The 72,089-nt window shown below is 35.4% G+C and overlaps 5 protein-coding genes and 1 long non-coding RNA gene across 10 annotated transcripts; 3 read left to right on the top strand and 3 right to left on the bottom strand.

Moving 5' to 3' along the window:
* Positions 1–19,749: 19,749 nt before the first annotated feature.
* LOC113715789 (flavonol sulfotransferase-like) lies at positions 19,750–20,811 on the top strand. Its single transcript, XM_027240092.2, has one exon. It carries the CDS (start codon positions 19,750–19,752, stop codon positions 20,809–20,811), a length of 1,062 nt encoding a protein of 353 aa, XP_027095893.1.
* Positions 20,812–29,972: 9,161 nt separating this feature from the next.
* On the bottom strand, positions 29,973–41,026 carry LOC113716680 (uncharacterized). The gene is made up of 11 exons (XM_027241075.2): positions 40,689–41,026; positions 39,751–40,034; positions 39,467–39,661; positions 38,439–38,785; positions 37,500–37,791; positions 36,324–36,482; positions 35,241–35,606; positions 32,663–32,728; positions 32,472–32,520; positions 31,291–31,414; positions 29,973–30,415 (listed from the first exon to the last, which is right to left on the bottom strand). Exons 1-11 carry the CDS (start codon positions 40,903–40,905, stop codon positions 30,319–30,321), a joined length of 2,196 nt encoding a protein of 731 aa, XP_027096876.1. The 5' UTR covers positions 40,906–41,026; the 3' UTR covers positions 29,973–30,318.
* Positions 41,027–42,126: 1,100 nt separating this feature from the next.
* LOC113716430 (uncharacterized) lies at positions 42,127–45,810 on the top strand. The gene is made up of 4 exons (XM_027240756.2): positions 42,127–42,396; positions 42,611–42,664; positions 43,308–43,436; positions 45,380–45,810. The coding sequence occupies exons 1-4, from the start codon at positions 42,265–42,267 to the stop codon at positions 45,506–45,508; spliced, it is 444 nt and encodes a 147-aa protein (XP_027096557.1). The 5' UTR covers positions 42,127–42,264; the 3' UTR covers positions 45,509–45,810.
* Positions 45,811–47,865: 2,055 nt separating this feature from the next.
* Positions 47,866–55,884, top strand: LOC113716704 (uncharacterized). Of its 5 annotated transcripts, XM_027241101.2 has the most exons (6): positions 47,866–53,187; positions 53,476–53,673; positions 53,789–53,933; positions 54,298–54,418; positions 54,722–54,845; positions 55,257–55,884. In XM_027241101.2, the coding sequence occupies exon 1, from the start codon at positions 48,170–48,172 to the stop codon at positions 53,120–53,122; it is 4,953 nt and encodes a 1,650-aa protein (XP_027096902.1). In that variant the 5' UTR covers positions 47,866–48,169; the 3' UTR covers positions 53,123–53,187; positions 53,476–53,673; positions 53,789–53,933; positions 54,298–54,418; positions 54,722–54,845; positions 55,257–55,884. The 5 variants fall into 5 exon arrangements, with proteins under 5 accessions (XP_027096902.1, XP_071926790.1, XP_027096904.1 ...); XM_072070689.1 differs by lacking the exon at positions 53,476–53,673 and having other exon boundaries at positions 54,298–54,380; XM_027241103.2 differs by lacking the exon at positions 53,476–53,673.
* LOC113716705 (uncharacterized) lies at positions 55,131–56,247 on the bottom strand. Its single transcript, XR_011823052.1, has 2 exons — positions 56,116–56,247; positions 55,131–55,932 (listed from the first exon to the last, which is right to left on the bottom strand). It is a non-coding gene; the product is annotated as an uncharacterized lncRNA (long non-coding RNA).
* Positions 56,248–68,030: 11,783 nt separating this feature from the next.
* On the bottom strand, positions 68,031–69,602 carry LOC113715822 (exocyst complex component EXO70C1-like). The gene has a single exon (XM_027240124.2). The coding sequence runs from the start codon at positions 69,600–69,602 to the stop codon at positions 68,031–68,033; it is 1,572 nt and encodes a 523-aa protein (XP_027095925.2).
* Between the last annotated feature and the right edge of the window lie 2,487 nt (positions 69,603–72,089).

Below are 72,089 nucleotides of genomic sequence, written 5' to 3'. Positions count from 1 at the left end.
TTGCGAGTTAAAAAAAAACCTCAAAGTACCTGGGAAGCGAAAAGAAAGTACTTATTGGAGTACAACCAGCGGATGATGATTGTCCCGTGCAGCAGCAGCCGCTTGATGATACAGCTGAAGAAAGAAATAAACTCGTTCAAGAGTTTTGGCCTAGACAAGGCTATTTATACGGAAAAGTTTGATGAGAATCCGAGCCAGAAAGAAAGTCTTCTTCCATGCGGTTTTGGAAGAAAGTCGATTCCTTTTTGGAATAACTATGTTGATCCGAAACCGATTTGTCAAAAGGTCCCGTGGACTACGTTAATAATAGCCGGCTAAGTAATTTGCTATGGCAAAGAATTCCAATTTGGCTGGGGATTTTGCAATCATAGCTGATAGGAAAAGACTTGTGGGCCACGAGAGAATCATATTGGAAATTGAAGTCATTGTCCTTGGAATATAGCCACGAGAGAATCGTAGCTACTTCATTAGACTTGTAATATAGTCATGGTATAGATATTGCATGGAAAGGTTTTGGTCTTGGAAATTTAAACCATTGGCTCCACCAAGCTATGCATGCATTTAATGTCCAACAGTGATGAATTGGGAAGTCCTTTGCATGGCTATTCTATATCCATTCGAAAGCCACGGTTCGGTGATTTGTAAAACTTCAATTTTAGTCCATTTTCTTTAGGATTCCAATGGCATTCAAATCAAATTGAAGAAAAATGTCGAAACTTGTCCGTTCAAATCGTGCTTCGGTCTTCAGCAATCACAAACAAGTTTCGATGGAGCATTTGTAGACAATGAAATTTTAATTAATTCTAAAATTACCATTGGTCTATAAAATATTCCTATGGCTTATAACTTAGCTAATTGGATATTGCCACATGTCATGCACACTTGGAAGTTTAGCTATTCGTCAACCAATTATGTCTTTCCACATGTCAAGATGAGGTGTTGCGGCCAATTAAAATTACCAGGATATCCCTGCCAATTAAATTACGCCATGTCACTTGTCTTTATGACTTGGCAAATTACGGATGAATATCTAAATATTTATTTCTTATTAAAAAGATAATATTTAGAGTTGTTTAATATAAGTATATTTCTTATATACTGCAATAGTTTGTCCAATCAAACGGCGCCACGTCATAGGTCCCCACAAGTTTGGCCAATCAAGGAACTATTTATTGGTATTATCTCTTTATTAATAAATACAAAATAAAGAGATAATATTTAAGTTGGCACAATCCTAATATGATTGCACGTCTTACAAAGCAAGTAGAGTGGTATACATGTTTTCAATCTCTATCTCTTGCTACAACTATAAATAGGGGTCTCTCAACCAAATCGAAAAAACACACGAAGAGGCATCTCATACGCTCAAGTATTGAAACTCCAAACTACAAAGGTCTGGATCTTCAAGCTCTCCAAGCCTCCCATATATCAGGACTTGAGTCTTCAAATATCTTCTAAAGTTCTTCAAATCTTCCATATCAAGATTTGAAGGAATCGGTAGTGGATCCAAGAGCAAGCTGCGAAGCCTTGGATTGGCGTTTGAGGAAAAGAATCGAAGGAAACTCTCTACCAGTTCGACAAAATTTCAGAGATTGTACTCACATATTTCCTTAAATTTATGTATTACGTATTTGTCATGTATTTTTTCTTGTCGTTTTGCAGACTTAAAAATTTTATCGCGTACAATATCATTCCCCTTCCTTACTCTACATTTCACTGTGTCATTCATTGGTAAAATTTTGTGTAAACACTTCCAAATAAAATGCTTCGACTTATGCTTTACAATTAAGCTCCACAAGAATTTCTAAGCACTAGATTTTCAACATTTCTACTACTACTGCCACTATGTTGTTCAGACCTCTCTTTCCTTTTCTGCATATCTTTTGCCAAAACATAGCCACTTTTGATAGTATATTGGCTAGAACTTGAGCACGCCCACACTAATCTGTCTTTGGCTCCATATTTACTGATTGGAATTTTCGTTATCTTCTTACTATCCTCCTCATTGAAAATGGTTCTTATCCGGTCCTCATTCTACCTACCATTCTTCATCAATTCATGAACATATCTCAGTTGACAATTTTGAGGTTTTCTGGTCATGATTCTTCCATTTTTCATATCAGGTATCTAGTTATCCTCCAAATGTCTGTATGTTGTCCATCACCCACAGTCTTTCTTACCCCTCTCTACAATAGCTCCTTAGAGCTTCAAATAATCCTCCACATCCATGAATCCCCAGTATTACTTTCTATCTTCCAAATTGAAACACCTCTGAAATACTTCCCTCTCAAAATCTTACTTACTAGTAGCTTTGGATTCGTTAAAATCCTCCAAAGCTGCTTAACCAAAATTGCATTATTAAACTCCAGTAAATCTTTAAATCCCAGATTCCTCTGCCCTTAACCTCTGAAAGGACCATCCAACCAATCCAATGAATTTTTTGATTTTCCTCTATCCCCCCACTAGAATTTTACCATTTCTCTACATAAGTCCACACACAATCCTTTTGGCAACTTACAACAACTCATAGCATAAGTAGGCAAGGCTATAACTCAACTGATTTTAACAGCACCTCTTTACCTGTATTACTCAACAACTTCTCCTTCCAGCTACTCAACTTTTTAACAACTCTCTCTTTGATGTAAGTAAAAACCTGTTTCTTTATCCTTTCAATCACCATAGATAACCCAAGATACCTGCTCTGTTTAACCTCTTTTATACCATCCAACATACCTAAAATCCCCTCATTCTGCTACTCATCAGTATTTTTGCTAAAGAACATAGAAGATTTATCTGCATTAACAATTTGTCCAGAAACTTCAACATATTGCTCTAGAATCCTCTTCACATGACTAGCTTCCCTTTTATTTGCTCTGCAAAAAATCAATGTACCATCGGCAAAAAATAAGTGAGATAAAGTTGGGCTATGTTTTGCAATTTTTAACCCTGAGATACATTGTTCCTGGATAGCTTATTTCAACAAGCTAGATAATCCCTCAGAAACCAAAAGGAATAGATAAGAGGACAAAGGGTCCTCTTGTCTAATTCCTCTTGTAGGCCTCGCACATCGTAAAAAAGTACAACACCGAAGACATGCACTTCATAATCCACCCCCTCTACTACTGACAGAAACTCATTTTTTCCATTACTTTCATAACAAAAGGCCAATCAACCCTACTATATGCTTTGGACATATCTAACTTCAAGGCCATAAAAGCATTAGACCCACTTCTCCTATCATGCAAATAATGGGTGAACTCATGGGCAATAATGACATTATCAATGATTTGCCTCCCAGGAATAAAAGTAGCCTAATTATGACTAATGTTGTGCTTAAGGAGAGGTGTCAATCTATTTACAAGAATCTTGGATATGATCCTATAAGTAACATTACACAAGCTAATTGGTCTGAACTGAGACACTAAGACGGGGGACTCAAGTTTAGGGATTAGAGTGATTATTATTTCATTAATAGCTCTGAGCAGATTCCCTAAATGAAAGAAACCGGAGATGGCATTTCTCAAATCATTCTTAATAACATGCAAGAAATGTTGGAAGAAAACAGGAGTCATACCATCAGGACCTGGAACCTTGTTTTGATGCAAAGGAAATACAGCTTTCTTTACTTCCACCTTTGATATAGGTTTGATCAGCATTGTATTCATTTGATCTGTGATTACCTAAAGGATTCCACGAAGGATTGAGTCAAATAGCTGAGGGCTACTTGATGTAAAAAATGATTGGAAGTAGTCTATGTGTCACCCTCAATCTCTTCCACTGAACTGTACCAAACACCATCCTCCCTCTGCAATCTTGATATGTTGTTACTGTTTCCTTCTCCCTTCTACCGTGGCATGAAAATATTTAGTATTCTTATCACTCTCTTTAAGCCAATTTATTGTTTCTTTTTGCCCCCAATAGATTTCTTCCTTCTTGTATGCCTTTGCTAGTTCCCTCTTCAGCTCCCTTATTATCCCAATTTTCCTATTATCCCTATCTTTTTGTTTCTCAATAATCTCCTGTTTTAATCTCTGAATTTGCATTTTAGCATTTACATTCTTCTTTTTGTTCCATTGTAGTAGTGCCATCCTGCAATTCTTAATCTTTTGATACAGTTTAGAAAACCTGGAACCATCTTGATGTTTTCTCAAACTCTACTAATAATATTCTTTATTTCCTTATGTTTCAGCTAGCTCTTATCAAAATAAAGTCTTCTCTTCCACATCCTTTCACTAGGCTTAGTATCCAGAAGTAATATAAGATGATCAGATGCTTCATTTTGAATGTGGGACACTTAGCTTTTCCATTTTCTTTCTTCCAATGCCTACTACAAAGGATCCTATCCAACCTTTCTTTGATTTCCCCATTTCCTTCCCAGTTGTTTGTCCAGGTCCAAGGAGTACCATTAAAAGCAATACCAATAAGTTGATTACTGCTCACAAAATTTCTAAAACTACCAAAGCTTTTCTCAGATTTTTTAATCCTTTCCTATTTTTCATCATTAGACGAAATGTTATTCATATCATCAGCTAACAACCAATTTTTTGCCCACGGGCACTTCCTATTTACAATTGTTTTCCACTATTTTTCCCTCACATGAACATCATTACTAACATATATAAAAATAAACCATCAGTCAGTCAAACTACCAGCTCTTTGAATTGACACTTCAATAGTAAAATCTATGAAAAGTACCCTCTTAACTTGCAACTCTTTTCTCCACAAAACAACCACACCCCCAGATTTACCAATAGGGTCAATAACAAATAAACTATCATATCCAATTTTTAGCTTCACTTTATTCATAATATCCTTTTTATTTTTAGTCTCAGATAGAAATATTAACTCTAGGGAGTGGATTTTAATAACTTCCTCAAGTTAGAGAACTATCAAGGGGCTTCCCACACCTTGACAATTCCACACCAGAGCTCTGATTGAGGGTGGGGAGCCCTATTGAGGTTGGGCTCCGCCACCTCTTCAGTATATTTCGAAACTAAATCTCTTTTCACTCTTCTGTATTTCTTCTACTTTTGTATTCCCTCCCCACATTTTCTTTCCCTTGTCCATCCATCTATTTCCTCTCACTACCCTCATACTCTACTTCCATTCCCTTATTTTTCTCAAAAAGAGGCACTCTTTTACCTACATCATGAACTAACATCTTCTATCCTTTATTCCTTTTGTATGTCCCAGCTTTTTGACTCTTCCCTCCATTCAAAGTAATTTGCTCCCTCTTAGCAATAGTACTCTTCCCACCCCCTCTACTCGATCCCAACATTTCTGGATCATATTCATCAATCCACATTGTGTCATATTCTACCTTGTCACATTGAACATTCCTTACCAATGACTCTGTGCTCTTGACCTGCTCTATCCTTTTGCCATTTATATTGAATTGATCCATTTCCACCGTCTTCTCACCGCTCTTTCCCTCATTTTGCTGCTTACTTCTCCTGTGCATTTTCTCAGCTGTCATAGCAATATCTTCTTGAGACTCCTTTGGAACATATTCCCTTTCCTCTTGTTCCCTAACTACTGAACCCCTCTCATGGTTTTCCAATTGTTGTTCATTCATTTTCCAAGTCAATATCAGGCATTCTGAGTTTTCTCCCCCCATATCCTTTTTCTCGGTAGCTTCATAATTCTCGGTCTGATTTGAGTTCCTCCTATTATTCTACTTTTTCACTGGGCTCCTAGAATTGGTAGCCCTCAACCAGGCCCCATACTGAGATTCCCTACTCATATTACTACGTTTCACTCTACAGTTTCTCTCATTATGTCTCATAATCCCACAACAATAACAGAAATCTGGGCATTTCTCACACTTAAATTCTCTCCAACTAGCAATTCCATTTAGTTTTACCATTGTTCCTCTTAATAAAGGTTTGTGCAAATCCAACTCCATCTTTCCCTTGTTAAAACCTTATTTGCTTTCCATCTTTCCCTCCCTCATTTGGAATTAAAACCTCTAAAACATTGTTAAAAAGCCTCCCAATCTTCATTCCAACCTCATTTGTAACCCAATGGATAGGTAAATTCCATAATTAGACATAGATACATGTCTTTGAAAAAGCCCCCTCATCCTATTCCATCCCTTCCTTCCATGGTAAGTTGACTAGAGGCATGTTATCATAGATCCATGGTCTGCCCATTAAGAACTCTGTTCATATCTCTTTCATAACTAAATATAAGCTTTCTCATTAGTTAGAACAAAGTTTCTCAAAACCTGTTTCAAATTCTCAGCCATTTAGCTCAAACAACAGGATCCCCAAATAATCAACCAGCCAAATTCACTACACATTAGATCTTGTCAAAGAGGCTAAAAGCAAAGAAAACTGAACCTACAGAAGCACACAATAAGCAAGGAAACGAGCAACACTATCCTAGCAAGAAATCACAACATAGAGAAAATGAAATCACAAATGAAACACTAAAAAGAACAAAACAATAATGAAAGGCTCCAGAAAACTAAGAAAACTGATGTAGATAACAGATCTATATTTTAACCATAGAAGGCATCCTTGGTCTCATAGAGCATGGCATCCTACTACCTACTGAAAGGAGACACCACGACGACAAAATCATAATAATGCATCATTGTTCCTTGTTTTCTCCATTGATTGCTGAATTTTAGGTAGGTCTAAGCTACTGAGATTTGCAAAGGGAAACTAAATGAAGAAGAAAGAGTATAGGAGTTTTGAATTTTTGAATTTTGAAAGGTTCAAGAAACACCCACCCAAGTGACTTGGTCTCTACTAGAGAGAGAAAAGGCACCTGCTAAGAGAGACAATTCTAGTTTTTTTTATTATCTATGTTTCAAAAGACAAAAATATTGGGCGAGGCATTTTGTGTGTGCTTAGACGGGGCAAAAACCTTAAGGCGTAGGGCAAAAGCCCTAAAAAATTTCCAAATTTTTAATAAATAAAAAATACTTTTAATATAATAAATAAATATTGGAAAGTCATATTATGAAGTGAATTATTTAGTTTAATTACTGGTTGCTAGACAAAATGTGAAACTTTTAAATAATTTAGAACTCAATCATATTTTTAAAAAGGCAAAAATAAATGTTCTATTTTTACACAAAATGCAGGAAAGTGTCTCCGTTAGGATTCCTTAATTTTTGAAAAACAAGTTTTTTATATGCAATGCTACAATAATATACAAACAAAAACAACTCCAAAATATCACATCCATATAATATATCAAAAACAACTCCAAATATACAAAAAAAAAAATACACCGCCATCACCACCCGCTGCCCATTCCCCTCTCTCCTCCCCCTCCCCTTTCTCCTCTCTTTCTTCCTCCTCCCTCTTTCTTCCTACTCCTTCTTTCTCCCCACGTCTCTCCTACTGCCCCCTTCCCTCTCACCCCTCAACCAGAGAGTGGGAGGAGGAGGGAGGAAGGGAGGTAAGAGGTGGGATAGTGGTGGGTGGTTGTAAGATTTTATAACATTTTAAAAATATTCCATTAAAATTTTAAATTTTAAAAATACCCCAAAATATATTTTCAAAATTGGAAAAATGGCCAATTTAATCCCTATACTTTTATACTTGTGTCGATTTAGTCCCTTTATTTTATTCTTGGCCAATTGGATACCTTAACTTAAAATGCAAGTCCAATTGAGATCCTATGCGGCGGCGGCACCAGAAAATATCAAGCGGACGTGAAATTGACCACATAATGAGGGCTACTTTTGAAACATCACTTATGGGGATCTAAAATAGCCAACTAAAATCATACAGCAACAAAATGAGGAGCTTAAGACTATGAAATCAAAGTGAGGAGCTTAAGGTGAATTGGAGAGCTAGGGTTCATCTAAGAAACAGGTAGTCTGTGTAAATTCCCAGATTGTGTACAGAATCATTGCAAATGCAGGGAAGGAGAAATTGGGCCAAAGCAACATCAAGTTCAGGTAGTGTTTCAAGTAATAATGGCGCAAATCGATTTGAAACAGCAACAGAGATTTATCGAGGAAAGGATGAATACTGCAATGGAGACCTAGTTGTGCACTGCCACTGCCTTGAAGAGTGTCGAGTAATTACTTCGTGGACAAAATCAAATCCTTCGAGAAGATTTCACGGCTGCAAAAACTATGGGGTACTATTTCTTGGTTCTTGGTAAACATATTTCAAATCTGAAAATTTAATGAATTTTGTTGAAGCAAACTATGAATTAATTGTGAATGCAGAAATCTGGAGCTTGTAATTTCTTTCTATGGTACGATCCACCCATACCTCAGAAGATGAAGAATGTAATTGCTTCATTATTGAGGGACCTCAGACATGTGGAAGCAGAAAATGCAACATTGAAGCTTGAGATTCGAAAATTGAGAACAAAAGTGAAACTAATGAATTTGGCATGTGTTTGTTTATGTTGCTATGTTTTAATTACTACTATGCTTGCTGGCAATGGAAGACAAAAGCAAGGTGTGTTGGAGTTGAAGATGTTGAACTAGTTTTGGACATGTTGTAGATCCTTCAAATACATGGCTGCTAATTTCTCCTGAATTTGTACATGTTGTCAAGAGAAATATGGTAGCATGTTATGAACTTGTTAAAGTTTGAGGAGAAATGTGATTCATTGTAAACTTGAATGTGAATGATAAGCAGCCAAGTGCACTAGTTTTTTGGTTTTGAATTGTTTGGGAATTGGTTTGGTCACTGGAAACTTGTGGAAGCAAAAAAGAAAATGGACAAAATTGAAGCCTGTTTATGGACATTTCCGCTTGGAACCAATTCAATGAAATATCTAACATGGTCAGCAAATACAGTTGTTAAAGGACAGAATTTTGCTTGTAATTTGACCCTTCCATTGGGCACCAATTCAACAAAATAGCTTACAGAGTTAAATAAAGGTTATGCAGTCAGAATTACACAATCAAGCTATCTGCTAATGCCAAAAGTGCCTCCAAAAGTAACTACAACAGCCAATGTTTACACAAACAAGCTGTCTGCTAATGCCATAAAATCCAAAAGTAACTACAACAATAGCCGTTTGAGGAACTTGGTTGTGGAAGCCAACGCATTTTAACCCTTCCAGTACAAGAAGTCCCAAAAATAGTCAAAACTAACTAAATTAGCAAAAAGTAAATGCCATCAACATGTTTCAGCAAAATATGGCTATCTTCAACTGTCTTCATTATTGTTCATGAAGTTATCCAATTCATCCAACAATCTATGCACCTGCAAAATACATTTGAAATGAGAACCAACAAAGAGTAATGGCTGATAGTTCGAAATTAGACCAATTTTTTAATGCAAAAAACATACAATTTGTTTTCTTCTTTTGCCTTTTCCTGGAGATACAACAGCAGCCACCCTAGATCTCCAAAGTTGGGCTCGCGCGCAGGCGCAGGTTTTTTTGCTTTGGCTTGAAGCATGACAGAAAAGACAGCAGACAGTTTGACGAACTTTTTTTGAACTTAACTCTGGAGCTGAGGACTGCACATGAATTGTTTCAGCCACCTCACCAGCTTGGGTATTGACTATTGAGCAGTGAAACATACATGTAGTAAGCATGCCATTTAAACACACTTAAATTAAAAAATATGCAAGCTGTATACCTGAATTGGACTTTGTGGCTGCCATATTTTTTGAAGGTTCACTGTCATCTTCAATGATTGTTGTAGATGCAGACACTTGTGTTTCTTGTGTTGCTTGGGTATTAGTTGTCCCTGAGGCAATCAATAGACAAGTTCTGACATTGTGCCTAAGTCCTTTGCATTTTCTGCACTTGTTGGAGTTCAAAGGAGGTTGCCTTCCACTACCTTCAGCAGCCACTGCATCAGTTGCATGGTTCAATGGACATCTTCTTTTATTATGCCCTTTTTTTGACATTTGGTACAAGTAATCTGTGTAACACTCTTCAGTTGCATGGTTCAATGGACATCTTCCATTTTGTCTGTTGTTGCAATCCCATCGGCCTCCTCTTTCTTGTCCATCATCAATCACTAGCATTTTGCCCAAATATCTCTTGGATTATAAGCCTAATTATTTTCTACATAAGTCACTTTCAGTTTGGGATGATTTTTTAGTCTAATTTTGTTGCCGTATGATTTTAGTTGGCTATTTTAGAATCCCATAAGTGATGTTCCAAAAGTAGCCCTCATTATGTGGTCAATTTCATGCCCGCTTGATATTTTCTAGTGGCGCCGCCGCAAAGAGTCTCAATTGGACTTGCATTTTAAGTTAAGGTATCCAATTGGCCAAGAATAAAATAAAGGGACTAAATTGACACAAGTATAAAAGTATAGCGACTAAATTGGTCATTTTTCCTTTCAAAAATACTATCAAAAATATTTACAATAAAAATTTTCCACCTACATTGGTATAATAAAATATTTCAAAAATAACTAATCCAAATAGAAATGCAAAAAACAAATGGATGGGCTTTGTGAGCAAAACATATCATAGAATATCCCAAATTTTGTACGACGTCATTTTTAAGTATTTAAAAAGGGAAAATCGCCCAAAACGTCCCTCACATTTTGTAAAATAACTTTTTTCATCCCTCACTTTTAAAAGTGTAATTTTATGTCCCTTACATATTCACATCGGTCAAATTTAGTCCATAACTAGGTTTCCGACCATTTTTTGACCGGAATCCATCATGTGCAAGGCACGTGATCATTTTTTAAGGGTAAATTTGTCAAATTATATTTTACATAATCTGATCTATAGTCCTCCACATTTTATAAAATAAATTTTTTCGTCCCTCACATTTCACAAAATGAATTTCTCCATCCCTCACATTTCAAAAAATGAATTTTTCATTTCTCACTAATTATGTGTGTGAATACATTTTTTTTAAACACATGTATATGTCTATTTGATTTTGCATAATAATAATAGCATAAACACATGTATGTAATTGGGCCCAACTTGTGGGCTATCTTCTCTTTTTGTATAATTATGACTAATATTTACCAATAGAACCTTAATTTGCATATTCTTATTGTATTTTGACCGAAAATAGATTTATTGGCCAACTTGACAATGAATGCAAGATTTTTTACTAGCTAATACCAGATGAAATCAAATGATCATGTATAATATATGGTATTCGTATTGTTAAGTGAAATCAAATAGACACATACATATATTTATGCTATTCGTATTATTAAGCAAAATCAAATAGACATATACATGTGTTTAAACAAAATGTATTCACACACACATATTTTTTTTTAGGGTTTCCCTTACACACATAATTAGTGAGCGATGGAAATATTCATTTTTGAAATATGAGGGATGGAGAAATTCATTTTGTGAAATGTAAGGGATTAAAAAATTATTTTATAAAATGCGAGGGACGAAAAAATTTGTTTTATAAAATATGGAGGACTATAGATTAGATTATGTAAAATATAATTTAACAAATTTACCCTTAAAAAATGATCACATGCCTTGCACATGATGGATTCCGGCCAAAAAATGATCGAAAACTTAGTTAGGGACTAAATTTGACCGATGTGAATATGTAAGAGATATAAAATTACACTTTTAAAAGTGAGGAACGAAAAAAGTCATTTTACAAAATGTGATGGACGTTTTGGACGATTTTCCCATTTAAAAACACATTATTGTATTTGGCCGCCAAATTCTTCTCCCATCCCCATTCGACTGTCCAAAATTTAATTCATTACCCGGTTAAGCACAGAGAAAAGCTGCCGTCGGCGCCGGTCAAGGTGTGCATTGTTCCAGGTTCGTACTCCCCGATCGATGAATTTCGTCTCAGTTCTCGGTAGATTTGTCATCGAAGACACTCCCTCGAGGCAGTCATCCGAGTGACAGCAACAAACTTCTACTAACCTCAACCGGTTTCTGGAAAACCAATTCGGGCTCCGGTGAAGTTCCAAGGTCTGCTTTCAGTCCTCTTTTGGGTCCTGTTTTTATCTTATCTTTTTTCTCTTTTCCCATTTTGATTTCCGGCATCAACAGAGAGAGAGAGAGAGAGAGAGAGAGAGAGAGTTCCTCAGAGAATGTCCTTCTTGAATTATGAAAGTAGTATTTATCTTTGAGCTTTTGACATCTTCTTCCAAGAATCGTGGAATTGCATCTGAAAAAAGCGAAGAGGCTTCATCCTAATATTCCGCATGGCCAGAACACTGGTTTTTAAGGTGCAATATCTCCATTTTTGTCGAGAACATTTCTCTAGTCCCATGTTTGCCTGAAGCATCTTATGTTATTCTCACAACGTTTAACAGCATGCACAAACTTCATCTTGGGTTAACAGTTGTTAGTGGATTTGGTCAATATTTCGGGATTTCTTCATTGCATTTCTGACTTCTGATCCAGTTGTCAAGTTCTACTGTGAATTGCGCTCTTTATGATGCCATTGAAATAATTGCGCATGGATGGCTTACATCAGCCATGTCTATATTGTTTCTTGCCATTTCAGCTCTCAAGCAGAAATCTCCCTGCTGGCCACTTGATTGCCTTATTTGGCTTTGGTGCACATTGATAATGTAGATTTGCTCTTCTAGCGATCCATTTACTTCCATCAAATTTTGTTGTTCTCTTTACTGAGTAATTAGCTGGAAAAAATATATCTAATTAGCTGGCTGGCTGTTCTTGTCAAATAGCTGCATCATTTCATGCTATTAACTTGTTTATTGCTCTTGCTTTTGGGTTATCTCTATATACTGAAGCTAAAATCTTGTTGGGCACCAAATTCTCCACTGGTGGTGTTCTGGTAACGCTGAATAGGGTGTCAATATTACATGCCCCGACTAAGGAGGCGTGCTTTGAAGGGTATGCAGTAATGCATTCGTGGTTATATGTTTGGGTGGGGAAATATGGAACAGGATTAATGTATTCACTTAATGGTTGCAGGGTTGTGGAGAAAATGATTTGCAGCTGTGTATTACTAATTACTGCAGGGATAATCTCATACCTTTCCATGGCATGAACTTGGCGGACCACTCCGATGATGAGTTGATTTTCTTAGCATTTTTGCTATTAGGATTAGCTCTGTTAGACCCACTGCTGCACATTCCAAGACGAAGGTATCGTGATAGCGCATTATCTAGGCAACAATGGGTAATCGAGCTTATAAACGGGCATCGGGACAGGATCTTCGAGAACTTGCGCATGGGTGTTCCCCTGTTCTTGCACCTGTGTAATTTGTTGGTCGTGGGAATTCACAAGTCAATGGCTATTGCACTGGTATGCCTTAGCCATAATGAATGCCATCGGCTTCTATCTGAACACTTTAAACATTCCCCGGAGACAGTTGATCAACTTGTGAGGCGTTGCCTTAGAGCATTGGTGCGGCTAGGACGAGATATAATCAGACCAAGGAATTACAATGAAACTCATCCACGGATTCTGAACAGCGAGAAGTTTTATCCCTGGTTCAAGGTTATTTAATTTCTGTTCTTGAATTTACTTTAGGTCAATGGTTAGGAGTAATACTAATGTTCGTGTTATAGGATTGTGTTGGGGCAATAGGCGGAACTCACATCTCAGCCTGGTTCACTGCTGAGAACCGGACCATTACCCGGAAGAGGAGGAGAGACTTATCTCAGCATGTGTTAGCTGCCTGCGATTATGATATGAGATTTGTCTATGTCCGATGTGATTGGGAAGGCAGTGCACAAGATGCACGGGTGCTACAAGAGGCTTTGTTTGCGCCAGAGTCTAACTTTCCCATGCCACCAGAGGGTATGCTTTGTCTATACTGACTAGTCCCCTATTCGTGCAGTCTATTTAATTGTTCCAAAAAAATGATACATGTGTGGAAATGTGGATTTGCAGATAAATATTTCCTAGTTGACGCCACATATACGAATATGCTTGGGTTTATAGCACCATTTAGGCCTGCCCGGGGGACAGTACAAGCGCGTGCAACTAAATCCCTTTTCAATCGCCGCCAGGCATCACTTAGAAGCGTGATTGAACGCTCTTTCGATGTCCTGAAAATGCGATTTCCAATACTCAAAGGTCCAATGCAGAATTATCTCATTGCCACTCAAAACAACATTGTCTTTGCTTCTTGTGCTCTCCACAACATCATGAGGGAGAAAGTGTCGAATGACGACTATTTTGCCGCTGGGGCTGCTGCCGGAGCAATCGAAATCGAAGATGCTTATGAAGATGGTTACCAAGTCCCAGGATTACAGCAAATTAATATGTCACAACAAAACATCGCTGAGTGGAATGAGGTGCGTCGGGCAATGGCCGACCATATGTACCTTCATCGACATTACTAATTAGGTCTTCTATTGTGTAGTGGCTTGTGGATAGGACATCAAAATTTCCACGGCAGAGTATGAACTGTATGCTTAGCTATGAAGTCCATGTTTGTTGTTGCTTGAAAGGGATTTGTAATCCCTTGGACCAGTATTTGTCTGGACTACTAATCTGGTGAAACTTGGAAAGGATTTGTAACCTGTGGAAAGGATTTGAACTATTTTTGTCTGGCCCACAAATATCAATTGTATGAATGAGAGGTAACAAGGTGTGCATCTGGCGTTTATTAGTCATTTTCCTCGTTCAAAGCTCACTCTTGCAATGCTTGTATTTTAGTATGAATATTTGTGTTTTAGTGGTTAATGTATGAATATTTGTATTTTAGTGGGAAAAAAAAGTTAGTATATTTAGTCACACAGGTGTTTGTGATTGGTATAAATGCATATGACTAACAAGTTGCAAAGCTAATCTGTGTTAACTTTGGTTTTCTAATGTATAGGCACATTAAAATTTTTTTTTTTTATTTGTAATATGGATCAAGAGTAACTTTTGTAGGTTCATGATGCCTTCTCGTTTGTTTATTTCTGCATTTTCTTGCTTCTTTTTTTTTTTTTTTTTGCATGTAAACTGATGCCATTAGGTCCTATTTCTTCCAAGTAAAATTCATTCTCTTTTCCTCGCACCTTGTCCCATAATATTTTTTTTTTACTGAAGATTCTAGAAGCACAAAAAAAAATCTTGTAAAATTCCTCATATACGTTGGGGGATTGTTTTGGATACTGCATTTTGTAAAAAACTCATTGGTTGGTCTTCAGAATACTACAATTGTCCATGGTTTTGGATACTAAATTCATTTGTAGGACAGGATCCACTTCTGAGGAACCTAATCCGCTTTTGATATTCACAACCCGAATTTCTTAGTCATCGTTAATTTATCTAAAGAGCCAAAACAACTGTCTGAATTCTCATTAATTCAAGTTCCATAACCGGGGGAGGGATGGGTTGGATAGTACGGGGAGGAGAGAGTGTAAGTAAGAGGTCTCGGAATCGAGTACTCCTGCTTACACTAAAAAAAAAAAAAAAAAATTTCCATAACCAAATTCAATATTGCAGTTGAATGCATATATGAGTTAAGGACTAAGAATTGCAGCTTAGTTACTACTACAGATCATAGTTGTTGATAGCATTGTATTTGCTATTACAGCTTGTTTGCAAATTTATCTTCACTAACTCTATGATACAAGTCTTGCAGGACTTCTTGGGTTCAATTTATCTAACGCCCTTTCATTTTAGGAACCCACCAGCTTCAGTTGATGACAATAGAAGCAATGACCAACAGTAGGAGAGCAGTTGTGGCTAGCAAAAATATAACCTGAGTAGGATTGAGCTGCACCAGCAGCAAAGAAAGCATATATATAAAAGCATCTTCCTGGAGCTTTTCAAACCTGTGTCTTGCCAAGTAAACTGATGTCAGTTAACGGAAGAAGATAAAAGTACAGCATCACATCTTTAGTAACACTACATTCTACCTTCATTTTCTGCCAAAAAAAAAAATAAAAAGAAATGGTGGTGCTATAGTTTTGTCCTTTCAATATCTACAATAAAAAAAAAAAAAATAATGATGATGATGATAGGGTGCGTAATTGATATTAAATTTATGAATATTTTTTCTTGATATTTGCCAAATATTACTTTAGTTGATAGATTTTATTCATATTTGATTAATGGTGTTAATTGTATGAAAGTTGAGCAGAAAATGATATAAGGAGTGAATTTTCGAGAATTGCTGTCAAATCCGGAAGATTTGAAATCTTCGCGTCGATGCTTCCTAATCCAAATCGGAGTCCAAGCGAGACATTTGGCTAAAGATTAAAAGAATTTCTTTTCTTAGTAGGTAGATTATTTAATTAGGAAACAATTGATATTATCTTCTTAAGTTTCCTTTTCAGGTAGGAAGTACTTTCTTCGTTTCATTAAAAATGTCATATTTATCATTTTGAAATATTCCAAAACATTTATTATATTGAAAAAGTTAAAAATATCTTTTAATCTCTATTTTCAATATAACCATTCTTTCTAATCATATACATGTTACTATTTAAATTTAAAATTTAAAATTATGGAAATAAAATAAAAAAAAATTACAAACATCATCATCAAATTATTATTTTTAAAAAGTTAAATTTCTTAAATATGATTAAATAATTAGAACGGACGAGTATAGTGTATCTCAAAAGTTACAAATTAGGAATTGTTGACGGCTGGCATGGGATGTGATTGGTACTTTAAAAAGGAAACAAGGGACCCGTGACTCTTTGCCCGGAAAAAGAAGAAAAACGACGGCCTCAATTTTTCTTTTGTCTTTTCCTTAGCCGCATGTCTACGTCAATTGCCAATACTTTTGCATTGGCCTGTTTGGAACCTTTTGATTTTCAGGCAAGTTTGTATGATATTAACTTTGGCTATTGGAATCCTAAAAAATTTATCAAAATTTTTAATCTACATACTTTAAAATATCTAATACACAAAAAAAATTTCCTTCAATTTTTCTTCTTTTTCCTTCTTCACCAAACCCACCACATCCTCCGTCGACAACCACCACCTCCACCATTGCTCCTGGTGCCGTCACCTATTCCGGCACTAGAATCAATGTCGGCCTTCCTTTTTTTTTTCTCTTCCTCTCCCTTACCCCCTCTGCTCTTCTCCTCTACTCCCCTCCCCTCTTCCTCCCCTGCCACCCTCCCCCTCCCGCTGCGACCAGATCGCAACTAGCGGGAGGGGGAGGGTGGTGGGGGAGGGGAGGAGGGAGGGAGAGAAAAAGCTAAAAAAAAAAAAAATTCATGGCTTCCATTACTCTGGAATCGGAGTGCGAGGGGAAAGGGAGAGGTGAACGAGAGAGGGAGAGGGAGAAGAGGAGAAGAGAAAGGAAAAAAAATTGCAGGTTTCCAATGGGCGACCATATCGCAACTAGGGGGAGGGGGAGGGTGGCGGGAGAGGGAGGAGAGTGGGAAGAGAAAAGGCTAAAAAAAAAAAATCCATGGCTGCAACTTCTTTGGTGTCGGAGGGCGACGGGGAGAGGGAGGAGAGGGAGATGGAGAGGGAGAAGAGGGGGAGAGAAAAAAGGAAACAAAAATTTTTCAGAATGGCTGCTGGTTCTTCTACGTCAGAGGCAGAGGTGCCGGGGGAGAGGGAAGGAAGAAGAAGAAGAGAGGAAAGAAAAGAAAAAAGAAAGAAAGAAAGAAAGAAAAAGAAAGAAAAAAGTTTTTCATTCTAAAAATTTTTCTTACAACTTCTACAGTAATGTACAGTAATGTTTTAGACAGACACGCAAAAAACTCACCTTCCAAACGGGGCCAAGATTTTTTAAAAAATCTCAACTGTGAGTAGTAAAATTTTATTTTCAAGTCAAATGTCAACTCAATGCGATTCCAATTATACGCAAGATCGAATTGATTTATATTTATTTTTTTATTTATTGATATTCGTATGTTTTTTTTATTTAACTTTCTATGATTATTTCATTATTTGAAAATGACAGGTCCGATATTTAAATTAACCTAATAATCTAGTGTTATATTAATTAAATAAATCCGTAATTATTTGATTGATTGATATTAGTGACAACTAACATGATTGATCCAATGTTAGGGAAACATATAATCTAATTTAAATAAACACTTGTAGCATATTTGTGGATGAGGGTTGGGCTTTTCTAGTTTTTAATGCAATTGAAAAATTAAATCTTATTATCGTAAGTATGGTTATTTCTTAACTATGAAAATAGTTAACAGTCGTACCTTTATTATCGATAAACTAAGAAAAAGTTGGCTGTCAGAATTTGTTAATGGCTATAACTAATCTATTAATGAATAATTCAATTATTCTTGCATCGATGATTAGTTGTGTGTACCGTATCTAAAAAGTTGCATCATTGACTAGAGTCGTATTTATTATTGAATTAATTCCTATTTATTTTCATTGATTGCTTTATTAATTAGTTAATTAGGCATTTTTAAATTTCTAAAATCCTCCGTAATTTTTATTCTAGGAGAAACAAATTTTCTCAATTCATATGAAGACAACCCTACTCGTTGCTATATACAAAATCTTTGTTTTCTCAAATAAAATTTTTATTATTACACAGATTCAACACCTGTCAATTTTTAGCACTATTACTTGGAATTGACTTTAGAATATTCGTTACTTTTTTTAGTTTGTCTTTTCATTTTCTGCAAAAAATTAATGGTGTCGGATAGCTTGTCCTTTCAGCCTGATGGCCCAGCTCCATTATCCTTCTTTCAAAATTTCCAGAACGATTAAATCTGCGGTTTACTAAGAGTTTGAAATGATATTAGGCGCAAATGAAATCATGTTGGTTAAAGTGCCATTTCCACAGCCCATCATTCAAACAAGTAACGAGAAATGAGCTCCCAAGTGTTTTGAGACTTTGAAAAACCCAAACATGGATTACTCTGGTAGCAATAGCAAGAGTATGAATCTTTAGAGAATATGTCAAAAGAGGGTTTTTATGCCCCCGGTACTTTTTGCTTCTTTTTTCCGGACAGTACGGTCGACTAGAGTCTCCTCGACAACCTTGTTGTATTCGACCCCAACACTTGCAGGCGCCCTTGTTTACACGCTCCGGATCATGTGGGTCTTTGTAAAACGGCTTGAGTAAATTAATATGAAAGACCGGATAGACTTGGGATGGAACCTTGGATAACTGCACCTTGTAAGCAACATTTTCAATCCTTTCTAATACTGTAAATGGCTCTTCATATTGTCTAATACGTCCCTTGTTTACCCCGTGAACGTAACCATGTTGTCGACACAATAATTTATATCTTAAACTATTCTTACTTTATATTAAGGGAAAGGGATAGATCCAAGGAAATCAAAGGAGAAACTAGAGAAGATTAAACTGTCACCGGATCAGTCAGGTACCTGCTAGTGAAATTTTTAGAAAATTCTAAAAAAATAAATAAAAATCAAAAAATTTGATCACCTGACCTACACCCAAAGAGAGTCCTCTAGGAATTTGAGCAAAATTTGGTTACTCCATGCCCCATAACTAACCATCCATTTGCAAACAAATGACAAGAGGAAGCCTCATGAGAGACTTGAACAACCATTTCAAATTCCGGAGCCTCTCCAATTGAGATTCCCTCCAATTGTGTAAATTGATATGAGTACAATGTGAACTAATATATTTTTTGTGTAATTATTAGTTTATACCAACTCAATTATAATTCACATTTACACCAAAATTGTAACGGTCTACGTCGAAGTTGTATGATTAGTAACAAAATTTGAAGAGAAGTGGAATTGGAAAGGCCCCATTTCCCAACTATTTCCATCACACGTTCTCTTGTAAGGTTCAGTTCTATGTCGCCCTCTCTTTTATTGTGGCCCTCCTAGTCGAATTCGGAAGAATGATTGAATTTTGAGCCTGCCAGCTTGCACATGTACTAATCCAACTATCTTATTTACAATAATCTCGTATCATAAATATAGTGTCTACCAGCCTCCAGATTTCAAGTCCCAATTCCTCATGGCAATCCCTTCATTGACCCAAAACTCTTCTTCCTACATTGAAGGTGGTGATGAACAAACATTGTTTAACAAAGAAAAAGAAGATGACAGTGATCAAATCCTCTCTGTGCTCCCTAGGGAAAGAGGGTGGTTAAGTGAGCACATGTACTTGTACCAAGGTTTTTGGTGTCCCACCAGAGTTCTCAAGGGTCTCCTAATTCTCCAGAAACATTTTCGGGCACAACCAAGTGACATTCTCCTGGCCACATATCCAAAATCGGGAACAACCTGGTTAAAGGCACTTCTTTTTACCATAACAAATCGTACATGTATCAGTCATCCCGATCAAAATCCTTTGCTAACGGCAAACCCTCATGAACTGGTTCCCATGCTGGAATCATATGCCGCCGCGAATCCTGTAAACCCAAGGCCACCCAATTCTCTCATGCACACTCACATTCCTTACAACTCTTTACCAGAATCAACAAAATCTTCAGGCTGCCATATTGTTTATGTTTATCGAGACCCGAAGGATGTGTTAGTGTCATGTTGGCACTTTGTCAACAAGCTGAAACCCGAAGCAGTGCCACGAATTTCATTAGCAGAGGCATTTGAAAAGTTCTCTAAAGGTGCTTCACCATTTGGACCATACTGGAATCATGTGTTGGGTTATTGGAAAGCAAGTATAGAATGGCCTGAAAGAGTATTCTTTCTTAGATATGAAGACTTGAAGAAAGAGCCTTGCTTCCATACAAAGAGATTAGCAGAATTCTCGGGGCAGCCTTTCACCGCAGACAAAGAAGGTGAAAGCCTGGTGAGTAAAGTGGTAGAGTTCTGTAGTTTTAAGAATCTGAGCAATCTGGATGTGAATAAAACAGGATCACACTCGGCGGTCGGGTTTCAGGTCATAGAAAACAAGACCTTTTTCAGGGAAGGTCAGGTTGGTGATTCCCAAAACTATCTTGAAAGAGAAATGATGGATCATTTGGATCAAGTTACTGAAGAAAGTTTTAAGAAATTTCATTTGAAGGCGTTTTCCTCTGAGGATGATGAGAAGTCAGAGGTGTCTACTGCCATGTGATTTTAGACAAGGAAAATTGTGCATCCGCGTAATTGTCCAGTGCCACTATCTCCTGTTGCAGCAACAGGAACATGAGAATGTCATTGTGGAACATCAGAATGCCATTTCCAATTAGGATAAGAGCAAAGCTGTTGACAAAATAAACCAAGTGTGGAAGAACCTATTTACTTATTTACTAGTTTTATTAGAGGCAGATTTCAACGGTTAAGTTATTTAGGAGTTTGTGTTTTATTTGATAATTTCTTATTTTACAGGTCCGATAAAGTTATAGATAGAACATTTGTTGAGGTATTTTCTTAAGAAAGTCCAAAAACATCGATAAGATTTTATTATGGTGTGATTTTGTTCCATTATTTGAGATTTCAATAATAGTGTGTGTTATTTATTTTCTTCTCTCTTTCATAAATATTTTGACTGATTATTTTATCTCTTCAGTATATATTAATTATTACTAAAACCCAAAATTTGGATTCTACAATTAGTATCAGAGCCAAACTACAAGATTAGTCCTAAGCGTTTCCAATGTCAAAAAATTAAGGCATAGGGTTTGCTAAAAAATATTGAGGTGATTGAGTTAGGCATGAGGTTGGCCTTGAAATACGTAGTTGGTGAAGAATTCGACCATAAGATTGGTCTAGGAATTGTCAAATTGCTACAGATGTCATGATAGAAATTAGAGAAGAATTGGTTGTCAGATTGAAGGATTTGACTGGTTAATCAACTAGAAAAACCAAGAAAACTTGACAAAAGAGACATGAAAATTTTATTTAGGCATATGAATTGTTAAATAAAGGCAGAATTTTTTAAAAATTTGGTTGATGATGAAAAGTTTTCTATTTCGACTCCTATAATCACAAATAGATACATATTTTAGTTGAATTTTATAGGTGAAAAAATATCTAGAGTTGATTGATAGTGTGAAGTTCTTTTTACTAATTATGGCGGTGGAATTTTTCAATTATTTGGTGGTGATAATTTTGCTAAGAAAGCAGTCTATGATATTCTATGTTTCAGCACTTATATTGATGGTAAATATGGTGACTCTAAAGATGAATGAATTTATATGAATGAGTATTTTGATCAAGAAAAAATTGCTGAAAAATTATTTGCAAAATACAAAGTTGATAAAATAAACCAAGTCTAGAAGAACCCCTTTATTTATTTACTAGATTTATTGGAGTGAGGTTTTTAGTAGTTATGTTATTTAGGAGTCTATGTCTTATTTGGTAATTTCTTATGCAAGTGAATTCTTATTTTACAAGTCTCAATAAGTTATAAGTAGGATATTAGTTGAGGTATTTTCTTAAGAGAATCCAAAAGGGTCGATAAGGTTTTACTGTGGTGTGATTTTCTCCCATTGTTTGAGATTTTAATAATAGTGTGTATTATTTATTTTCTTTTCTTCCACCTAAATATTTTGAGTGATTATTTTATCCCTTCAATTCTATAATCCTGAATGCACTAATTATTATTAGAACCTTAAATTTGGATTCTACAAAAGCTATTAGAAAACTATAAAGAGGAGATTTGAAGTGTCAAAAACTTGCTCATGCTGTTCAAGGTGTTAGGTGTTATAGTTTATTTCTAAGAGTGTCAAGGATATTGGTCAATGATTTGAATCATTTTAATGAAGGAGCATTTTAAACCAACATGTGTCAATTTGTATTATCAAGTCATCTCATCTCCCTTTCCCATCGTTATCCTTAATCAAAATAAGAGAATGAAATACTACCATTTTCAACACAGAAATGTTAATTTAATACTTGGATTAATTTCACATACCTCCCTTGAGGTTTTTAACAATTGCAGAAAACTCTCCTCAAGTTCTAAAAATTACACTTACCTCACCTATTTTCACTATTTAAGTAACATTCTAGACCCAAAAGACTATACTTTTTCTCAAAATTTCTATAATGCCCTTGAGTTATAATTCACAACAAAAATGTAAAGGAAAAAAAACGGTTTACAATCTTTATTTCATTTATCTTTACTTGCTGCTATTATTACTTACCCATCAACATTTAAATCACCATTAAATAAATACTTATCTTTGTTCTAATATTCCTCTTTTACCTCAAAATTTCTGATACAGTCTATTGTATCAACTATAAACTCTACATCAGATACCCACAATTTCATATCAATATCAAATTTTACTTAATACAAAACAATATTCATCAATATCCTTAAATTTCAATTCCATGACTGCTATCTTTTTTAATACAAAATAATCTAAACGATCACTGCTAATATCAATATTCAATATACTCCATTGGCACAGAGTTCAAAATCAATCAAATTCTTTCTATACAAATAACACCAATAATTGTAAATCAAAAATAGAAATACAATATAGTTATAAATATATACCAAGAACACATTTTTTCATGACAACCATAACAGTACAAACTATATTTAGTTCTTATTCCATTTCTTATCCTTAATTTTTATTTTTTTTAGCACAATCACTGTCTTCATTTCCATCTAGTTTGATAATGAAATTAGCACTCAATTTGTTATTTAACAATTTCAATTTAATAATACCTATCAAAAATTGGAAACAAAAATGGGTGCAAGGAAACTATTTAATAATAATGAAAAATTGAAAATTGGGAATAGATACCAAGATATGTAAGTATTGGTGGCTTGGTATGTATGGTGATTTTATTAGTGATGACAATACATATCTAGTTGATAATAATAAATAAATGAGTTTGAAAGAAAAATAGATACAGAAGGAAGAGAATAGATAGTTAAATGGGAAAGACTGTGGTTTGAATTATTGGTTAATAATAGATGAGAGAGATTTAATATTTGATAGAGTTTTTCAATGAATTGACAATTAATGAAGGGCATTGTTGTCTTTTTATCACACCAAGAGAGATCTTTGTAATTATATAAACCTTAAGGGAGTCGAGTGAAATTGTCGAAAACCTCTGGGAAAGTTTCTAAAATTATCCCTTAATACTTTGATGAGCAGCATATTAACTGAAACAAACAGTATCTAGTAGGGTTAATTGCAACATGCACCCTAATTTTTACCGCCTAAACTATGATTTTTAGTACCCTAAACAAGAAGGTAGGAGAAGCGCAATGGATCTTCTGTCTCACATCCTGTGCCACATTCTATCTCACTTTTTATTATATTGCTATTTCTCCTTCATAAACATCATGTTTTAATTCTTTTTTGTTTTCTTAAGATCCAATAACTATTAATTGAGTAATACACAAAATTTAACAAATTCAAAAAATTAAAATGCATAAAAAATGAGATTTTTTACGAATTTTCTGCTGTATTTTTTAATTTGCTTTCATATATTGCTTTTTTGAAGCTGTTGTATTTATTTTGTACTGAATTAATAGTTATTGGATTTTAAGAAAATAAAAAAGAATTAAAATATGATGTTTATGAAGGAGAAATAGCAATATAATAAAAAGTGGGACAGAGAGTGGCACAAAATGTGGGACAGAAGATCCGTTGTGTAGGACAAGGCATTTCAGAATCCAAAGTTACCAGGGAAACTTGAACTAGCCCCTTCTGCCCCTGATGATTTTTCTAGCATGGTTTCGGTGTACTAATTACATTAATTAGTACACATCACAATAATGGTCAATTAATTTGCTTACATCACAAATACAATTTTCAACACACCTTTTTATCTTTTCAATTATCTTTTTATCTTATAGACATCACATCATAAAAAGTACTACAGTAATTATTTCAAATAATTACCTATCCAAACACACTCATACTCTTGAGGCAGATAATTACCTATTCCAAATATATCACCTTGGCATTGTTCCTTCTAGGAAACAAGGTTGTATTCTTTTTTTGGTTGAGGCAGATATTTTGAGATGGGATGATGATTCAAGAGTAGAGGCGGCAAATCAATCCACTTAACTAAATTTATCTATACCCGCCCATGAATAGATGGGTATGAGTATCTTAAATTTTTGTATATAGGTATAAATGGGTTGCCCAATAATACCCATTTAACTTGGACACCATCTCCACCGTCCACATGGTGCCCCGAGCGTAACGTGGGCCACTGTACTTTTTGATGACGTGGCTGAAGGCCATTGGACGCCCAGGAGAGGCCGGGCCCACAAGGATGCACAGTGCCTATTGGGTCGACTTGCACCACCAGGCCAGGGACACGTGTCGGCCATCCCGACACGGGCGGGAATGTTCGAATTCAGGGTCGTGAGGGACTGCGGCATGGAACACGTAGTGCTGTTGGGCATGTACTTCGCACTACGCATGGGAAGCCCTCGATTCATTCGCGAATTGGACCTGTTGTTCAGGGCAGTCGAGGAGCTGAAGGGAACCCTATCGGATTCAGAGGACTGTGCGGATGATGCCAGCTCCACCGGGAGCAGTTGACCTTCTTCGGTAGAAGAAGTGGACTGATGAGGATGATTGGAACCCCTGGACTTGGGAACAAGCTTCCATTGGATGATGAAGTGGACCCCACATGCACAGGGATATAGGTCACGGGAAATCACGGATCCAAAGTGGATCTTCACGTTCGAAATGACATGCTTAGTCGATTGCAGTTCGACTTGGGCCTTCTATTATTATGGAGATGGGCCTGTGTGGTCTGTTATCAGGCCCAGAAACATTTTGAGTGGCCCAATGGATTAAGAACGAAGGAACGCGTTGGGCCTATGGGAAGCAAGTCACGTATGGTTCTGGTGGCTTCTGGAATATTCTGTCGAGATTGCTCGACAACTTGTTATAATGAATAATGAACGATCGAGGATCGCCTTTCTTGATGATATTGAGGGCATTTCCGTTATCTTCCCCGGCAAGCGCAGTGGCATACACCTCGCCCGTAAGACGCTCGGGGCGGGACACGTGGACGGTGGATAGGGGGGCCACGTCATCATCCAAGGGATAATTGGACGGTTGAGATTTACTCAACCCAATATTGGGGCCCACGAGAATGCACAGTGCCTATACCCATTTTACCCAACCCAAATCCGCTCAAGTCAACCATATTGACACCTCTATTCAAGAGGTACAAATTCAAGATATACCTTTTGTTATTTCATTGACGAGGAAAAATAAAATGTTTTGAAAATGACATGGATGTCTACAGAATTAAAGAGAACATTGGGTGCCAATTAACTTTTTGCTTCTAGGACAGCTACAGAAATGAAGTCGAAATCCACTTCTCAGTTTCATTATCTGCAAATGATTTGGAAATTTCTTTTTTCGGTTCTTAATCTTTGAGCAAAATAGAGGCACACGACACCAATTATTTGGGAGATAGTGTTTTTTTGTTCACAAGTTGAATGGGGTAAAATACCATCTAAGAAAAGAAATACCAAAACCAAACTTGATCAAGTTCCTGCCTCAACTAGATAAAGACTTTTGCAAATAAAGCAGTGCCAGTATTCATTTTTTCTTAACAGGTGAATATTAACCTTGAATGTCTAACTGAATGTTTTAGTTGTTTTCTGCCAAGTACTTTTTTTAAGATTTGATTTACTTCAAATTTATATTTACCTTCTAATTCGCATCATTTTCCTCTTTTGTCTTCAATATCAGATCATTAAATTCTACTGAAAAATATATTCTTTCTTGGTGAACCTAGAGGGAATTCAATCTATTGGAAAACTTTGAAGAGTTTTTGGTAATAAAGAGTTGATAGTATTTTTGCATTACTAAGACAAAACCCTAATCTAATATTCCAAAAATTATATGACACAGAATGAAGTACACCATGAATCAATATCTCTTGAAAAGAAAGGCAATCTTTTATGAACGTCTATAAAAAAAAAAATTAATGTGAAGTATTTGAAAATGATCACCCTTGACAAAATCTCGTCATAATGTCTAACATTTGTAATCATAAAGGTTCTGAGGATAAAAGTAATAAAATTATTAGAATACATTTGATTTTCTTGTTCAAAAAAAGTAGTCTTAATTTTACCGAAACTTTTTTGAAATAATCAGTGTTCTTCTCTCCTAGTCAAGCTAAATAAAAAATAAATATTGCTTAAAGTTCATAATGGACCCAATGAAATAAGGTATTTAAATATTTGAAGCCTTCTTGAAAAAATTATATCTATTGAAAAATAACAATAATACCTTAAACTAAACAAAAAGCTCAATCTTCGATCACAAAGGTACCCACAATGTATGTAAGATCGTCTAATTTGTTCATTTTTTTTCTTCTTATTTTGTTCTTTCCACCCAATTTTAACAACTTCTTTCTTTCATACTTTTATGCTTAAAAAATTCCGGCAGCAAGATGTAATTCAATTGAAAATTTAGACCGTATCAAATTTTAAAACTAGTCACAAAAAAAAAAAACGGACGGATATTTTACTTCACAAATTTCACTCTATGCCCATATGAGGTCCATCAAGCTAGGGGTGCAAACGAGTCGAGTCAAGCCGAACTTTGGCCTAATCGAGCCGAGTCTCCAGTTAATTTTGTGAAGCTCGCTCGAGCTCGAGCTCGAGTTTAAAAATAAAAAAATAATAAATTTATTTTTAAAAAATAAAAAATAAATAAAATAATAATTTTTTAACAAATAATAAAATATTAGGGATATATGTGTAATTTTACTATTAAAATAAAAAATAAAAAATATATATAATTGAGCTCGCGAGCCACTTGCGAGCCAACGAGCTTAATGTTTTTGAGCTCACCCTAAATCCATTTGAGTTTTTCTTCAATTTTTTTTTCAAATTATTGCAACTTTTCATTTGAAAGCACTTGTAAATATTTTTAATGAGTCTCTTTCTAGTTTAAATTCAACAAAATGAACTAGAACATATAATATTTGACTATTAACCATTATCTAGTTCATTCTTCATACTTAATCTACTATTTTTTACTTTCTTGGCACAACTCTTCATACTTAATGAGTCAACTTTATCTCTTATACTATTTGAAAAAGGATTGCGGGGCTCAAGAGTTAATTTTATTGTAACAGTATATCTAATTAGGGAAAGCTTCCAAATTTAACGTGGAGGGATAATAAATGTGAGTGTAGATATTCATATTGTAAGTCAGATATAATTTTGGTGTCTTAACAATGTCACTCCGAAAATTGACAGACAAAAGCAACATGGCTGGGAACCACCTAAGGAGGGAGTGATCAAAATAAATACAGACGCGGCAGTATCAGCTAAAATGGTGAAAAGAGGCTTAGGGATAATAGCCAGAAACTGGCTTGGAAAGCTTGTGAAAGTGAGAGGAATATCTGAACGCAAGAGGGGAGAAGCAAACAAAGAAGAAGCACTAGCTATTTGAAGTGCTCTAGTAATGGCAAAGGATTCAGGTTGTGGACTAACATAGAAGTTCAAATAGACTGCAAAGGTGTAGTGGACCAAATCAACACAGGCAATATTCAGGACAGTAGCATAGAAACAGTCCTAGAAGACATTAATTGGTGACCTTAGACAGGAGTTTGAATGTTGGAGATTCTCTTTTGTTCCTAGGGCTGGAAATAGTTGTAGCCATTCCCTGGCACAATTTGCTGCCAAACTAGTTAAGAATATTGAATGGGAAAATAACTTCCCAACGTGGCTAATAGATCTAGCAAGAAAGGATATGGGGATAGTTACCCCTTTTTGTAATTAGCTCTTGTATTAACAAGTGGTAATAGCCATAAAATGTTGATGTTTGTTGGAAAAAAAAAGAAAAAAAAAACAAATATCCTAGAATGTTAGTTAGAAAAACTCTTTGAAAAATTTATGGTCCACTCCATAATTTGCTTGCTAATCCTTCAAAATTAGAGAGTTAAAATTGCAAGGATTTTTAACTAGGGGTGGCAATTTTTGACATGACCTGAAAACACGACACGAATCTAACACGAAATTAATGGGTTTGGGTTGAGGTTTCGGGAATTCGGGTCAGAATCGGGTTAGACCCGATGAACCCGAAAAGAAAACAGGTCGATTTCGGATCAACCCGTGGTGACCCGATATGACCCGTTTACGAATTAAAAAATAATTTAATAAACATAAAAATATTTCTATCTAACTAAACTAAGTTATTCTTTTTTTCAAAGGCATTAATTACTTAATCCTAAATGAATTTATTTAATTTGTGTGAAGTTGAAATTATTATATTTGGACAAATAATATATTATATTATTTTTTACTTTTATACTGTTTTAATTTATTTTATATTTTGTTTAGGATAAAACACTTTTATGGTGTTTAATTTATTTTAGATTTGGTTTGGAATTATTTATTTAAATTTTTATTACTTGATTATGTAATTAGTTTTGTGAGAAATTGATTTTATTAGAAATTACAGTGATAAATTAATAAATTAAAATTAAGTTTCGGGTCATTTCGGGTCGACCCGCTAACCCGTCAACCTGAAATTTTCGGGTTCAGGTCAGCATACCTGACCCGTCACGGTTGGCGGATCGGGTTCGGGTCAACAAATTTTCTGACGGGTTGACACGAACCCGACCCGCCAACCTGATTTGGACCCGAATTGCCACCCCTATTTTCAACAACCTTTTAACCACATAAAACCTTCTATATATTGGATTCAGAGTTCGCTGGGCTATCTAGTGAATTTAAAAATAGGCCACTCCATACTCCCTCTTATTGGTTAAATATAGAAATCACAGCACCATTTGGTGATCAATAGCAAATTAATTCCAATTCATTTTTATTGAATCCGCCATGTAATTCGATATGTTATCAGGATAATTCCCCTACTCTTTTTTTTTTTTGATTAATAATTGATTAACCTCTAACAGCCTTCTGTAGATTAGACACGAGAGTTCACTACACTAATTAAAAATCAACAAATAATTTTCGTATTCCCTTTAGTAATTAAGTAAAATTTTACTATACTATTTGGTGATTATATCTCAAAAAATAATATTAAATTATACCTCATGCAAATTCTTAAACATTAAAATTTCAATTTTAGGTCTTGCAATTGGGAACTTTAAACAGATTCTACAATATTCAGGCAACCAACTCACGTCCTATTCTTGTTGTAAACCTGAAGCACTAAGTTCTTCTCTGGATTGATTCTGGGGAACCTATCACTTCGATATTCACAGCTAATTTATCCGAATTCTCGTTTTTTAAGTTCTATAACCGAATCCGATATTGCAAATTTTACACATTAAAAGCACTAATGACAGATTCAAGTGTGAATAAAAACAAAGGTGTTGGAGGTAAAATGTGTTGGCAGAGAGCTAGTTACAACAGATCATAGCAATCATGAATTGTTAATAGCACCGTGCTAGCTATTACAGCTTATTTCCAAACCTAATTTCACAAACTCTATGATACAAACCTTGCACAGCTTCTACAATTTCACTGTATTTCACAAAAAACGATGTCTCCGAAATGGCAAAAATTGAACTAACATGAATCCAATTGCTTGGCAGTCCCCAGCAAAACAGAGAAGCTATTAGGAACCCACCAGCTTCAGTTGAAGAGAATAGAAATTAATCACCAGCTTCAGAGTTGACACAAAAACTACAAGTCACCTTAACCAAATTGCAAGCAGAACTACAACCTAGTCTGAGCTGCACTGGCTGCAGATACCATGTCTAAAGCTTTCATAAAGAAAGCATATATCAAGGCATCTTCCTGAAGCTTTTCAAACCTGTGCAGCCAAGTGAAGTGATGTTAGATAATGGAAGAAAAGATGATGTTGGCAATGAGAGGTATGATCAGTCTAGCAACAGCCCGGATTACTTTCCAAAGACTCTCTCATGCTCCGTTTCTAGAGGACAGCCTCATGGAAGTTTATTCAACCCCCAGCCACTCTGATTAATGAGGGGCCCTAAATTGGTCTTGCTATAGATATATCCAGATGATGATAAAGGTTTAGTATCACTTCTTTAAAAATATTACCCTCCCTAGCTTCATTTCTGCAAAAAGTAATTGCGGTTATACGGCTTGTCCTTTCAGCCTGATGTCCCAGCTTCGTTATTCCTCTCTCAAACTTACAACCTCTAAGTCTCCGCACCTTATCTTAAAGCTGAAAATGGAAGAAAAGAACCTCTAATGGATTGATAAGACAGTTCCTCGTCATTGTGTTAACTTTCCCATCGTTCATTCAACCAAAATTGAAACTTAAGATAAAAGTCAGAAAATACCACGTATAATAGAGCTCGCTAAGAGTTCACTCCTAGTTTGTACAAATAAAAGTAGATACCCTGAGAGGGGGCCAAAAAAAAAAAAATTCCAGACCTAATGAGTTTTAAGAATCGATACAAGGCCAAAAATCATTTGCTTTATTAGTAACTAAGCTTGTATGAAAGAGCAAGGTTGTGGAAGGGAGTCATAATCTTTTGAGATTGGTTTTTCTTGATACTCTTTGAGATTGGCTGGGCCTGCAACACCACTGCCAAAACCCAATTACAAGTCCCCAAATTATTCTCATCCCAATTACTGCTCTAATTGATAGTTTGTATGCTTGTGGACAATGCATGATAATACTTCTAGATCGCAGAGGAAAGAATAAAGGGTAAGTACCTTCCAGACTTTGAAAAGTGCCCTGCACCAAGTTCACACTTGAACAACAGCAGATTATTATCAGTTTTTGTATCTCTCAACTTTGCTACATATTTCGCGGCTTCAGAATACATAACCCGCGGATCTGTCACAACATAAACAGGTATCATCAGGACCAGGAGAAGAGTCCGCCCCCCCTCCCCACCAGAAAAAAAAAAAACCCCAACCCTAAAGGGAAAAAAAAAATTTCCAGGAGAAGAGATTCTGCTAAATCACTCTAGATTCTCCATAATGCAAGTTAAATACAAAAAAGACGGCAGTGAAGGATAATTTAAAAGAGAAGATAAAAATCCACAATTATTGCATCAGATAAAATAAACTTTCAAATATATGACAGGTGCCGATAATTATTGAATCAAACTCTATCTTTGATGTTATCCTCTCACAGTAATGGATCCCAAGATCAGACAGGTATCTAATTGTAAGTTGTAACTCATAAACTAAACCATGACATAAGAACATAACACAAATACTGTACTAAAGATCCGCAATAAGGCTTTCCATTGCAAGAGATAATTCCAACAACTCATAGCCATCAAGTATTTCATCCCTACTCGTAAATTCCTCAAAAGCATGCTACAAAAAATTTCACCAGCAGAATGATTTTAACATGCAACTGACTAGCTGACTTACCATTACCTTTCTCACGAGCCTCATTTTTTTTTTTTTACTTTTTCCACAATTTCTATTTTCATGCAAATAGTTTAGTTTCCAAAGGACAAATTCAAACTCTTACCTGAGTTGACCTAAATGGATGATAAGCAAGAATGGGCATTCACTAGACTTAAGATTACTATAAGCAGCAACCAGGAAGGAGAGAAAAACATATTCTACTAATGTTTTAAGCTTAAAATTTAGGAGCATGCACAATTCTGAATGTGCAAGACATAACTCTCTCCCAAGGCATATCTCAATGTCCTTGACAATTTACAGATTTAACCAAAACAAATTGCCAAAGAGCCATTAACTTCATTGTCACAAATGCCACATTCCAATTTTCAAGTAGAGACCACTGTTACATGCAAGGATAATGCCATCTGTGATTGAGTTTTAATTATTTAAGCCCCCCACCAGTGTTGGGTTTTGATTATGTATGTCCTAAGACTTGAAACTAATATGTTACATTTGATGGTTACACATACCGTTCAAACCAGCAGTAACAAGAATTGCAGGATAATTTTGAGCCTTCACCTGTTCAGCAGGAGACAGACTTAGTTCAAAAGCTAGTGTAAAACAAACAGAAATCAGCTAAAGAAAAGGTTACCTTAGCACAATGAAAGACCATTAAGAAATTATACCAGAAAAAGGAAAAGAAAAGCAGTTTGTTACTGACATTATCAACAGGGGAATATGACTTCATATAAAAGTAAAACTCCTCTTTGCGAGGATCACCCCATTCCTGCAACAATTCAAGCGACTTTCTTAGTTCAAAAATACAAACTGCACAAACATCAAATCTCAAACTTCAAATAGAAAATGAGATCGCGCTTCATTAAAAAGTTAAAATTTTGCAATGGGAATAAAATACTAAAACAGAAGTATTGAATAAGGTCCACGATAGACCTGATGGGAAGACAATTTTGGTGGAACTAGTTCAGGAGTTTCAGAAGAAATCTCAACTGTAGTGTTACAATTATTATTACATCAAGTAAATTCCTATCCGGATACCCAGCAGAAGACGGGAAAGGTCAGTCCTGGACCTAACTTATCCTAGTCATAGACTCCAAAGATCGGTTATGTACATACAAATGCAACACGTAATTGAATCAGATAAAGAATCTATACTTTCTCAAAACAGGCTCAGCAATTTGATTTGTCATACTTCCAAGATACTTAATGATTACAAAAGATCTCTTTTCAATGTCAACCTCATAAAGAAGGGACATCCTTTCATAGGAAGGTAGAAAACTGGTATAAGAAAAAACTTGCAAAGTTAAATTAAAGGATATAAGCAAGAGAGGGGTTTAAAGGACCTTCTTGTCAAGGAATAATGGAGTAAAACAAGATAGAATTTAGAGGCTTAGATTGTTTTCTAGCCTAGTTTTCAACCTAAATTAAGGAATCAGAAATGCTCAGACATGTATGATGGTCAAAATATGGCTACTTTAAGCTATAGATGAACATACTGGTTCTCACACAGAGCATCATTCAGAAATTCCAGGAGACGATATCAGTTAATAGAATATAACAGAACCACACTCTAATTGGTTTTCCATTTCCATAAAGGAGATAATTGACAAGCAAGGCTGGAATATACAAGCTTAGGATAGAATCTATGAAATCTAATAACTTGTTATAAGTTGTACACGCAGACATCCAATAATAATGTAGATGTTTGTCTACACCTGTCTAATAGTTCCATCATTTTGGACAATGTGTCATTGGCCCATGATGGACATGTTTTAAATTTGCCATCCATAAGGAAATATTTGGATAGGCTATTTAGCATATGATATAAATCAGAAATATCAGCCTATATATATGAAGATGACACTTATTGTGTACCAGATCTGGTAGACTTATGCTTTTGCGACTTATCCAATAATCAGATAACTACATCTTTTTTCTTTGGCAGGAAACTTAGATTGAAGTAAAGAACCTAGAGACCATGACAGCCATACTTTTCTGGTAATATCTCTACCATGTATAAAGTCACGTAGGATATTCAAGAGGCATGCAATGAGTTACTTTTGATGACCATAATTTTGGGAGAACTAAGCAATCAATGCATGTGCGAAATCTTTCCAGAAACTAAAGAACTTGTGCTCAAGAACAAGATCTGGACATGTACTTGCTGCTTAGCATGAATTCTAGATTTCTTTCAAGTAAATCAAGCTTCAAAATGTCCAGTGTTTTTGTTCCTTTTAACTATAATGTTAACTTATTCTGAGTTAAAAAACAGTTAGTGCCGAACACCATTTTTTCTTTTCAATACTCAAGGACAAAGGCAATTGCTTGTGATTCTTTTAGCATCAGTTTTAGGTATAAACTTCCTCATGTACATCTCAAAAAGCTAAAACCAACTAAAAACAGGTCAACAAAACAAAAAAGTGTTTCGGGTGGAAGCTTTAGAAAAATCCCAGCAATATGACACTTAAAAAACAGTAAAAAATAACCAGTGCCAACATGACTAAAGTAGTTATTAAGAGAATTCCTTTTGTCCAACTTCTTTCACTTCACTTTTCTTAAAGCCTCTTGAGACCCTGTACTGCAAGAACTGTACACTGGATACGGTTTTTGTCGTTTTATACACAAATGGACAGGGAAGGCCTTTCTTGCACTGAACGGAACGTAAATTCTTCCTTCTGATATGTGTATGCATGTATGACAGCAAAACAACGATGTGGCCTCACCAGTATTCCATATTCAATGCATTAAAGCTATTTCATAAACTTACCATCCTTAAAGAAATACTACATGATTGATGCTTCAACGAAGAAACAACGCATCCGCATGATGAAATAAATAGAAAAAGAAGGAGAGTAATCAAATCAGTGTCTCAGTTAGGGCTATCTTATTCAAGCAAACACAACTGGTATTCAAAATGCAGGCCCAGATTATACATGCTTGCAAGGAAAGAAACTTCATCTCAGAAACTCATTAACTTCCTTTATCTGTGTGGACATTATATTAAGGGGAATACCAAATGCCTCTATATCAGATATAATCTCTATTTGTTATCTTGACATTATAACATCAAATGATAATAATGTAACTTGATCCACATCAAAAACCCTAAGTACCAGAGAAATTATTACGTATAATGCCAGGCCAGTTAAGTTGAACAATACTGAATACAAAGTCATGAACCCTAATTAAAATAAAGGCCATGCTCCATAAAATTTTGGAACTGCAACTTTAGCTTTTTCACAACAGCCACTATACCATGTAACATTCTTACAAGAACTAACCTCCCACTCTGACGTCGTAAGAGGGAGGGTTGGATCCAGCATTGTGGTTACAATATCTACAAAAGGAACTCCAGCAACAGCAGCCTTGAACAAATCAGGCCTCATATTAAGAACAGCACCAATTAGCAAACCACCTGCACTTCTTCCATTGATGCATAATTTTTCCTTCATGCAATATTTCTTCTCTATTAAATATTCTGCACAAGCTATAAAATCTGTAAAAGTATTTTTCTTCTTCAACAGTTTCCCATTTTCATACCACTGCCTCCCCATTTCTCCCCCTCCACGAACATGAGCAATTGCATAAATGAAACCCCTGTCTAACAAAGATAACCTTGACGCCTTGAAGCTGGGATCTATACATACCTGTTCGAAAATGAGACATGTCATCAACAATCTCAAACTTTCCATTGTAGATTATGAAATATTAGATTATGAAAAGTCCTATCAGATTATTATTAATATAATTGTTGTCAACAGAAAGTTTTACAAACTTTCACGGATGAAAAATAAACAAATTCATGCATGAAACATTTGGATTAAAATTTTAGAAAACAAAAGCAACTGCAACCTAACAGAAAAAACTCAAATGCATAGATAAGACAAGGCAAACATGACTATCATGGCACCACATGATTTCAGTTACTCTCTTACAAGACAAATTTCATGACTTGAAAAGTAGTAGTACACTACAGTGTGCAAGTTGAGTCTTATGCCTTACATAAGATGAAAGTTAGAGGAAGGGAAGAAAACATCCATAGAGATAGAATTAGATTGAATGACCAAACAATGATGTAATGCTAGAAGTTTTAACCACATGCACATGAGAAGATGAAGACAGTCATGTTGATGTCCATGCTTCGTAGAGATGGGACAGTAAACCATCTTTAAATGTGTTACATTGAAAATAATCATCTTTAAATGTTTTGAATTGAAAAGCCCTACTATGCTGGAAAATAAACACTCCATATGATGTATGCATTCAGACGTAACGCCTATGTTTTCTTCCAAGATATTTTTATCACAAAACAGCATATATTCCCCTTCACATCAAATAGAAAGTTTTTGTTAATATTATGTTACCTCATATGAACCATAGCCATAAAGGAGAAGAGGATCAGACCCATCAAGCTTCACAGAATTTTTTCTGTAGACAACTGATATAGGAACTTGAGTGCCATCAGAGGCAGTAGCCCATTGCCTTTCAGTCACATAATTTGATGCATCAAAACCTCCTAACACCTGTTTCAGATACCAACAAGAGACAATTGTAGTAATTTTAGGAAAACTAAATGATTTTCAACTATGGAGATTACAACAATACTTGAAGGCTCATAGCTCATTGCAACGAGAAATAACAAATAATTGATAAGTATCTTAATCTAATTTTCCAGCAAAAATAAGTAAAAGTCAACTAATGGGCTCAATCAGGATTCATCCAGCAAAAGTTTCATGGAAAGATTTTTCAAAGCAATTGCAATAGGATTATCCCATGCATATGCATAGCCTGTGGATCACCAAATGAATGTAACAGATACTCCAAAACAAATATGGATGAAAGCAAGAAAAGTAATGAGAAATAATCAACATCAGTATAGCTTAATAAAATCATAAGAGGATATAAGCACTAATTTTAAACACACGCAGTTTGTCATGGCACTGGTTGAATTTTTGAGCAATTGTACAGTGTTCACTCAATGTTTTTCAGAATTGCTTTATAAGAACATAAAATAGGTAACAAAAACTTTTTGTAGAGCAGAAGGTAGCAATAAAGTTGGAATATAAGGAATGCAGATCCTAGAGCATGAAGGTAGAAAAGAGAACAAATTCCATGGAAGCATCTCACTCAAATATGTATAACTCAGCACCATATACGCCCAAAACCAGTGTACATTTACCGCCTTTTGGGAAAACTTTGTAGTTAAATTAAACGAGTCTTATTCAACCTTTCATATTGACTTTTTAATTTGGACATCTCACTGTTTTAAGCTTTTGAGAAGAACATGCCAATGAAATTAAAGGAAACCAGGCACTAAAATAGAGATTTCTCAGAAGTTGAATGGCTAGGAGATAAAAAGAGAATCAAACTTTTCTGCGTCATCCAGTTGTTCACCAAAACCAATGAAAAAACAATTGCATGTTCAAATACAACAGGAAAAGCACACTCCTATGAAAAAATAAACCTAGAAAAGTAAACAGTTTGAATCACACAAAGAAGAAGAAGAAGAAGAAGAAGAAGAAGATCGAGAGTTAACTTACAGTTTCACTCTTTTTCAGAACTGATACTCCGGTGTTCATATCATAATCATATACAGAGAGTGGTGTCCTCAAGGAACTATATACGAACCGTAAAATGCTGGAACAAAATTGTGATTCCTCTGGATATATATAATACACAGGATCCGCGAAATCAACAGTTCTACCACCTTGAAGCCTTTCAAGCGGCTCTCCAACAGTTGGAAGGTGATATGTAGTTAATTTCACCAAACCGTTTTCACGCTCATAGACAGCAAGATGATCACTAAAAAGTTGTATGTCTTGGATCTTTATACTAACAAGCACAAGTCCAATAAGTTATTACAGGAAAATGCTTTAGACCAGGAGCTTAAACAAATGTTATATACAAATAAATATTTCAATTCTCTGCAATTTCTCTACTAACTAATAAATGAAAGAGTATGAGAAGGACTACTCGCAATTATAGCTGTCTCAAACTTTAAATACACAGAGATCTCTCTTTTGCTATGAGAAAGATGAGGTGAAGCGCCCAAAGCACAAAAGCATATTGAAACTAAATGACAAACATAACAGATAACTCAACCTGTGTCAGCACAAGCATTGAGTTAATACTGCTCAAAAATTTGTCCAAATTATAAAAATGGTGCAAATACTCAATGAAACTTTACAGAAACTTTTACAAGTGCTTTACAAATGTTACGGGACCTTCATAGAGAAAAGCCAAATGTTTTTCCAGAAAAATACAAAAATTAATGAAAAGTTAATTCAACACAATAGAACATCTTACGTTCGCCCTTGTAAGATCTGAAATACCTAAAAAAATGATCCCTTAGTTTTGGTATTTATACAGTGAAATGAGAAGATGCTGACGGGTTCATCCTTTGCCTTGTACTCAGAATGAGAAGTTCCACAAATGTCTCAATAGGTGATAATAAGAGACAATAAAAATGAAAATATTACCTTGGTCTATGTGGAAGAAGAACTGTGATTGCAGATGGATTATCAACAGGGCATGCAAGTAATTCTGAATTGAAACATTCTTCTGTTCTCCTTTTAATGAAGAAATGATTTCCTCTATGACTAACTGATGTGTCAATACCAACCACACGAGAAGTCACGACTGTCAGCCCATTTTCAGGTTTGGAAGTGTCAAGATAAAAAGCAAATCTTGTAATTTTACTCTCTGATGAGACAAATAAATATTTCTTGCTCTCGGATGCTTCAAGATCTAGTGAAAACGTGTCATCCTTTTCATGATAAAGGCAAGAGTCAGCTGACTGGTCTGTTCCCAACTTATGCAACCAAACCTAGAATGCCAAAAAAATGTGTAAATATGCATGGTTTTGGATAGAGTAGAAAACGTTGTGCAGCAATTCTCTTTGCAGTTACTAAACCGTACTAAGTTGTCTTCCAAAATATACCAGGGAAGTAATCCGTAGTCCAACACTAACAAAATAACAAAGATCAGCAAGTCCTGTTAAGAAAGGTATGTAGCAACATCAAATCCTACAATTGCACAATATTTTGTCTTCAACAATTATCAGATGCGCAAATCATTTTCAAGCCAAAAGTAGTATTTTGAACTTAGCATCCCAAAAAGTTCAGAACAAATGTACTTGACCACTGGACAATCATGGAATACTTTAGCTTTCTTTGGTTTTGGAGCTTAAACTGATTAAAGCACGAACATAGTTTTCCTAAATTCATTAAGCAAAGAACAAGAATAAAGAAAGGAGAATCTTCTATTACAGGAAAAAAAAAATAACCACTGAATCCAGTGGGAGTAGTTGACAGCCTCAACAAAAACAAACTGGATAGGCAAAACTCCTAATCATTTTCAAAAAAATAAGTGACTGGACAAAGAACAGGACAACGTAAATCAGGCTTACACTCTGGAAATCATAATGGTCTCACAAATGAGAAAAGACAAACTAAGTATCACCATCCTTAAGCGTTTCAAGCATGCAGCTCCAAGTTAAACCTTGTACCTTGTCAGGCCGGAGGATCTCATCCATGGTGATGTAAACTATGGCTTCATCGCCAGCCCACTCAATATAGCTTGTCATACGCTGTAAAGGCTTTCCTATTGGTGCTCCTGACTCAGCATCAATGATGTAAACAGTATAGATTTCATCTCCTTTAGTGTCTTCAGCATATGCGACTAACTTGTTATTTGGACTGACCTAAAAAGAAGAGTAATACAAGTAAGACTAAAAGAGAAAGTAAAGTGGACCAAAAACTGCTCTTTCTTGCAATGAGAAGACACTCGTACTTTAAAATGACCAATACTGTAATACTTGTGCTCTTGAGCTTTGAGATTCTCATCAAGGATAATATGCTCTGGAGGAGCATCTGGTCCAGTTGGCATAGTATCATAAACTGAAAGTGGAGCTCCATCATTAGGTGCAAGGCGCCGACAATGCTGGCTATATTCCTTTCCCTCCAATGTTCTTTCATAGTAGTAATAAGGCCCTCTTTGAACAGGAGCAGTTATGTCATCTTCCTTGATGTGTCCTCTTATCTCAGCATAGATTTGATCCTGTAATTGTTTAGTCCCTGAAACAAAAACTCAACTACATGAGTATATCTATTTCACAAAAGAGGCAGATTCTTTATTTTATATCCCAGTGGTTACATATTCTATCCCCATTAGCCATTCAATCTTGTATCAATCACGATTCACTTAAAAGCTTACTATTAATTTCATTCCTGGTTCATCGACAGATAATTCCACATAAATCACTTCAAGAATCATTAAATAGTGTATTTTACTTCCGCATGAATGTACATACCCTCTCAGTCAGGCTGAGTTTGGTTATCTATCAGAACTAATATTATTTTAGTACTTGAGGATTCTATTAAATTCAATTTTAAGCTACGAAACCCCTTCCAAACATTACAATTGACATGAGTAACAGTAGCACTTTTGCTCCTAAATATGATCATATCGAGATAATAGGCCCAAAATTATCAACTCAAATACAATGCCATTTACAATCCTCTCTATAATTAACTAATTAGGTAACGCCTTTCATCTTCACTCTTACAAATGTAGAAATGATTAATCCTTAAAAATAAAAAAATGAAAATCAACTGAAAGAAGAACAAAAACTAAACATGAGTCAAATTGAGTCATACCCAGTCAAGCTTTTCCCAAAACAGTAAAATAACACCAAATAGGTTCATGAATTATTAACAAAACGAACGAACCAGACATGACGAATTCGGTATAAGCATTGTCCTGGTGGAGATAACCGAGGACCTCAGGGTCGGACCGAGAGTCATCGCGGAGCCAATAGTAGTTATCGACTCTGATGTCTCCGAACATCTCCATTTCGTGCCTCGCCTTCTTCGCCACAGGCAACGGCGCCGGCGCCGGCGAAGCTGAGGAAGAAGTATCAGTCGTCATGGATGCAGTAACCGTCATCGCTGGTGAGTGTGATGGCGGAAAGACCGGAGCAGGAGGAGAAGAAAGAAATGAGAATGGAAATTTTGGAAAGTCATGCTTAAATCGTAGTGAAGATTGGATTTGCTTGGCGGAGGGAACGTAGCATAGTTTTTTTTTTTTTTTTTTTTTAATTTGCAATCTATTTTTGGAAGAAATGCAGTTTTAGTCCTAATATTCAAAACCTATGAGATTTTAGTCCCTAGAGTTTGAGCAAAAATAAATCTAGTTTCTAATACTCATCGTCTATATCATTTTAGTCTCTAAAGTTACCCCTTTTTCGAAAAAAAAAAAAAAATCTGGTCCCTAATATTTCTAATTTAAAGCAAATTTAAGACAATTGATGAATTTAGAGTAATTTCTAATAGATCTAATCACGTTTTAGTCTCATGTTTATTAATTAAATTTTCATAAAGAAAGGAAAACGATGATGAACTTAAAAGAATAAAATAACTCACTTGATGGCATCCAAATAATCAACTAAACAAGAAAACTGAGGGGAAAAAAAGGAAATATGTTAAATTATATACAAAAATCTAATGCTAGTTTTTTTTTTGTTGGGTATCAATCTGGATAAAGAGTGAATAAATTATGAATCAATGAATTGGATGCTCCGCCTAGTTCCAATGATGTAGTTTAACAAATTTCTATTTTTATTAGGTAATTTGTTACTCACATGCTAGCAAGGAAATTTTTAGTCCTTAATTTTATTATTTAAATTTGTCGCTAGTTTGCTTCTTTATTATTATACATGACTAAATTTTGTTAGTAATTAGAAATTTTTTTTTAATTGTCCTAAATCTGCTTTATATTAGATACATTGGGGACAACATTTACACTAGTTAAAACTTTAGATACTAAAATTACACAAACACTAAATATTAGAGGTCAGATTTATTTTTGTTAAAAATTTAAGCACCAAAACTACTCCACAGCTGCTAAACATTGAACACTAAAATTGGAAATTTTCCTAATAAATATAAGTATTGCAATATCAAGTCAAATAAAGTGTGTATGTTAATCATTTCTTTCACAACACAACACGAGTTAGAGAATTTCAAAAGGACATTTTTGCAATATTCTTAAAATATGATAAGCCTACTCGTAGTTCAACCAAAATACAGGGAAGGCAAATGTAATAAACTTTAGAAGATGCCTAATGTATAAATTCATTCAATGATAAATATAACGGTGGGACATAAAATCATCGGGTATCAAAAAATAGCAACTTTCACCGCCAATTCTTTCTCTTCTTTTCCCTCAAATTGGTGAAACCCTAATCCGAGCGTAAACAGGAGAATATATCAGGGAAAGATAGAGTTCGGTGATTCGAATTTCGGAATGGAAGAATGCGGTAGGGCTGTCGGTTTGGGTATGAATGACGGCATAAGCAGCAGGATTAACAGTTCTTTGAATATGGAGGCTTCGACTTCATCTTCAGTACCAATTAACTCCTCAAATATCGGGTTTCAGGTTTACCTTCTGGGCCTTTTTATTTTTCTTTAATCAGTTGTATTTTGAGTATTTTTCTGTTGAATTTTCGCCAAATTGAAGGTTGGTAACTGTTGATTTCTGTTTATTTTGAAATTGAAATATTTCAAATTTGTTTGTGTTGGGTTTTTTTTTTTAGTTCAGTGTATTTTGATCAAGGAAGTCATATTTTTTTTTTTTTGGGGAAAATTGGCAGCTATTGAAGAAGCATGGTTGGAAAGAAGGCACAGGCCTGGGAATTTTTGAACAGGTTCTACTCTCTATAACAAGGCTTTGTCTTTATTTTGTGCGTTAGTTATTTTATTTGTCTGGCCTGGGCATTAGTATGTTATTTTTTGCAAAAATCCTTAAGATTTTGGGATGTTTATATATCCCAAAATGGTTATTGAAAATTGCAATTTATTACTGCTTTGTTACTTGTTATGTATTGTGCCGTGATCCTATTCACCCCGGCAGCAAAATTCTTTGCTATGATGTTTGAATTTCCTCTACGTTTAGGCACCAATCTTAAATTTTCATTACTTTTGTTATATCTGGTGGAAAGGAAATTAGGTTTTAGTCTACTTTCTGGTGAGACAGTTAATTCGATCATATTGAATTACAATATTTACTGGCTGCTTCAGGACATTCCCTGGGGCTCTCCATCTTCCAAGTTCTGCCACTACAACTGTAGAACCAAATGAAAATAAGAAAAAAATATTCAAGAAAATAAACATTCCGCATCTCAGCTTGTTTAACTAGGGTCAACAATTGCACGAACCTTGTATCTGTCCATTAGCTTTACATGTTCACACCATCTTATTTATTTCTTTCACTTGCTATTCTTGTACTATTAGAATTTGTCTTGTTTCTCTTTATAATTGGATTATTGATCAGTTCCCGATGTTAAACAGGGCAGGTTGGAACCCGTAGAGGCTTATGTGAAGAAGAATAAGCGAGGATTGGGAGCAGACAAAGTTAAAAAGGCAAAAGAGAAGTCAAAATGTGCTGACAAGCATTCTGATGATAATGAGAATGATAAGGTAAGAATTTATTGCATTTGGGAAGGTCTTGAGTAGTCAATTGAAATAATTCCCTCAGTCATTGATTCCTGCATTTTGTTATTAGGGATGAAAAATCAGGTGGCCTTTCTCTTTTAATATATTTTTCAGTCAAGGTTATTAACCTAGTCGTCATTTATTTAGCGTTTTCAAGAATGTAGGCTGTAACATTCATACAAGGGCAGCACTATAGCTAGATTCTCCTCCTAGTACTGGAGGCTCACTAAGGAGTCCCAGCCACCATATTAGTGGCCTTGTCATTGAGCCCATCGCTTCAGAAATCTTGTGGCGATTGGTAATCAAAGCGAATTCAATTCCAATCTATGGCTGAGGCTGAGATAGTTCCATAGTCAAGTTATAGGGCTCTACCAAATGAGCCCAAAATCCACTAAATAGTTATACTTCTAGATAGTTAATAGTGTTCTGAACTGCTTGCCTTCAACAAATTAAATTTAAGTGTGTTTCACAATTACATATACATTTCAACAAACATAAGCTTTTGAATCCTTTTTTTTTAGTGGATTGTGCAGTCAACCTGTCAAGCAACCAACTTATTTGCATGTCCAAGTAAAAAAGGCCTTGTCACTACGTGATGCTCAATTTGTTAAAGGCTTCCAAATTTTATCAGGATTGGGCTTCTGCTTCACTTGGCCCTTGCTATTGCAAACCTCTTTCTAGTTCTTTTACATAGATACATCATTCTCAAAGTGATGGATATTTTATACTTTCCTGTTTATTTAGTTTGAAGAAGACGAAAAATAGCTGCCTAAACAGCTATCTTTGGGCAATACAAGATAAAAGTATGACTAATTATGGTGTGTTTTTGCTTTGATATTCATCAATAGCTTCCCATTCAAAAAATCTGAAATGGAAGAGGAGCATGCCCATGCCTTAATATTCAGAAGGTTCAAGAAACAAATTAAGGTTTTTATTTATTTGGGCTATATGGCCTGGGGAAAGGAATTAGGAGTTCATTTTTTGGTTCTAATTGAACCATTTGGACAATCACCAGGTTTGGGGGGGGGGGGTGTTTTATGTTGTATAATATCATATTCAATAGCTTTATTCAAGCACCATTTAAGTACATGGGATTATCATCTTGCTCTCATGTCTTGTTTTTCCTATTCAAATTGAAATGTAGAAAAGACTTTCTATTGTTTGGACAACCTGTTGTGATGGTTTATGTCTGAGATACTCTCTGACTGGAAAACAATGTCGCAATCTGCATATTATAAATGAACTTCATGGGGATCTCTTTGGCCTTTCTTACCACATCTAGTGGACTCTGCACCAGTGTCAAGGAATTGTAATAGCAGTATATCACCTTCATGGTTGAGATCATTTTTGAACAAGTTCAACATTTTGAGCTCATTTGAAAAAGAAAAAAAGTGTTTGCTTTAGCTCCTTTGGATGTTCAGTGGAGCATGTACAAAATAGAGCTAACCTTCACTATGTGTATAATGCCCTTTTTTCCAAAGTATAAGCTCGTTATAGACTTGTAGTTATAACAACTCTTCTCACTGTGTTATCTTTTTCTTAGGTCCCAAATTTGTATTCATGGGTTGCAGTGGTGATTACTGTATTACTATTTTTAAATTTCAAGACATAATTTATATGAGCTTAACTGTTACAATTGTGTCTTTTCTAAAAAATTTTGAAGGTTAATACTTGCGTAGTTGAGACCCTCTTGAATTATCCTAGTTTACAGTCTGAATCAGGGCAGAACTTTATTGAACTGGTAACTTAGTATTTTTGTTTCTGGGTCACAGGTAGCTAATAAGTTACTTTGTTTGATCTAACTGACAAAAAGTCAATGTTGAAGCCTTGCAGTTAATGTTGCTTTTTGATTGTTGAGATATTATATACCTTAAGTTACTGATACTTGTACCCGATAACTACTGATGATGCTACTGCTTGGTTTTCAGCCACCACTTAAAAGTACGGCTAAGCGTGTGACAAAGAAGATGAAGAAATTGCAAGAGTTGGAGAAACGCTTAAAAGAGAAGGAATTTGAGCGAGCTTTCTACAGGGAGTTCTGGCCAGATAATGTCTGACTCACATAACTTCCATGAAATGCTTTGAAGGTTTTAGAATGTTATTTGAAGTTCCCACTGTGATCTTGAAGCTGAAGGAAATGAAATGCTTCAAGTCTTGATTCTTTATACGTCTATGCTACAAATACATTAGATCTCTAGTGTCCTCTGTCTTACATGTATGGGAAGATTTTTTTTTTTAAGTTCCTATTGTAGTTGTAAATATGAAAAGCTTTGTCCCATTCTTGCCAATCGTTGGATAGAACACTTTACTCGTGTAGTGTAAATTCATAATTCAAAAGAATCGTAGTTTCAGTCTTTCATATGATATACTCGTTGACAGTAAAAGTCAATCTGCATCTTTTCTAGCATTGTGGAGCTCAAATGGAAATTTTCGTTGGCTTCTTAAGCTGCCATCAGCTGGCTAAAGGTTCACTTTGGTCCACTGGTAAATTGTGCTGTACTGGTTCTCTTCAATTTGTTTAGGGGTTCCGGCTTTCTTCCTTTGTTGTTCTGATGTTTTCCTAGATATCGAAGGGTGCCCAAGCACGTAGGGGAGAAAACTGGGCCTGTTAGGAAACTGGTTTTCTGCATCATAGGGATCGCAACGGAGTGGGTTTGGGGCCCTGCCCCGAATCCGTCCCATTGCCAAAAAACTCTCTCCACCCCCAGCCCTCCCTGCTTCTCTCCGAATCCGTTTGTGGATGATAATTTGAATTTTTTTTGGATGTTTTTATTCAATAGATCAAAGTTAAATTCAAAAAACAAAATAAAATATGCAGTTGAAGAAAGTGAAAAATAAAAAATGGAACAAGAAAAGTGTTAAAATAAAACGCTATGAAAAATTAAGGGTCTTAATTAGATTGTATAAATAACACCTGAGAATATTCATAGAACGCGTAACATGTCTATACTAGATACCAACAAGGAATTTGATATCTCCAAATTAATGTCCTGTTTCATAATTTGATTAGCGAGATGCTTGTAAAGAAGTTGGAGTCTAGGAATTTTATGCCTTCTAGGTATGGGAATTCTAGACTTCTTAACTAGGCAAGGAAGATTTTGAATAAAATGTTAGTGAAGCACGTTGTTATCTTCGAATGCATTGATCATCAGATAGGCCAAATTTGTTAGGTATAGTGAAGTCTTGAGCTTTTTGATGATATGTAGAGAGGAAGAGTGAAGCCTAACAATTGTGCAATGGTGACTTTACTGTCTACTTGTGTTGGTATTGGAGTTTTGAACAGGACAAGTGGGTTCATGCTTGGATAGAAATGGGATAAAAGTCATGTTTAGTTATCAAACATTCTAATATTATCATCATTTGATTATATACTATATTACATTTATTTATATTAATAAATTGAAGGGGCAAGAAAAATTCTCCCCTGTCCCTACCCCCGCTCCTGCTCTCGCGGTGTAAGTGATAAAATTAAAAGAGGTTCAAAATCACGAAGCAAATATGTAGAACCCAAAATATTCACCAAAAATATATAGCAAATATATTTCATAAAATCAATATACGAGAGAGGCAATTTACACACATACAGGTATGTGTGGGAGAAGAAGAATAAATATAAAAAATAATATATTAATCACACACTATAATAACAAGCCTCTAAAATCTTTCTTCCTTATCAACTAAACACACTAATATGACTCTCTATTTATACATACACTAGTTGACTTCATAAACAGGTCTTACAACAATAAAAAAATTTTCTAATAAGATACTAATTTCAAAACAATAAAACTGCCATAACTTGATTCCAATATAATTACGAAAAATCTTAACTTGACTAAAACATTATTAAATAATAATATAAAAATTTTTAATATTGAGACTTGATTTAATATGCCAACAAAATAAAGTTCAAGGGGCATGCATGCGAGACTCGCAGAAAAACTCAGGGAATGTAAGGACATGTTTGGATTACTTGTTTCCATCGGAAAATATTGTCGTTTTCCGTGATCACATTTCCCTATCATCTTTTTCTTTTACATATATCAAATCGCTATAGTAATTTTTTCATAAAAAATGACGAAAAATGCAATCCAAACACAATCTATTTTTGCTGCAAATGGACTCTGATGAAAAGGATTTCAAATAGCAGTTAGCTTCTACGTTGAGACTGTGTGGAGGATGACGGACAGCCCATCTGATTATTGGTGCCGCAGCCTCTCGTGAACTTTAGTCAGCTTGCCTTTAACTTTTCTGAGCCGGCATCGCATCGATAAAGGAAAAAAAAATAATTACAACACACTGCTAGTGCTAGTTTTTAATCTTTTTTTATTTATTAAAATGATAGATTTTTATTGATTGAGAGCTAAATTGTATAATTCTTGAATAAAGGCTCGTTAAACTTTGCAAACGCGTATTAAGGCACCGAGGAAGTCCAGCATTCCTCATCTTATATTAAACTAACAGCATAATTGAGCATTATTCTACTTCTTATACTATCTCATTTGACGAGAAAATAAATGAGCATTTCAAAAACAGCAATGTTAATGTAGGGATGTCCTCCATTTGACTTGCTTTCCACAATACAGTTGAATTGCCTTTCTTTCCATCAACTCATCCAATTCCGTTTCCATCAAACTTCCCCAGCTTAGTTTTTCTTCATCATACATTGTCCTAGCTCAATCTGCCGCTAGTAATATCTGACTGATAAAATTAGTGAGATGGGTCAGTCTGCTTCTGCTGCTTCTTCTTTTAGTAGCTCTTATGCACCTGGAAAGTTACCAGAAGCTTTGGAGGAGGTGGAGAAGCTATTGAGTAAGCTAGAGAGTCAGATTGAGAAAAGGAAGTTCTTCAGTCTCACGGTTCTTCTGGATCAACCTGACAGCAGCATGTTGAGCACTCTCAGGGATAAAATCAAAAAATTCCGAGTGGAATTTGGATTCCTGAAAATGTTTTCCAATATGGTTGACTTGTTGAGCTATGGGATTTGGTTTGAGTTGGCACATCTCCCCAAGATTGAAGCTGGAATGGACGAGATAGCCAGGAACTTTCTGATTGCTAGCAAAAAGTTTGATAAGGTTTCCAAGCTGATCCTTGTAATTACCAACTTGTTGGAAAAGATGGAGCTCTTGAAGCCATTAGTTGAAGAATCCTGTGACTATTTGGGGACGAAACACTTCCTGGAGGTGAAGCAAAAACATCCTTCCTGGGATAATCATTTTCATTGGGATAGTTTTCTCAGATCTGTTCAAAAGAATCTGCAGACACTATTAGAGAAAGCTGCTGACTTGCAGCAGCTTGACCCTCTGCCTCTGATTGCACAAATAAAAGCTTTCCAGGAGAGGCTAAGTTATCTGGCCAATTTCTTTGACCGCGTGTCGATTGCTTGGACTCGCAACGCTTATCTGAAGTCTCTGAGGATTCATGTTGGAGCTCCAACCATTCGAGCAGCAAATTTGTCTTGTTTGTGCTGGCTCAGGGGGAGCAAAATGGATCAACATATGGCAGAAGAAATGGCCACTGCCTTTTCAAATCTGCAACAGAAGCTGGATCCTGTTTCCTCTTCATTCCTTGACACGATGCTCCGTTTCCTGGGCACTATCAGGCGTCATGGTGATATTAATTACCCAGTAGACATGTTTATTAATCAGCTTCTCGGTATAGATAGGGAATATCCCTTCTTTTCTGAGTTCAGTGACCTGATAAAATCTTTCATTGAAGCACGAGATGGGCACAATAAGCATGTAGAACCGATCTTGCCAGATATGGCAGTGGTGTTTAGGCAGGCAGGATCTCTCGAGGTCCTGGACTCATTGAGCATAGAAGGAGGTGGAACCGCTGATCTGGTGCATTTCAAATTGGTTGCATTACTTCGTCTTCTCAGAGCAGAGATTGTTATCATTGAACTCCTAAGCCATGAGGACTTCACCATGGAAAGGACTTCTCAATTACTTTTCCAGGATGCGCCCATACTCGACAAAATCATGAGAGGGCAAGTTGGGTTTCTTTCTTTGAACTCCAAATCCCTATATCACAAATCTGCTGATCCACCAGAAGATAAGATGGAATTCTGGAAACAAGTCTATATGCTATCAGGCGAAGTAGCTAAACGCCTGCGATTGCTACCATTCTCCTTCAAAGAAGGAAAACTCCCAAGGTATGGAGTGAGGAGTAAGCTTCTAAAGTGGCTTACTAGCATTTTGGTTTTCAAGGCAAAGGCATATTTAATGGATCTACTCAACTGTAACAATAGCAGTTTGGTTCTCCTAGTGAAGGATGATGTTGGAACACTTGAATCCCTTGTCGCGTCAATCCTACATATGCCCAAGAAATTCATCTTTGTGGACCTTGAGAAAGTCACGGAGGATGAAATACTCGTCTTGATGCTTACTGAATCAGTGGCTAGGCAGGTACTATCTTTCTGTCATTCATTTCATGCCACTCAATTCACAGAAGGTGTGATGGAGTTGCGAGATCAGCTTTCTGGTTTGATAGAGATAACCAAGCAATTAATTAGTGAGATCGATGTCCAACTTCCACTTATTAAGTTCCCAAAGACTAATGGACTCGGCTTTCTTGATTTTCTATTGATAAGGTTAAGGGAATTTCTGAAGTATGAATCAGGTTCAATTTTTGTTGAGCAACAAAAAAGGGGTTTTATGAAGCATAAGTCTGGTTCGATTGGCTTTGTTAAGGAACACATTACGGTGATCCTATCAAATTTTGGATTCTTGAGATCTTTCCTTGGGCAGCAGGACTTCGAGCAACAAGAATTGAGAGAAGTTGGCATACTTGTAGCAGATGCGGCTTATAGAGTGGAACTTATCATTGACTCAATTGTGTTGGGAATTGGATCTCATTGGAAAAACTTGTCCTGGCTTTATCATGTCTCAGAAAATATTGGACATATTAAAAAGCAGCTCACAGAATTTGAAGAGGAGGCCTGTAATGTTGGAGCTGGGAATTGTTCACAGACCATGGGGTGTGAGATTTCACAGACTAGCGCCTTTGAAATCGCTGAAAATGTAGCAGTACAGCAACAAGTGACAGTTGATCGACCTACAGCAGGATCTTCGCAGGGAGACATGAGGTGTGAGGTTTCACAGACTAGTATCTCAGAAATTACTGAAGATGTGGCAGTACTAAATGATCAGCAACAATTGATAGTTGGTGGACTTATGGGAAAATCATTACAGAGAGCTGTAGGGTGTGAGATTTCAGAGACTAGTACCTTTGAGATTAGTGAAGATGTGGAGGTACTAAACAATCAACAAGAAGTGATAGTTGATCGACATACAGGAGGATCATCGCACAAAGTGATGGGGCAGGAGATTTCACAATACAGTACTTTTGAAGTTACTAAAGATGAGGCAGTACTAAATGATCAGCAACAGGTTATGGTCGATCGACTGACAAGAGGATCATCACAAAGAAACACGGGGTTTCATAATTCATGGACTAGTAAATTTGACACTAATGAAGATGTGGTGGTACTAGATGATCAGCAACAAGTGATAGTTGATCGACTTACAAGAGGATCATCACAGAGAGATATAGTCTCCATTGTTGGAATGCCAGGAATTGGCAAAACAACTCTTGCCAATAGAGTGTTCCACAGTCCTGATGTAGTTTATTACTTCCATGTTCGTGCATGGTGCTGTGTTTCACAAGTGTACACAAAAAGAGACTTGCTGCTTGGAATTTTACAGCACACCATTGAGCTCACAGATAGCATTCTGATGATGACCAATGAAGATTTGGAATTCATGTTGTATAAAAACTTGAAAGGACGCCGTTATCTAATCTTTATGGATGACGTGTGGAATATTGAAGCATGGGATGACTTGAAGAGCTCATTTCCAGATGATGTAAATGGAAGTAGGATTCTGATGACAAGTCGTTTACTTGATGTTGTTTCAAAAGTCACTCTGGAAAATGATCTTCTTCATCTTCGTCCACTCTCTGAGGAGGAAAGTTGGGAGTTACTAAAAATGAAGGTATTTTCTAAAGAAGGCTGTCCCGAGGAGCTACTGGAAGTTGGAAAAGAAATTGCTAGAAATTGTAAAGGACTACCGCTTTCTATTGTTGCAATAGCTGGTCTCCTACAAGGGGAACACATGAAACCAGACTCGTGGAAACAAATTGCAGAAAGTTTGAACTCAATCATAGTTATTGATCCACAAACAAGGTGCATGGACATCTTAGAACTGAGTTACAAGCATCTTCCAGATTATCTGAAAGCATGTTTTCTTTACTTGGGAGCATTTCAGGGGGACAAGGAGATTCCTGTCAGGAGATTGATATGGCTGTGGATGGCTGAAGGTTTTATACTGAAAAGGGATTCAAGGAGCTTAGAGGATCTTGGCGAGGTTTACTTGAGAGATCTGATCGGTAGAAGCTTAATAACAGTTGCCAAAAGAAGATCAAATGGTAGTGTCAAAACATGTGGAGTTCATGATATGGTTCGCAATTTGTGCTTGTTGAAAGCTAAAGAAGAAAACTTTTTGAAGTTGGTAACTAATAGTGATGAGCCTTATGCTTCTTTTGATGATAATGTTGACTTCGATGATTTTGATCCTTCAAATTCCGTGATATACGAGGAACATCGACTATGCATGTCTATGAGTCGACAACACTTTGTTGTGTCAAGGCCTTCTGGCCCATATGTTCGTTCTCTGTTGTTTTTTGCCACCAATGATGCTTATCCCAGATGCCCTTATAATGTCTCATTCATTTCTGAGAACTTTGAACTTCTTAAGGTGTTGGACTTGGAGTCAATCAACATGGGTAGTTCCTTCACAGATGGAATAGATTTACTTGTTCAGTTGAGTTATTTAGCTGTTGGTGGTGATATTGACTCTATTCCATCATCATTAGCCAATTTACGGAATTTAGAAACTCTTCTTGTCAAGGGACTGAAAGGAAAGGTCGTACTACCAGATAGCATTTGGCACATGACTAGGTTGAGGCATGTTCATGTAACTAATCATGCTGCCTTTACCTTGAAAAACATGACTGGAAGTTACTATCAATTAAGTAACTTGGTCTCCCTTTCCATGCCAACTCTTTCTTACGGGGAACATGCAGAGATTATAACAAGGAGATTGCCCAACCTTCGAGATCTGAGTTGCATTTTCTCAAAATCAAGGGGCTTCTCCACAGATTGCTATCAGTTTCCAAGATTGGAAGACCTGACGCGGTTGGAGTCACTCAAGGTAGTATACCGAGGAAAGACTACTAATACAGGTGAATTTAACTTCCCCTCAAGTCTTAAGAAGTTGAGCCTATCAAATTTTTTCTTCCGGCAAGATCATATTTCAGCAATTGGTAGACTAGCAAATCTTGAGGTTCTCAAGTTACTTTCTTCAAGTTTTGAGGACGCAATATGGGAGATGGGAGAAGGGGAGTTCCCTGAACTGAAATTCTTGAAACTAGACAGCCTAAACATTGTCGAATGGAATGCCTCCTCTGATCACCTGCCTAACCTTCAGCATCTAGTCTTGCGAAAATGTGAGAATCTCAAGGAAGTTCCAATTGATTTCATGAATATCCCAACATTGCAGCTAATCGAAGTGCAACTCTGTGGAGAATCAGTTGAAGAGTCACTTAGAAGACTTAAGGAGGAGCAACTTGAATATGGAATCGAGGATTTGAAGGTCCTTATCAATCATTAGATGGGGATTTCAGATCTTCATTTTCTTTACATGGATCATTGGCGTGCTTTACATCCTATTGACAAGTAAGTGAATTTGATCTTGCTGGTTGTTCTTCCCCATTTTCACTTAAAATTGGTTGCGTACTCTGGCTATTGCCATATATTGAGTGCATCATCATTAAATTTTTACTACTGCTTTGTAGCCAATGTAACTTACACTTATGTTTCGTTTTGGAACCATAGGCCTTTTGTTTTATATTCTGTTCGCAAGTAAACACTATTCTACTGAAATCCTAATTATCAATCTTTTCCGGGTGTCTTCAACAAGTGCTCTTGTGTGATAATGTGTTTTTCTTTTTCTTGGTTTTGAAGTGACTAGTGACCAAAGGGTGAAAATCGGAGTTGTTCTAGCTACAGTGGTTTCATTGCTTTTCGGATGGCAGCTTTTGATAGTTAAAAACACCGGCTAAAGACAGAAATTTAGGCAATCATTCATATAGAAGCATAAAGCTGGGGATATGAATGGGTGGTTGAGGTCATGGCTATTGCATTTTATTGCTGCATGGATAGGTGATAGACTCGTTGAATTTCAGGAACAGTAACTCTTTAGAGTTATCTTTTGTTTCATATTTCTTTTAGAAATCTTTACATTTTTGTTATCTATTTATGAAATCTCTAAAACCAGGAAACAGGGATGCCATGACGCTTTCTCTGAATAGTTTCCATTTCAAAAGCATCACTGTCCTTGGAAGAACACGGCGTCATGATTTTCTTCGAGCTCAAGTATCTCTCTTTTCATGAAGATGCTTGAGATTAATACTTTTGACTAGGTAAATTCAACTTTGTCGCCATACAACAATGACGTATAATTTATTGCTTATACAATTTTACTAGTTACTTTCAGTTATTAGCATTCTCTATAACTTATTCAATACTGGGTTCAAAGCATCCGAAGACCTGATTTGGCTCTAGAACAGTAGTAAACCATTGAGAAACTGAAGGATACTCATTATAGGTTTAACGAAAACTGGTTGCTTTAACATGTAACTCTGGTTTAGTTCTAAACTTTGTCGACCAAGGGTTTTTCAGTTGTTTCTTTTCTCTCTCTCTGGCTCCGTATTTGCGTTGATATACATTAAACAACCGTACTTGTCCTCAACAATTTCTGCTTTGTTGACATGAATTCTGGTGCAGATGTTTGCTGCAGTTCAAGTGAAGATAAAATGCAAAGTCTCAAAAGCTCTCAAGATAAGAATGGGCAAACTCACATTGGGAAGGTCTTGGTGACGATAATCATCTTGCTCTTCTTTCCCTAGTATGTTGAACATGAAATAATCTCAATCTTGCTTATTGACTACTACAAATGCTAATACTTGTTTCACCCATGCTTAAAATAATAAGTAAGATTTTGGGAAAATTAAGGATGAAAATTACTTAACACAGCTTAATAAACCTATAAGATGCTACATTCAGTCAGCTACAATCGCCTGCTCCTGAGATTACTGTATTCTTTGACTTTATGTATGAATAAATTTATGTTGGGTTTGTTTTATCACTTTTCTGCCTAAATGTTGTTCCTAACTAGAGCGTTGATTTGTTCCTAATGTGAAATAAGCAGGCAGGAATCAGCAAGGATGGTGTGAGGATGAATGAGTGAATGCTTGGACCAAATGGAATGAGAAAGGCAGAAGAAAAGTCATAGAAGCTCGAGAACTATCCATTCTAATGAGAACAGTGGGAAGGTAAATATCACCTTCCTGGAGTTAGAGAGTTTTCAGTAGAGTTCAAAAACTATTTGTGCATTTGTCTTGTGTACGTACCTGCACCATTGTGTGTGGTTCGAGATTCATCAATTGCTTCAGTTTATGCAGAGATTAAACGGATTTTTGAAATTCATTTTCCTAATGCTCACTTGATCAAAATATTGTGCAAATAAAGAATCTCAAACAGGAAGCCGAACATATGCTGAGTTGTGCTTCTTAAAAAATGATATTGCTATGTGTTCAATGAAATAGTTATTCCTGGTAACATTAAGTGGTTGAGTGCCAACATCCAATATCAGCTGTCAAAAGATTACCTCAAGCAATTAGGAGTTCATGTAGTTGGGATCATGACAGGTGAGGTACTAACAGTTATCTTTTGTTTTCTAACAGAAGAATTTCCAGAAGAAGAGAAGTAGGGATGGCTGAATAACCAACAGCATGAAACTCTAAATGTGCTTTCTTGCACACATAATGCAATTTTTCAAACCTTGGGGGAGAGGAGGGTTGGGGGAACTGTCTGCACCTGCGATGTACCTCGGGAGGTTGTTGAAATCGTCCCGATATTTACCATGATGAACAAAAGCATATGCAATTTGCAGCAAGGCTTTCAAATCTCTCTTTAGACATCTCTGAACATGAAAGCTCACATGCCAGTTTCAGCGAAAACAAGAAGAACAACCCTTGGAACACGTCAACGAAAGAACGGAGAGGAGGAAGACCGGAAAGATTAGAGACCCCAACATCAGCATTGGCTTCCTCCCTTTCGAGTTGGATACTCCATTTAACCGGATGCAGACATCCTCGACAAGTCTACTTCGAGGAATATCGACAAGTCTTCATTAACCAAAGGTGGACTCAGAAAGCACTTCAATTCAGCAAAGTGGAGTGATGCATTCAAGTAATTAAAGAACAGACTACTCTATGAAATTCTCGTCACCTGGCTTCTGTCTTTCTGAAGCTGTTCCATTATGACAAGCACTGGCTCTATTCCTAGACTGATGCCCTGCTTTCTCCCAAACATTCCTATAAGGTTGTCATAGCGTCCCCCAGCAGCAATCGAACCAACCTGCATGACGTTGACATTGGAATCCCTTCTAAACTGCAATCAGATATACCGAAAAGGAATCTAACTCTAGGTAGCTAAAATTAAATCTGTTTTACACTTGTAACCTCTTCCTTCTAGCAAACTTATGAGCAAATTAACAGAAAAATGAACACAGAAAAGAAGATTGGGAGAACTGAAACCTGCCTTGTCAAATTGGTTCATGTCACTTAGAAGTCAATCACTCTAGAGAGAGTTGGAGTGTTGCCGCTGTGGAGCAGGAAGGCAAACAAATAGTACATCATATACAACAAAATCCAACACCACAAACAACCAGAAAAGAGGAGTATGCCAACAATAAAGAACCTGACAGGCACTTGAGGCTTCATGATCAATAAGAATAGGGCAAATTTCACTTTACCCTCATGTGGTTTAGCCTTTTTTACATAACCCCCCTATAGTTTCAAAAGCTATATATGACCCTCTCATAATTTGGATTAAAATGTCAAAGTGATAGGAATAATAATTCATAACGGAGTCAGCTAAAATGTCAAAAATACCCTTTTATAAAGTTGAAAATTATTTATTAACCAAGGGGGATTATGTGTATATTTTGAAAACTATAAAGGAGTTATATGGTGAAATATTAAACCATAAGAGGGTTATATGGTAAAATATAAAAATCATATGGGATTACTGTGTCATGTATTTATAAGGGTAATTTCGATATTTTTAGAAGTTCCGTTACGAATAACTATTTCTGTCACTTTGACACTTTAATTCAAACCATGAAGGGGTTATGTATAGCTTTTGAAACTATAGGGGGGTTACGTAAAAAAATGCTAAAGTTTCAAAAGGGGGAATTGGCCAATTTAGCATTTTTTTACATAACCCCCTATAATTTTAAAAGTTATACATAACTCCTTCATGGTTTAAATTAAAGCGTCAAAGTGACAGAAATAGTGACACAAATGTGCAATTGAATTAAACATTTTGAATTAAAGTGTCAAAATGTGACACAAATAGTGTCATTTGAATTAAAGTGTCACATTTTGAATTAGTGACACAAACTCCAAGTCTTCAGTGTCAAACATTTTGAATTAAAGTGGCACATTTGTTCTAGATGCAATTGAAACATTTGTGAATGCAATTGGCCAATTACTACTACTTCCTATAGTTTCAATTGGCCAATCTAGCACATTTGTAAAAAAATGCTAAAGTTTCAAAAATGTGCCAATTGCGTCTGCAACCTCTTCAGTTAAACCCTTCTCATTCACCTAGAGTTCTCACATTCAAACAATAAAAACTTCAAAGCCCAATATATCAAATATGAAAAAGTCAAGTACAAAATAATTGTTAACTTGGATAAAAGGCAAAAAAAGTGAGCAATAGACACTGAAGACTCCTTGAATAATGTAGAACAATCTCTTGGTTATGGAGTCAAAGGAGATGGCTTGGAGTTTGGAATTGCCCCTATATTCGGATCCTATGAGGACAACAAATCACCTAGTTTCTGATCAATCACGAAAATTTAGATAAAAAGGATTCTCTTTTAAGTTCTAACGAACAGCTACACTCATTCCATGACAGCTTTTGAGTTCATGATATTTTTCAAATCAAGTAACCATTAAAGTCTAGAAACTTGCCACATTCATATGCTTATGATTTAATGGCAGTTGATGCTTTAAAAAACTGATTGCATTTCAACCAACGATCAATCTTTTGATACTTTCAGAAAGAATAAAAAGCTCTGGACTAGCATTTCATGGCTTCAAATACATGAATCTTCTAGATTCAGATTTTGCAACTACAACACAAAGAATTAAAACCCACTGAATCTAATCAACTCAATGGTTGTTAGCAAAGCCATGCAACATGGATATTTATAAGTCATGAAAACAAAGATGTACTAAGTAGTAACATACCTGTACTTCCAAGTCCTCCGCTTGTACTAACTCATACATCCAGCTGATACACTTAAAGTTTCTTATATATATAACTGATAAACATTAAACACAGATTCCAATTCTTGAAAAATTGTTGATTCAGTGGTTTGCTCCTTCTAAATTACCTAGAAATATGTGGATGTTCCTGCAACCACGAAATTACCAACTATATATTATCATTCAAACAAAAGTCATTAAGTGCCTGAATTTTATCAAAAAACCACAGATAGGTTACTAAGCGATTACTTAAAAAGGCAAGAAACCAATCAGAGCAGGAAACAAGTAATTAGAATAAAATGGTTCAGGGCTGGATAATATGAGGGTTGACGACATGAATTTCAATATCTTCAACAGTTACTAGTCAGCCTAGATAAAATAACATAAATGAAAAAAAAAATCAAAAGTAAAACAGAAGTTGCAGGGCCATACCATTTCTCTCTTTATCTACTCAAAAGATTGTCTGTCTAATTTGTCAATGCTAGAACAGATTCAACTTCACCTACAAAAAAGTTACCAGAAAAGCCTAGTTAGATGATTAAATGGTTAAAACTTCATGTTTTTGTTAGATTTAATAACTCAATCATCAAATGGAGTTAAGTAAGAAGATATTTGGATGATTTTTGATGAATTGAAGTAATTTAAAGTGAACATGAAGTATAAAATGATCAAAGTGTGAAATGCAATCAAGTTCGAAAGAAAAAAAGTTTGACAGCTCCAATGCCTTCTAGTTTTTTGGCTATAACTCAAGCTACAAGTACTAGATTGATATGATTCTTGAACTATTTTGAAACTAAAACATAGAGCTAGAGAAATCAATTTCATAAGTTTTCATGGTGAAAAATCTAAAATATAGAGCTGCATTTTTGCTGCCAACATCTAAAATAGGGGTTTGACATATGATCAGGGTATTTTAGTTATTTCTTAATCTACAGGACTCCAAATGAGATAATTCTTAAAGCATTAGAAAGTTAACTCAAAAGTTACAACTTTTATACTTTGTTTAAGGGTTACTTCATCTTCCATTATTGAGAAAATTGCAGTTTAATTTGGTACAAAAACATAGTAGTTTCCAAAATCATCAGAAATGTGCAAACCTCAAGGGGGATGGGGGGGGGGGACAAAATGCTACCCAATCGTGACCCGTCACCAGCGTTTTGACCTAGCATATTCATATTTCAGCTGCTTTATAGTTGAAACCAGTTGCACTTCAATTTGTAGTTCTTTTCTACTACTTTTTGATCAATTTTCTGAACGGATTTCAGTTGGAAAGTGTAAGAAGCATCTTAAAGACTTTGAGAATCAACTTTTGGCAATTCCAAGAAGCAATTTGCAACAACTTTATCAAGTTGTTTAGGAGATTCGATTTTCTATAAACAGGGCCTCTTGTGAACATTTCTTACAACTTTGGAGGCTAGAGAAGCTACACAAAATGTAGTCTTTCACTAGAATTTCTTAGTTCAGTAGCTTAAGGTAGGATTAGTATAGTTTTTATTCAATCTTTGTACTAGCTAGACATGGATGAAGATTGAGAATTGAAGATGAAAAGATTGATGCTCACAAGTGATAAGGGGTTTAATCTTTTCAACTCTTTACTTCTTGTATTTGAATCTCATACTTAGTGTTAATACAAGTTTGGTATTTGTTTTCATTTTCTTCATGCTATGCTAGTTTCTATACCTAGAGGATGGACGAACTACCTATGATTGTTATGTGAGGTTTCATGGTTAAGTGAGTTATTTCTTGAGCATGTTATTTGGCACTTTTGCTATTTCAATTATGATTAATTGATCACTAATTATGATTACCTAAAGGTGTTGTATAATCAATGAAAGTTGTGATTTAACACTAGTTCATGTAAGTGTTAAACCTATGGAGTATTCTCATGGAAGTAGGGAAACATCTTTGTGGTTTTAACCATAGATTTTAATGAACATATAGCTAGTTTCTTCATCATGAAATGTGGGTAAGGGATAATTATAGGTATAGTTGGTGCATTGCCGAAAGCGAGTATCCCGTACATTAGTAAATTAGCCATAATTTCGCTAAGAAAATAAATTCAATTAACCGGTAATTTTCACTTGCAAGAGTAGTTAAGAATCTCATAACCCTGGGAATATCTTTCTTGTCATTTTTATTACTTTTGTTGTATGATAGTAGTGTAGATTTACTTGCTATAATCTAAATAATAAAGGAGTTGAATTCACACCAATAATTGACAATCTTTCCTGTGGGATCGACATCTAATATCTCTTATGCAATAATAAATGATTTATATACTTATAGAAAACGGATTATTTTGATTTACAAATTTGGAAAGAATGATTAAACCTCATCATCTTCTATGCATTCTTCTTGATCTCTCAAGACAAATATATAATAGGATAAACTAAAGGTTAGTCTAGTCTTTTCCAACTCTTAAAACGTTCTAAGATACTCCTATTCATAACTTGCTAAAGTTGTAAGCCAAGCATCGTGGGATTAGATTTTGAAACGTTATAAAAAATCAAGTTTGAGCATGTTTCCTAATGAAGTTCGGCTCAAAGATCAGGCCTATGTCCGGTCTAGGCTTATTTCAATAATCACGAAAAACTAGTATCTGAAGAAGTCCGGCCCAATATCTCTGTCAATATTCGGCGATGGACATGGGATCCACCCACAAATCCACTAGGATTGCCCGCGGATCCTTTGTATCTAGGCAGCCCTCATTTGCTTTTTGCTGGCCTTGCGCCATTGTTCTTTGCGTGATTCTTCTTGCCATTAGTCCATTTGCCCTCCAAATAAACTCTCCACATATTAAAGCAATATAAGAACATAAATGAGTATTTTTTTTATTCAAATTAAAGGTCAAATATCATGTTTAACTAGCAATTTATACAAACAAGTATACTACACACCGTGCCTTATCAAATAGCATGTTCAACTATTTTGGTTGTAGTACTTATCATGTCCAGCTGATTAAATTAATTTAAATATGTACAAGTTTTCACCTTATGATATTTTGTATTTCCACATGAAATAGGGAGAGAATTGTACGACCATACACAAGTTTCAAGATTGAAGTATTTTGTTAGCTAATACATGGTGCAGATCTTAGAATTTGACATACATGCAATTTCAAAGTAATGCTTGAATGGTACAACTAATGCTAGGGATCTTTAGGAGGAAAAAGAGTTTATCTTTATTTGCACCTCCATTGCAACATGTTAGACTAATCATGGTAATAAAGTTTGAGACTTTTAGTAGAAATGGAATTAGCCTTCTACATTACAAACTAACCAGAAGAATTGCATGAGTACTTTATTGGGCCATTTTATTAGCTACCCTTTTTGCATCAACCCTTCATATTTATTTTTTGAAAGAAACTAACTTTTTTCGTTGATTGGTTTTTGGGTAAATTAAATTTGTCTATAATTTCTTAGGAAACTTCAAATGGGGTACAAGGCAAGGATATTAAATGGAAAAGACTAGTGGGTTTTGCGTGTTACATGAGAGGAATTGAATTGTTTTTTTAAAATTACAATATAGTTGGTAGCTGAAGGAGCGGGGTACAATGGTAGAATTCTTATTAATCTCCTAATTTTGTTTTATTGTTTTGGGTTACTTTTGGCTACTCTTGAGATGGGGTCAAAACAAATTCATTCAATTGTGTTTTGATTTCGGCAGCGCATTTAATGAGGAAATAAGGTGACTGGTGCGCTACTATGTTGGCCGTGTTGTTTTTTCTTTTAGAGGTTTAGCATTCTGGTGTTTACTCTTTAAACATTTTAAATGGCAATGGAAAACCAATTCAGTGGATACTGAATTACCACATCAGAGGATAACCCAGTATAGTAGGTATTAGTAATAATTGGATTCATGGAAATTATTTCGCCAAGATCAACAACTTACAATTTTCAACACAATGGAATTCAATAATTTGCGAAGTGTTAAATAAATCAAAAACTAGAAAAGTACCTTGTAGAGAAGCTTTTGCAATGGAGGTGGAGAAAGGGAAAGCCTTTATCCATTGGAGATGGAGATAACAGCTTTCTAAGTTCAATGGATCTTCTATCTCACTTCTTATACTATTTTCTGTCTCATCTTTTATTATATTGATATTTCTCGTTCATAAACATCATATTTTAGTTCTTTTTTTGTTCCCTTCAGAAACATCATATATTGCTATTTCTCAATTTATAGTTCTTGGATCTTAAGAGAACAAAAAAAGAAGGAGAAATATGAAGGGAACAAAAACAGAACTAAAATATGATGTTTATGACAGAGAAATAGCAATATAATAAAATGTGAGATAGAGAATGACACAAGTAATGAGACAAAAGATCCATTGCGCTTGCCAACGAGAATGGCTTAGAGAATGAGATGGGAAGTGGGATAGAGAATCCGTTGTGGATTAAATCATACCCTACTGTCTAAATCTACATTGCTAATGCATTAATAATGACTTGTATTATGTGCATTGATAACTTATGCTCTTAATGATAAAAGTTGTACAGGGTATGAATTTATGATGGAGTGGTGTGGATTTAACCCCTCCTTAAATATAATCACCCACATTAATATACCATTGGTAGAGCAGGCAAGCTAAATTTTTAGCTTAAATAGTCTCTTCAAACTACTATGTTTTCCCCACACGAAGTAGACAACTAGTACTAGAAGGTTTGGAAACTTGAGAGAATGAATTTTCAACCTTGCAAGCTAATGAGCTTATTGATTACAAAGTTCATGGAGATGTATCTGTTGATAATGTTTAAGGTTTAGGGAAAAATGAATTCTTGGATTACTCTGCAATGGAGCTTTTTTTATGAGACGGATAATTCAAGAAAATGCATTGAAATTCAACATATAAAAATGCCAACCTATTTGTTGTCAATCTAAAAATAGGATAAAATACTACCCAACGTCGATTAAGCTTTTGAGTTCTTAAACTACATATGTAGTCATCCTTGAGGAATAACATGTTACAAGGACACAAGACATGCTCATGCTGACAAAGAATTCAAGAATTTATTGGGAATTCAACGTTACCTCATCAATAATTTAAGTTATTCATAATATTTTTAGACAAAGTTTAAAACTCGTAAAATGACAAATCAGATTAATTTGAAAAGCAACACAATCAACTGCTGCTTCTAGAGACAAATACAAGTCTTCAATTGAACATTTGTCGAAACAAATGACAACAATTGTTAGGAAATTAGCTTAATTTCTTTTAGGTAGAAGTTTTGTTTTGTGTGAAAGTAACTAGTTTTTTAATTGGTTTTAGTTACTTGAAGTAGTAGCCAAGGAATATTCTATTTAGTTTAGAATTAGAAGTTATTTCCTATTCTAATTCAGTGTAGGAATTAGAATTGATTTTCTATTGTTATTTAGATTTTGGCCAAATAATATTCTCTATAAATACATGAGTTGACATACTATACAAGAAACACACAAGGGCACACAAGAGGGCATCATGTAGCCTTATACATGGGATGTGAGAGAGGGTTCTTGAGAGATAAGAGATGGTATACAAGGGTTGGGTTTGGCTTCAAATTGTATTCTTATATAGGACTTTCCTCTCATAATAAATAACGGGTTTCTCTCCATGGACGTAGGCTCAATGGTGGAGTCGAACCACGTTAAATATTGTGTGTCATTTATCTATCATGCTTGTGACTTGTTCCTCATTAAATTGTTGTGTATTTGATATTTCAATAATTGTTTATTCTGCGCTTGGATCCTAACAATTGGTATCAGAGCCTGGTTGCGAGACTGGGCAATAGAGCAAAATTCGTGGTTGGATCCCAGTTAATTATTGAGATCAAGTGGATTGGTAGCTGTTACTAATTGAACAATTTAATGAGTGGTATCATTGTTTCAATGGCTTGACAAAAAGCATTGATGGTGAAGGATAGAAAGTCGAAAAGCATGGAGATGCTTGACGGTGAATCTAGGCAGATGATTCAAAGGTCAAAAAAAAGGTGGACTCCAATGTTGATTTTGGACGTAAATCGGTGGAAATTTTCTTATACCTCCAACGGTTGATACTTCATCCTGGTGGATTTTAGATTTTGGTTATGTTTTTTGGGTGGTGTGACACGTGTCCCAAAGAACAAAAAAATCTAATTTTTATTCGCCAGAAGACTCTGACAAATACGAATTTTTCGTTTTAGGTGGAGTTTTGAAAACCACATGTGGCGAGACAGTCCTGAGGATGGGAAGAAGTATGATGATTTTATCATTTGGTTGCCTCAATGGTTAGGGTTAGAACTCACAGAAGAGGATCCCGGATTGCAAATGGTGGTGAGAAGAAATCCTGCAAAGGGAGATAGTGAATTGAGATACTTTCTCGCGAGTCAACAGGAGGTTAGACTCGGAGTAACTACACATATTCATTTGTCGATTGAATCAATTTGGTGTCAGTACTGTATTGATTCGGGTGTGTAGTTCGATACCATATTATTTGGTAGTTGAAGGCAAATGATTGTTAAAAGAAATTTTCGCCAAGGTGGAGATTTATTAGGAAATTGGTTTAATTTCTTTTAGTTAGAATTCTTGTTTTGTGTGAAAGTAACTAGTTTTCTAATTGGTTTTAGTTACTTGAAGTAGTAGCCAAGAAATATTCTATTTAGTTTAGGATTAGAAGTTATTTCCTATTCTAAATCAGTGTAGGAATTAGAATTGGTTTCCTATTGTTATTTGAATTTTGGCCAAATAACATTCTCTATAAATACATGAGTTGGCATACTACACAAGAGACACACAAGGGCACACAAGATGGCATCATGTAGTCTTATACATGGGGTGTGAGAGAGGGTTCTTGAAAGATGAGAGATGGTATACAAGAGTTGGGTTTGGATTCAAATTGTATTCTTGTATAGGGTTTTCCTCTCATAATAAAGAACGGATTTCTCTCCGTAGACGTAGACTCAATGGTAGAGCCGAACCACGTTAAATATTGTGTGTCATTTATCTTTCATGCTTGTGACTTGTTCCTCAATAATTGTTTATTCCGCACTTGGATCCTAACAATAATTACATTTTTAAATTTTTTGGTAAGAAAAAGTAGGCATACTTAGAAAGAATAAAGGTTAGCAATTTTCAAGCTTGGGAATGAAATTCCCGTAAAATCTTGTGCTAAAATATTACAAATATCAGGGGTTCTATCGCTACTGCTGAGGATTTGTCAATGTTAACCACAACTTTTGATGGCAAGTGCTCCTTTTTTTTTTTTTTTTTTTTTAATGTCAAGTTCAGGAGGCTTACAAGTTTGGTGGCACGAATTAGTTTCATGAAACATTAAAAAAAAAAGATAAACTCATAAAGTGAAGTGTATCTCAAATAAAGTAGAAAATAATGAAAGGGGTTAAGTGTTACACTTTTTTAATACAGAGAGTAAAGCAGAACAAAGAGATATTTTTAGGTGATACTCTTATATCTTACGAAAAAAATAAAAAGAAAGATTTCTAATCCACACACATATGTATGTATGTATGAGGCATACCACTCTAAATTTTATTAATTAAAATAAATAAGGAGGCCACGAACTTGACCTCTAAGATATGTTAGATAAATCATAAGTAAGGAATATCATTCCTTAACAATGTTATGTCTAAAATATGGAAAACTAATCTTCATGTACTTGATTATATTCTAAATATTGGATTCTCTCATAGTTTAGTATTAAACTAACATAGCAAAGTATAAAGGTAAAAATTCGAAACAGGTCCTCACACAAAATCTTTAGTCCCTCCCCTTGCATAAGAAAAAAAATATAGAAAATCTGAGAGTTGTTTGGACAGCCATTTTTCAAAGAAAAACTGCGATGTTTTCCGTAAACACATTTTCCAATCACTTTTTTACCTTACATATATCAAATCGCTACAGTAATTTTTCTACAAAAAATCTAGAAAAATATAATCCAAACACAAAAATTTTCCATGTACATGCTATTTCTTCGTCCAAAATTTCGTATGCAATAATTCTCATTTCCATGGAATCAAGCCCGTGCTACAGGAATTGAGTAATTCACAAACTACATGACAATGATCTGCTTTTTATAGTAAACAAGGCTTCTGGGCTGAGAAAGATAATACTTGAATTAATGCTGCAACCAATTATATGTATATATTTGTTATGTTTAATTTTCAAGATTGACTTTCTCCAGCTTTCAATCAGTCCATGAATTTTTTTTTTGTGCTGAGGAAAATTTTTAGAAAAATTAAATAAGCTATGAAATTCACTAGAAAGAAATGCAAACAATTTAATCGCATTCATCGCATTTGAAAACTGGGAAAGCCATAGGGGTATACATGATCTAAATGAGACATAATATTCACTTATTAGATACTAGAAAGTTGTGTACCTGAGCTTATTTCAGATTTCATTGAAACATATTTGCTAATTTGACAATTAAGATAACTTTTGTTGCTAAATTCTTGTCTGTATCTAGATAGAGATTTCATTCAACCAGAAGAAGCAAGTGGTCGGGAAAGTGCTTCAAAAAAAAAAAAAAAAGAAAGGGAATTTAAACGAGCGCCTTTGTCTTTCATGTCCGAGTGTGTTTCGATAGAAAGTTATTTGGAAAAATTATTATAATCACAGTGTAGCACTTCTTTTGATATGATATATATGAAATAAAAAATTAATTACAAAAATGAAAAACTGATTGAAAATTATTTTAGAGATGCAATTATTTTTTTCATTTTGTTGCCTTTTGCAGACACAATTGCAGGCAGCAACCATTCCTGATGGTTAAGGATGGTTGCCCAAAAAAAAAAAAAAAAGTGTAAAGCCCATATCATATGGAGTATATCGTTTTTTAATGTCATGATTGGGGTTCACAAAAATTACTCTTTGTTATACAGTGTTCAAATTGGTTTAAAATAACTGAATAGAAGACTTAGACCCTATTTGGATTGCTTTTTTTTTTTTTTTTTGGAAAAAATTTCTTATTTTCAGGAATAATCCATTTACATACTTTCCAATAAACTTTTTATATCAACATACATCATATTCTAGAAATATTAAAGTAATTTTTTTTTTCTCAAAATCTCTTTAAAAAAGGCAATCCAAACAACTTCTTATATTCTGTTCAAATGCATAAAATCGTTCTAGAACAGTTAAACTGGCAATCATCACGGCCTCGCTCCCAGTTTTTTTTTTATTTAAAAATGTTTCCTCTTAACATGTAACTCAATCAAGCGCAACGCGGGTTGTCAAATCAAACCTCACCCGTCTGGTATTCACACTTCACATTCACATTTCGCTACGGAATAGACCTTCGAAATAGAGGGTTAAGAGCCTTTGTAATTATCTATAATGTCGCTGGCATCATGATAAATGTACACCGATACCCCTATCAACTTGAGGATCCTATGGTCAGTCAATCTCATGAAAGGTCAACCGATACCCCTATCAACGCGCAACTATTTGTTTGAAAAAGTATGAAGTATTATGGAGCTTGAGGGTGCTACGGTCAATTAATCTCATAAAAGCTTGAACCCCACTCTATTAATGTGCAATTGTTCTCTGTAAGGTGTAATGCAGAGAGAGTGGAAGACAGCAAAAGAGTTCGAGGAAGAAAAGAAGAAAATAAGGAGAAATTTTCAGACTGTTTGGATAGAATATTATTTGAAATAAATATTATAATATTTTTTGTGATTTAATATATATAAAATAAAAAAAATAATTAAAAATATAAAAAGATGATTTGAGAAATGTATTTATGATGCAAGTCAAGTATTATTTGGCAAAAATGACCTATCCAAACATAGAACCACAAAACATTCAACAAATATTTTGATACTCATAACTTCTGGATTCATAAGTGAAGGTGTTGAAGAACCAGAACAAAATTAAATAAATAAATAAATAAAAATACCAATTCTTTTTTCTCTCATCTACCACCACCACCACCCTCCTTGTCCACTCCTCACTGCTCCACCGTCACTACCCTCTTCTTCCTCCTCTCTCCTCCCTCTCCCTTCCCTTACTTCCTGCCCCTCCCTCCTCCCAGAGAACAAGAATTCATCCTCACTTTACGGTCTAGTAAAGACATATAGTGGATTCTCATTCATAAACAGTACACATACGATTGAAGGATTTTTGTTTGGTGAGAAGTACATTGCGATAGCTAATACATATAACTTGTTCAAACTGACATCTAATAGAGTTGAAGTATTAATAACCAAATCTTCAATACTTATTCTGAAACATATCCAGCACCTTGGTCTCCAAGTCCTTGACAGAATATTTGATGTACTCACTCACACGCTTCGCTTTGTGTACTCGGCTTAGCCGCTCAAGAAAGTGATTATAGGCCGGAATCAGCTTAGCCAATATGCATTCAAGAAGTTTCATCCGCAGCTGCTGATCTGGTACTATCCATCCTTCTTGAGCCTGAAGAATATCTTCAAACATATGATTGAAGGTCTTGAACTTTTTTTTCACAGCTCTTGTAGACCTTCCAGGAAAGAAATCACAATTCAAATGTGATTTTAATCCTTCACCCTTTAAAAAAGTGCAGACTTCGCCCCAACTTCTACGGAAATAATCAGTCTTTGCCAGCTCCACTTTTTCTCTTAATTTCATCTGCAGGTGAGTGCCAATAAGTTCTTCCAACTCCTTGGAACTTTTAATCTTCTCAGAAACAGAGTTAACATTGTTCATCATGAACAAACAATGCAGAGATTCTTGTCCATAGAAGTTGGACTTGAATTTCAAGTTCTGCAGGAAAAACTCGATAACTCGAGTAAGATGCCTCTTTAGGAAAATTAGCCCTTCATCCATTTCACGTGAACCCGGTATTTCTGGAGGATCTTGGTCGTCATTGGAACCTTGGGGTCTAGCCACCAACTCAGTTAAGGATTCCCTGTGAACATAAATCAGGTCAATGTGATGAATTATGTACTTAGTTAAGGGGTGAATTCCTCCTCCAGGTAATGGCCTTGTCGAAAGCTCACGAAGAACGTGTTTCTCTGTAACAGAAAGGACGTTTGCCATTTGCTGTTTCAGTCGGAGCATAATCTTAGTGGCAAAATTGCAGATGGTTTTCGCTAGGCATACATCTTGGTCCAAATATGCCATCAAATGTGGAATTAGATTGGTTAGTTCATGATATAAGGGCAACAAAATGTCTGGTCTCTGGGGCAATCGGCCCCTGGCTAATAGAGAGTCTGGAAACTCAAGCAACTCAGCAGCAGTCCCTTCTATTATGTACACAAAACCGTTAGCAGCAGAATCCTCGAATGATCCCAGATCTCCGAAAATTTGCTCATAGAAACACTTCTCTATTCCAAAAATGGTGCCTACGCAAATCTTGGCTACTTGTATCCACCGTTGGGTTTTCTCACTCAACTCATCCGAGCACGTAAAAACACAGACGGTCCCTACCTTCAATTTCTCACGGAGCCTCACATATACCAGGTTGACTACATCCTTTCGATGCTCGGTATACATCTGAACACAATCAGCCAATTCATTTCTGGAGCTCAACGTTGCTGCAATACACCTAAGAGTTTTTATACCTTCTTCACTAAAGACTGCGTGATGGCCCTCGTAGTCTTCGTAGTGCAATGTGATGGTGGAGCTATCTGTAATGGAAGCTGAAAGATACACTGAATTATTCGAAGTCTTCAAGAATTGATCTGCACCTATGGTGTACTTGGGGTTGAATAACACGTCTAAGAAAAGATGCTTGAGGTGCGAAAACGGGATTTGGGATTTGTTATCACTGTGAATTGGGAGTATATCTTTTGTGGAATTCATACTTGGGCGGGTGGAATCAAGGGCCCAATGTCTCGGTACTGTAATTATGTCTCTTGACTTTGCTAAAAAGTTGCAGGAGGGGCTGCGGAAATGCCAGTTCGGAGAAGTGCTTAGGAAATACAAAAATGTGGTTGGAAATTGTCATCAAAAGAAGGAAGGGAATTGGACATGGCAGACAACAAACAAAGAGCATCAAAATTGCTGTTGGGCGATATCTCTGTTGTATGCAGCAATTTGTATACTGAAGATTGCAGAGAGAAAAAGCGTGGTGTGGGAGTCTGAGAGAAAAGAGGAGGTTCGGTTTGGGCTGGGCTTGGGGGGATTTTGGGTGAGGGCAAGAAGAAGATGGTCAGAGTAAGGTGGGATGAATGCCAACGGAGGAGCTGCTGCTTGGAAGCTTCTGATGGGTGGTTACTGTGTGTCTGCGTGTTTTATTTTCTTCCAATTTTCGTTTTTAGTAGTAGAGCATACTGCATTGAGTGCAGGAGAAAGAGCCAGGAAAGTAAGCCAGCCGGGTTCCAATTTTCGTTTTCAGTAGTAGAATATAGTACTACACCGAGTGCAGGAGTAAGAGCGGAGGAAAGCAAGTCATCTGGGTCCGACTAGTAAACAGTATACAGAGGGAAGTAATCGATCAAGTCTTCTATTAAAAAAAAAAAAAAAAAGAAGAAAAAAAAAAAAAAGTCTTCTAAAGCCAGAATGACTAAAGTACGTATTCTCGGGTTCCATGCTGGACCAGTGGATTCCTTCCAAACGTCCTAATTTTTTGTGGAATAGTTGGGCAGTAAAGCAGGAGTCTGGCTCCAATGTTCCAAGAGTAGATTGGGACATAGAAATAAAAATCAAGGAATTTTCATCGAACTTGCTCGAAGGTCATGCAAGTTTCACGTTCCTTATGAACTGCCAAATCGGAACTCACAATGGTGATAGAAATTGTCTTCACTCAGTTTAAAGAAATCACAGAGAATGAGAGACTCACCTTGAAATGTATGGAAGAATTGGCTTTTGGATTAACATCTCTCTATAATTCTTTTGCAGCTGATGAAATCATTGGAGAACCTATGAATAAAATTGGTCTTTGGCTATCTGAAATGCTCAAAAAGGTTCAGGTTTTGAAGGCAAAGCGTGAAGAGCTTTATCTTCAAGTCCCAATACTAAATTTCCCCAAGAATCCTGCACTATGCTTCATTGAGTTTCTACAGCAAAAATTAAAACAGCAGCTGAAGTCGAATCGTGATTTAGTCGAACATTTGACCCATCATATTCAAACCATTTCTGAGGACCAGTAATACCTCACGTGCATGCTTTGCAGGTGAATATATTTTTCCAAAATATAAAACCTTTAATATATTAAATTTTGTGCAAAACTTTGATTATTAGCACAATATAAACTAAGAAATTGTATAATGAACAAAATTAAACAATTGGTAATTGTACAAAAAGTTTATTGTGTACAAAACAATTAAAAGTTTATTGTGCATTCTATAATTATAAAAACTCTGAACATGGATGATTATCATATTTAAACTAAGTTATTGGTATAATATTGACTAAAAAACTATATAATAAGCAAAATTAAGCATTGCTAATTGTAGAAAATGTTTATTATATACAAAGCAATTAAAAATTTATTGAACTCTGAAGATGGAAGATTATCATGTTGCATATTTTGCTTGGATTGTGATAGTGAGAAGAGGAAGTTTTCTATGTTCTATCAAATCAGTGTATACAACAAAACCTGAGTAAAATACATACTAAGACGTTATGATTTGGATACAATAAGTTTTTATCAATTTCAGTAGTTGTAACCTTTTTTGCTATATTTTTAATAATTAAAGATAATTTTTTGAAGTTTTCTTAGACAATATGATATAATATAGTGAATTTAATCATCAATTTAACCTTTTGTTTGCTCATTAACTGTTTATAATCTTTTGCTTTTTTATTAATTATGATTTTCTTCTAAACCAATATGTATATAAAATATAGTTAACTTTAATTATCACACATAAGAATATAATAATTGGAGATGAAGAAAATGATTGATCAATATAATTGTAAGTGGGCAATTTTTAATTTTAATTACCAATATTTTTGAGATGTAATTTATTGAAACTTTTCATTTTTCTTATTAGTGCTATGATTGAAATACAAATAACTTTAATTAAAACACATGAGGATAATTTAAATATAACAAAAATTAAAATCAAAATATGCTTACACTTAGACTCCCTTGCCCAGACTCATTATACTTTTTATATACTCCCTCCATTCCAATAAGTTGCTCATGCTTTGGGAATCCCACGTTTTTTCAGCAGTGCTCAGATTTCAAAAGGTTATGGGTTATGTCCCAAGAATGCCCTGCTTGAATTAGCTATGTAGCCTGACCTGTTGCTCCATTCAAGGTAGGATAGAGTGGTGATAAGATTGTGGGACCCATACCTATAATATGTTTTCAAGTTCTTTTGGCGAGAGTGCAATGCATGA

The sequence above is a fragment of the Coffea arabica genome, chromosome 11c (assembly GCF_036785885.1).
Source record: "Coffea arabica cultivar ET-39 chromosome 11c, Coffea Arabica ET-39 HiFi, whole genome shotgun sequence".
Classification (NCBI taxonomy): domain Eukaryota; kingdom Viridiplantae; phylum Streptophyta; class Magnoliopsida; order Gentianales; family Rubiaceae; genus Coffea; species Coffea arabica.
This window is presented reverse-complemented; position numbering and strand designations above follow the sequence as displayed.

Bases quoted from the DNA above. Each gene is read 5' to 3' on its own strand.
- LOC113715789 (XM_027240092.2), top strand. From the start codon at position 19,750: ATGGCAATCCCTTCATTGACCCAAAACTCTTCTTCCTACATTGAAGGT.
- LOC113716680 (XM_027241075.2), bottom strand. From the start codon at position 40,905: ATGACGGTTACTGCATCCATGACGACTGATACTTCTTCCTCAGCTTCG. The intron at 38,786-39,466 runs GTACAAGGTTTA...TTGGCATTCTAG, and splicing joins AGATCCTCCGGCCTGACAAG to GTTTGGTTGCATAAGTTGGG. The intron at 30,416-31,290 runs GTACTTACCCTT...TTGGCTGCACAG, and splicing joins CACTTTTCAAAGTCTGGAAG to GTTTGAAAAGCTTCAGGAAG.
- LOC113716430 (XM_027240756.2), top strand. From the start codon at position 42,265: ATGGAAGAATGCGGTAGGGCTGTCGGTTTGGGTATGAATGACGGCATA. The intron at 42,397-42,610 runs GTTTACCTTCTG...GAAAATTGGCAG, and splicing joins CCTCAAATATCGGGTTTCAG to CTATTGAAGAAGCATGGTTG. The intron at 42,665-43,307 runs GTTCTACTCTCT...GATGTTAAACAG, and splicing joins GCCTGGGAATTTTTGAACAG to GGCAGGTTGGAACCCGTAGA.
- LOC113716704 (XM_027241106.2), top strand. From the start codon at position 48,170: ATGGGTCAGTCTGCTTCTGCTGCTTCTTCTTTTAGTAGCTCTTATGCA.
- LOC113715822 (XM_027240124.2), bottom strand. From the start codon at position 69,602: ATGAATTCCACAAAAGATATACTCCCAATTCACAGTGATAACAAATCC.